Source organism: Nesoenas mayeri, assembly GCF_963082525.1.
Source record: "Nesoenas mayeri genome assembly, chromosome: 2".
NCBI classification, from domain to species: Eukaryota; Metazoa; Chordata; class Aves; order Columbiformes; family Columbidae; genus Nesoenas; species Nesoenas mayeri.
The window spans coordinates 160,868,662-160,940,468 of record NC_137543.1 but is presented as its reverse complement, the minus strand read 5'-3'; the positions used below and the strand labels follow the sequence as shown (position 1 = coordinate 160,940,468).

At 45.0% G+C, this 71,807-nt stretch overlaps 1 protein-coding gene across 3 annotated transcripts; it reads left to right on the top strand.

Moving 5' to 3' along the window:
• Positions 1–14,604: 14,604 nt before the first annotated feature.
• On the top strand, positions 14,605–39,604 carry SEC22C (SEC22 homolog C, vesicle trafficking protein). 3 transcript variants are annotated; one of them, XM_080340239.1, is made up of 8 exons: positions 14,605–14,648; positions 21,472–21,563; positions 22,934–23,143; positions 25,442–25,605; positions 27,087–27,302; positions 33,170–33,288; positions 34,180–34,245; positions 39,425–39,604. In XM_080340239.1, the coding sequence occupies exons 3-8, from the start codon at positions 22,962–22,964 to the stop codon at positions 39,497–39,499; spliced, it is 822 nt and encodes a 273-aa protein (XP_080196365.1). In that variant the 5' UTR covers positions 14,605–14,648; positions 21,472–21,563; positions 22,934–22,961; the 3' UTR covers positions 39,500–39,604. The 3 variants fall into 3 exon arrangements, with proteins under 3 accessions (XP_080196365.1, XP_080196364.1, XP_080196363.1); XM_080340238.1 differs by having other exon boundaries at positions 27,120–27,302; positions 36,594–39,490; XM_080340237.1 differs by having other exon boundaries at positions 36,594–39,490.
• The last annotated feature ends 32,203 nt before the right edge of the window (positions 39,605–71,807 follow it).

Below are 71,807 nucleotides of genomic sequence, written 5' to 3'. Positions count from 1 at the left end.
GAATCATAGAATTACAGAATCATTTTGGCTGGAAAGGGCCCTCAAGATCATCAAGTCCAACCATTAACCCAACACTGTCACTAAACCATGTCCTTAAGAACCTCATCTCCACGTCTTTTAAACCCCTCCATGGATGGTGACTCCACCATATATTTCACAAGTCATTGTAAAATTTATAAGGGTGATCACAGTGCTCAAAATAAGCTATATAAGCTCTTTCCTTCTCTCTAAATACTAGATGAAGGACTGTCTAATTTTCAGACCACCTATCATGTAACTGAAGAGAAAAGATCAACTGACTGACAGAATGGGGCTTTCTGATAAGGAGCGCCTGGGATTTAGGTTTTATGGACTGAAATGGATTGGACCTCTCACACCAAGAAAGGCCTTGAGGTGCTGGAGCCAGTGGAGAGAAAGGAATGGAGCTGGTGAAGGAGCTCGAGCACAAGTGTGATGGGAGCGGCTGAGGGACCTGGGGGGTTCAGCTGGAGAACAGGAGCTGAGGGGAGACAGGGACACAAAGAAACGGCCTCAAGTTGCGCCAGGGGAGGTTGAGGTTGGATCTGGGGAACAATTTCTTCCCCAAAGGGCTGTGGGGCATTGGAACAGGCTGCCCAGGGCAGTGCTGGAGTCACCATCCCTGGAGGGTTGAGCAGACAGAGATGAGGTTCTCAGGACATGGGGTAGAGCCAGTGTTGATTTAATGGTTGGACTCGATGATCTTGAGGGTCTTTTCCAACCAAAATGATTCAGTGACTCTATGACAACATGCAGGTTGGGACGAGGGCTGGGCTGGAAAGGGATGCTGCTGAGGTAAGGCAGCATCCTCACCTCTCAGCCCTGCCACCACCATAAACTTTGCCTGGGAACGCAAGTGCCTGCAGTGTAGGGCACTAAATGTGTTATATTGTCCCTCATGCCAAGCAGGAAAGTGCTCCAGGGACACTCAGAAGTTGCTGTTTTCTCTGTCTCAGCGGGGAAGGCCTGTAGGTGCCTGCAAATGGATGTGTGCCCGAGACCCGTAGGCGTGTGTGGGACAGGCTTAATCCAGCTAAGCAGGGTATGACAGTAAAGGTGGTTTGGTGGCACAGGCTTTTGGTGGGATGTGGCACTGGAGAATGCACCCAGAGTCCCTGGTGGGTTCCTGTGGTCTGTACCAAAGGCAACATTGCTCTGTTCCAAGGATAAACTAAAGCTGTGTTGGAAAATACACACTTGACCTGCGTGTGTTGCAATCCAAACTCTAATTGCCGTGAAGCCACACTCTGAGTACACATTGAATGCTCCGACGTGCCCTCAACGCTGTGTACCTGGTGACATAACATCATAGAATCACAGGATAGTTTGGGTTGGAAGGGACCTTAAAGCTCACCCAGTGCCACCCCTGCCATGAGCAGGGACATCTTCACCAGCTCAGGTTGCTCAGAGCCCCGTCCAGCCTGGCCTGGGATGTCTCCAGGGATGGTTCATCCACCACCCCTCTGGTCAACCTGGGCCAGGCTCTCACCACCCTTAGGGCCAACAGTTTCTACCTCATGTTTGGCCTGAATCTCCCTCCTTTAGTTTAAAACCATCACCCCTTGTCCTATCGCAATAGGCCCTGCTAAAACGTCTGTCCCCATCTTTCTTATCATCCCTTTCAAGTACAGAAAGGCCACATAAGGTCTCCTTGGAGCTTCTCTTCTCCAGCTGAACACCCCAACTCTCTCAGCCTGTCCTCCCAGCAGAGCTGTTCCAGCCTCGGGTCATTCCTGTGGCTCCTCTGGCCCCTCTCCAGCAGGTCCATGTCCTTCAGAGATGACATCTCAAACGTTGCATCCCTGGGGACTGAATGCAGACCCCTGGGGACTGAATGCAGACCCCGGGGCATGAAACAGAGCTGGGGTGTGCGGTAACACCACCACTACTCTCTTGCTGGACGTGCAGGGTGCGCTACACCAGGTAGTATCGGTGTAGGTGCCACAGTTCCTCCTCCTGGGTTAAACCTGCCCTTAGGATTCATTACACAGTGGTGTATACAAAGAAATGTTAGCTCTGATGTTCCTAGCTGATGCTGTCAGACCTAAATACTTAAATTCCCCCTGTAATTATAACTGGCCACTTTTATATATATTTTTATCTTGCAGTTCACCATTCTTGCATGTTCAGCATGACTGTGCTACAATCAGGGTGTGTTTATGTGGCGGATGATGCCATTTCTCAAAAGGACTAATCCTAGAAATCCTCAGGGAAAAAAATAAAGGTTCTTTGATCGTTATGAAGCTGCATATTTGCCTACAGCTAATTAGGCAAATGAAACCTCCAGTTTGAATCTTCTTGGAGGCTGGGAAGAAGAAAAATACCCTGAAAGGAGGTGGGGAAGGGTTAACAAATGAAACGCAGGCTGTGAAATTGAAATATTCTTTCTGGCTCCGAGATGGTAGGCAAAGAGCTCTCATCAAGCACAGAGGCTCTTTATCTGCTATCTGACAGTGCCACAGGGGACAGCGAGATGCCTGCGAACCAAGGTCATTGCCTCCCTCTTTGAAGCAATACATTACTACAAACTGACACAGAAGTAAAAGCCGAGCGGATCGAGTGACACCGATGGGCCAAAAAACACGTGGAAAAGGGCAGAAGTATCAGCACCCAAGTCTTCAGATGCTGAGAGCTAAAAACGATGAGGGAATTACCCAGCCTGACCCCATTTGTGATTGAATTTTTCCCCAATTATTTCTCCATAGTGTCTGATAACTTGTCATTTAAAGGGGAGCTAAAAGTCAGTAACCTATGGATGGCAGGTAAATTAAAACTCCCCTTTTCCAAATAGGGAATCGCAGGAGAAAATTAAACATTTTTTTAGGATCAAATCCTGCAAAGAATTACGTACGTACTTATCCAATGGAGTAGATGGACATATACAAACCAGCAAAGAGGGCCAGATACTGGTGTGAACACTAGTCTGTCAGTGTCTCTACTGCTCAGTTGTTGGGGTTGTTGTTGAGCTCAGCTTAGCCCTGGCCTTTTTTATTTATAGATATAGTCAATTATCTTAATCATGAGCCAAAATAAAAAAGCCCAAACTTTAACATTCCCTCCTGTCAATGTTTTTTAGACACCACAGCATTGCCTGAGGAGGAGGAGACTGAGGGCTCTTTGGAGGAAGAACTGTCATTTATCCAGCGCTCAGTGTCCTGTTAGTTCCCAAGAAACAGCAAAGCTCTCCAATATTAAGCAGATGTCACCTCTTAAAGTCTGAAGACGCTGTCACTTAAAACCAAGGGGAAGAGGGAACAGGGAGAGGGAAGCTCCGTGTTAAGGGACAGAAAAAGGCACCCAGGTCCCTCGCAGCCTCCGCTAACTCCTGGTCAGCTTCAGGGGTTCCTGGCCTAAATGTCTGCTTTGAAATGTTAAAATAATGTGACGAGAGGATGTAAGGAACAAGAGGAGGCTTTTGTCAGGGTCTTTCATGCACCACTAAGCTCTACAACCTCCCTTCCCATCGAGAAGGGGCTTTAGCTGCCTGTGCTGGAGGAAGCTCTGATAACAGTGCAGTTGTAGCCTTGGTAAAGCTGCTCTGCCATGGGTGTGAGGAGCTGCTGTGAGAAGACCCATGTGGGGTCTCCTTCATGTATTTCAGAAGCTGCATTTATACTTGTGCCCTTGCCTGAGTGATGCTTGAGGTTTATCCATGCCCGGCCTCATACTTTGCTGATCCTGAGCCATTGACTTGGCTTCCTTGTTAGAATTACAGAATCATGGAATCATTTTGGCTGGAAAAGACTCTCAGGATCATCAAGGCCAAGTGTTGACCCAACACTGGCACTACCCCATGTCTCTATGAACCTCATCTCCGTCTGTTCAACCCCTCCAGGGGTTCCCCCTCTCAGCCACACTCCTAGATGATTGCAGTGACTTCCAATGTCCCCAAAAGGGATGGAAGCAGTGCCACCTCACTGCCTATGTGATTGCCCCATTGGTTTTGCCCCCTGCATAGGAAGAGTCTGTTGGAAGCATCTACACAGTGTTGCACCCTGGACTGGTGGCCCTTGAACACCTAAAGGTGAATTTGACATGTGGAGGATGGTGCTGCACACTGGGCATCTCACACCACCAAAGTTGGACCTTTGTAAGACATGGGGACAAATGGTAATGGGGAGGTGGCTGTCACAGCGCTGAGTGCTCCAACAGGTTCTGCAGCCTCTTCTCTGCCTCTCCTTGGGCTTTCACTGCTGGTCCTCAGGTCTGCCCTGACATTGGGCAGCTGTCACCTTGCACCAGGCTGCTGTGAAACAGCTACGTTGGAGGACAGAGCAATGAGAAGACCTGTCTGGTGTCTTTCTTTGCTGTGTCTTTGCAGATATGGCTCTGCCCAGCCCTGCCTGGCCAAGCAGTTCTTTCAGCTTCCTGGTAGAGAGGAGGAGAAAGATGCAAACCAGAGCAATATAATAAAAGAAAAGGCTTATTCCAATTCTGCTCATTTAACTAAGTATTAAAATGGTGGGATTCTTTGCCAGTATAAATGCATAATCGATTATTAATTCCCTTTGCAGCCGCATTGTGTCCTTCAGTCCCTGCTCCACGTGGACCGCAAATGGATTACGGGATGAAACAGTGTTGATGGGGCTACATTTAGCAGAAATCACATGTGGCTTATTGCTTATGCTGTTCAGGCTTTTAAAAGTTAAAGTACACAGGGCTCCCTGCTGATGAAAATATTGCAAGATGCTGCTTGCCTCAAGGGTGAGCAAAATGTGAATGGTCCTCAAAGCGGTCGGTGGTATCAGCTTAAAAACCACTCTCATTGTCCTCCTGCACTGCTCCTTTGGTTGCACCAACGTGCCCGTGGGGTTCTGCTCTGAACCGGAGCAGGGAACTGATGGAGCTTCTACAGAGAAGTGAGTACATCACCTCTTGTTTTCTTGCTCCATTCTCTGATCTTCCTCACCAAACCCATCGCGTCAGGGCAGGACAGGAATGAACAGCGGGGTGTGGGAGGACTCCAAGCAAGTCGTGTCGTTTTTACGTCATGTGAAAGCTGGGCAGAAAGGTAAAAGCTGCCGTGAGGATTAAGCGGCTTTCTTTGTCCTTGGTGGAATGGAAGATGAGAAAATTGGAGCGGGGAGTACATGGACTTGTTCAGTGGTGGCGAGACGCTCCAGGCAGCTTGTGCCGTCACGTCGTAGTGTCCTCGTACCTTCCCCTGGAGCAACGTTGCTGGTTATTGATGAATTCAGGCTGTTCCTCTGGACAGACCCAACCGATCCTGTCCCATGACTGATGTTTCTCAGTAACAAAACAAACTGTGAAGCGTGCAATGAGAGCTAACAAATTGCACTTTTTTTGGGGGGGGAAGACTCCAAGCTTTATTATACCCAGCCAGTATTTTCCATGAACCACAGAATCACACAGAATCCCAGAATGTCAGGGGTTGGAAGGGACCTGGAAAGCTCATCCAGTGCAATCCCCCCATGGAGCAGGAACACCCAGATGAGGTTACACAGGAAGGTGTCCAGGCAGGTTGGAATGTCTGCAGAGAAGGAGACTCCACAACCTCCCTGGGCAGCCTGGGCCAGGCTCTGCCACCCTCACCATGAAGAAGGTTCTTCTCAAATTCAAGTGGGACCTCTTGTGTTCCAGTTTGTACCCATTACACCTTGTCCTATCACTGGTTGTCACTAAGAAGAGCCTGGCTCCATCCTCCTGACGTTCATCCTTTCCATATTGATCCCCAGGAATGAGTCCCCCCTCAGTGTCCTCTTGTCCAGCTCCAGAGCCCCAGCTCCCTCAGCCTTTCCTCACACGGGAGATGCTCCACTCCCTTCAGCATCTTGGTGGCTGCGCTGGACTCTCTCCAGCAGTTCCCTGTCCTGCTGGAACTGAGGGGCCACAACTGGACACAAGATTCCAGGTGTGGTCTCCCCAGGGCAGAGCAGAGGGGCAGGAGAACCTCTCTGACCTACTGACCACCCCCTTCTAACCCACCCCAGGTACCATTGGCTTCCTGGCCACAAGGGCACAGTGCTGGCTCATGGTCATTGGTTTAAAATGTATGAGCACACCACTATTTATTTGATGCCTTACAAAGTTCACTATCTGTCACTCTGAGCACTTTGCTACAAGCCATGTGAAAATGAGATAGGGCTGGATCTACAGAATGAATTTCTCTGGTGATTATTACTTTTAGAGAACAAAACTGTTTTGTTAAACTGGGAGGTAGTTGTGGTAGGAAAATAATGTGTATGTAAATCAGAATAACGTCAGAAACACACATGAGAAACTCAGTTTAAATCCATAATTTAAAAAAATATGCAAGACCGTCAGTATGTATTTAGCATTTCAATATAAATACAGAGGAAGACAAGGTGGTTGTTCATGCTATGGACAGGTGAACTGTAGAACTCCTTGCCCAAGGTTGTGGATGTATATGGAATCTGTATTTGGTGAGGGAAGCATCACTTATTCTTCTTGTGACATCTGCACATGGACACTTTTGGAAACAGGGCAGTGCCCTATTTGTGCATTCAGTCCGAATCAGTATCCCTGTTCCTTTGTCCTTATTATCTCCTCATTTATTTATTAACACTAAACCATTAACATGAATATGACAAAGCTGAATATTCATTTCATCGACTCTTCTCATGTTACATTTAAAACAAACCCTATACCCTGAGAATATTTATACAAACCAACATCACACTTCTTAAATACATGTGGTGGGATGCAATCAGTTCATAGTCAGGAAAAGAAACCTTTCATGTGTCCATCAAATGCTCACAAAATTGTGGATTTAGATTACAAATTATGACATTCTAGAATAACGTAGAGCAAATAGAAGACTTTACCTCCTGTTACAGTAATAAATAAACTATTCTAGAAGTTGGCAAATCTACTTTCCAAATCCCTAGGAAATGAAAATGTAAGACTTTCATGTTCCTCCATCACGGATGTTTTGGAAAGTAATGAAATGAGCATTACAATGTGAGGCTGGCTTTACTACGTGTTTATACTTGTCTGGACACAGCGCTCAGCCCGTGTCTCACGCTGATGTGTTGGGAATGCAGAATGTTTCATGACGTCTCCCGACAGCCTGTCACCCTGCTGAGAGTGTTGGGGAGAAACGTGGCAAGTACAGGAGAAACACTGGCTGCAGATGAGGATTTTGAGTGACCTCGCCTTGCCAGCCATCGTCAGAGGAGCACCACAGAGTCATATAGAATGGTTTGGGTTGAAGGGACCTCCAAAGCTGATCCAGTGCCACCCCTGCCATGAGCAGGGACATCTTCACCAGCTCAGGTTGCTCAGAGCCCCATCCAGCCTGGCCTGGGATGTCTCCAGGGATGGTTCATCCACCACCTCTCTGGCCAACCTAGGCCAGTCTCTCACCACCCTCAGTGTCAACAATTTCTTCCTCATGTCCAGCCTGAATCTCCCTCCTTTAATTTAAAACCATCACCCCTTGTTCTATCACAACAGGCCCTGCTAAAAATCTGTCCCCATCTCTCTTATAGGCTCCTTTAAAGCACTGCAAGGCCACAATCATGATCCACTATGGGGTAAAACATCCTATCTCTATTCAGAAAAGGACTAACCTCCTCAAACATACTTTCAGTGAGGCTGTGACTACTGGATACTTGTAAAATTGAGCACATTGAGAATTTTTTAATCTCACGCACACTGTCCCATTTTGCAAACAGTTTGTATTCACTGTTTATATCTCTAAGATATACAACAGTGGGTTGGCTCCGCTGTTCATCACAAGGTGTGTCCACGTACCATAAATAAGTGGTTGTGAAAGGCATAAAGGCTGCAATAGCCCTCTCTTTCAGATTAGGGTACACCTGTCTTTTTAAGGTGTGTGCTACCAGTTGGATAATTCACAACTGTTTACCTTGGAACCAGAATTGTGGCTTCTAAAAGCAGGACTCAGGAAGTATAGGTGAAGATATTTGAGCTCTAACAAGCTACTATGTCTACTTTGTTTTTAACATCACCATCAAACGCCAACTTGAATTCATCCAGGAAGACGTCAATGGATTTTACATGTCAGTGTGTTTTCTTCTATTTTAATTTAAACCTCTTAGTGGAAGTGTCAGTATTTGTCGTGCTCTGTTTTTCCCCGGTCATGGCTAGGATCACTAAATCACAAGAAAACCCCAAAGGCAAACAAATGAATAAAGCAGTCCTTTGTTTTGTGGCTGGCATGACGATTCAAAGAGCAGGTCCGTCAAGAAATCGTGCTTTTCTGAGCACCACGGGGCAAATGAGTGGGAAATGACTCTTTCTAACCACTGCGCCACAGCACTAAGAAGTGAATCTGCATTTCATGCGAAAGATGAAAGCGTAAAAACTCATAGCAAGTTATTTTCACAGCAAGGCACTGCTCATGTTGGCACTTCCACACCTTCCCAGGGATTTAGGGGCTTCTGCATGATTTTGTACAATCCACTTGTCCGGGCTGCCTGACCCTGGATGTGCCAGGGTCTAGTGTGTGCTAACCCTGTTCTATAGCACCTTGTGCAAGGAAAATATAATATATATGCAATTTACTTTGTCACCCATTCCCAATGTGACCATACTCCACTCAGCATCAGTAAACTGGCTGCACAGCTGCTCTGATTTCAGACTGCGCCCTGGCTTCTTGCTTTTTGGTGGGTTTTTTTGTTCATTTATATATATATATATCTTTAAAATACTTCACACATCAAGTGGAAAAACAATTAAATAGTCTAATTAGCAGCAAGTAGTCTTCTGCCTGGTTTAGTTTTAGAGACTGTTGCTTTCCCCACCTCTCAGCCTGTAGGTAAAACAGCTCTTCAACAACTCAGTTTCAATGTATCGTCAATGCGGTGGTTAACATAGAAAGACTCTTCACACGCTCTTGTATTCACTGGTGGATTATTATGATTTCTTTTTCTAAAAAGCATTGGAACAGGCTGCCCAGGGCAGTGGTGGAGTCGCCATCCCTGAAGGGGTTTAAAAGATGCATAGATGGTGTTCTTAGGGATGTGGTTTAGCGCTAGATTTAGGTTATGATTGGACTCCGTGATCCTAAGGGTCTCTTCCAACCAAAATGATTCTATGATTCTATGATTCTATAAATACTCAATTGTCCTGGTTTTGTTAAAAACTAAGTTTCTCTTTTAGTTAATTTGCCTGTCAGCTAAAGCTTCATATTAGCTGCATTTTCCTGGAGAACCAGATACATGTTTTGGTGAACACAGCAATGGAATGTGAGGTTATTGATAAGCATGGATGGACATCTTGGGAGAGGGGCAGTGAGAAACAGGTGACCAAGAACTGACCAATTGTGTATAATATCCCATTCACGTGAATACTTCATATAAAAGTGGGAGATCACGAGGATCTTATCCCTTTTCCCTTCTTTTCCCTTTTGCTTATGGCCAACATTAGGAGAGGACCTTGCTAGTCCTCCCTGCGAACTGAGGCCCAGTGACAGACTGAATCCAGCTCCAGTTGGCTGTAGAGTCCAGTCCAGGACTTCGGGTGCCGGCTCTGCAGTTGCTGAGACTTTCAAGATTGGTTTTGTATATTTTGTATTATTTTCTCTATTCTTATTAGCAGCATTAGTAAAACAGTTTTAATTTTTCCAAGTCTCTTCTCTCTGTCCTTCTTTCCCTCCCGATCGCCTGTCCTGAATGAGAAGGGGGGAGAGGGAAGGCAAAAGGAGGAAATGTGGGGGAGAGAAGGTTAACAATACATCTGCCAGGGTTTTATTGTCACCCCGCAATCTGAACCCTCGACATCAGTCTATGCTTTACAGTTTTGTCTTTGACATGAGGATGTGCTGCTTCAAAATGGAAGCAAAAATTAGCTTCAAATTCCCTGGCAGAGCTACAGATCGTCTCAGCTTCTCTGGTTCAAGCCTGTTGTTTTCTTTGGAAGTTGTTCTGTGCTTCGTTGTTCTCATTTCTTACAGTTGGAGTTGTGGCAAAAAAAGCCCAAAACAAAACCAGCTTTTTGTTTCTCTTCAGCACCAGTGGGTAAATAACTGCTGATGTGGATCAAAACATATCTTACTTAGAGCTGTTTGGACTCAACTTTCAAACTCTTTGTCCCACATCCACTACCTACTGCAAAGAGGAACAATATTGGGTGACTGGTCACAGGCTGGTGGAGCAACCAGAAAGATATGGAGTATTTTGATGGGATGAGATGAAATGGCCTCAAGTTGCACCAGGGGAGGTTCAGATTGGTTTTTAGGAAAAATATCTTCATGGAAAGGGCTGTCAGGCATTGGAACAGGCTGCCCAGGGCAGTGCTGGAGTCACCATCCCTGGAGGGGTTGAACTGACGTGGAGATGAGGTTCTCAGGGACATGGTTTAGTGACAGTGTTTGGTTAACTGTTGGACTCGATGATCTTGAGGGTCTTTTCAGTAAAGCCTTTGATATTGTCTCTCAGAGTCTCCTCCTGGACAAGATGTCCAGCACACAGCTGGATAAACACACAGTGCAGTGGGTGAGCAATTGGCTGACGGGCCAGGTTCAAAGGGTTCTAGTAAATGGGGTTATTTCAGGCTGCAACCAGTCACTCGCAGGTTCCACAGGGATCCATCTTAGGGCCGGCGCTCTTCTATGTCTTTATAAATGACTCAGGACTTGAGGGATTGCTTGGTAAGTTTGCTGGTGACACAAATTGGGAGGAGCTGTCGACACTCTGGGGGGCAGAGAGGCCCTGCAGAGGGATCTGGACAAGTTGGAGAACTGGGCAATCACCAACCACATGAGGTTCAACAAGGGCAAGTGCCGGGTTTTGCACCTGGAACACGGCAACCCCGGCTGTACAGACAGACTGGGGGACGAGAGGCTGGAGAGCAGCTCCATGGAGAGGGATCTGGGGGTTCATGAGCCAACAGCGTCCCTGGAGACAAGAGGGACCCGTGTCCTGGTGCATCCAGCACAGCACGGCCAGCCGGGCAGGGAGGGGATTGTCCTGCTCTGCTCTGCACCTGGAGCATTCACTGTGTGCAGGGCTGGGGACAGGAGAAAAAGGAGATAAAGCTGCTGGAGAGTGTCCAGAAGAGGCTACGAAGTTGGTGAAGGGTTTGGAGAGGAAGCCGTATGAGGAGCAGCTGAAGTCACTGGGTTTGTTCAGCCTGGAGAAGAGGAGACTGAGGGGAGAGCTCATGGAGGTTACAGCTCCTCACAAGGGGAGCAGGAGGGGCAGGTGCTGAGCTCTTCTCTTTAGTCACCAATGACAGAACCCAAGGGAATGGCAGGAGGATGTGCCAGGGGAGGTTCAGGTTGGACATGAGGAAAAGGTTCTTCACCCAGAGGGTGCTGGACACTGAACAGGCTCCCCAGGGAGGTATCACGGCCCGAACCTGACAGTGTTCAAGAAGAGACTGGACAACGTCCTCAGACACACGGTGTGACCTGTGGGGTGTCCTGTGCAGGGACAGCAGTTGGACTCAATGATCCTTGTGGGTCCCTTCCAACCCAGGACATTCTATGATTCTATGAGTCTATGATTTGGTGGTCACTTCTCAACATACAACGAATTTATAGACCAACCCCCCGGTCTCTGTAAAGCACAGGAACCTTGCATTTTGTGCTGCATTAGGAGAAATGGGTAGCAGGAAGGTTTTTGTTGCTAAGATGAGCATTATCAAACATAATCTGTGCTGTGCAGCATTAACCATCTGACACAACTTCTGTCCGCTTATCCCTCCTGGGCCAGCAGCAATTCAGTCACAGCTTAAGCGACATCCCTGCTCAATCTTCTGGCCCCACAAATACCTTGAAGAGCTGCAAAAGAGAAAAGCGAAGGCTGGAGTCTCTACTGCTTTCAAAGGATGCTGCCTTGGGCTAACAAATCCCTACAGATTCTTTAGCCAGCTCCTCAGAAGAACTTGTGAAGCAACCAAACAGATTGGGACACCCCAAGATCCCTAATTGGCTCGTCTCTACCTACTAACAAAGCACAGGTGGGAGAAACGGGAGAAAAACACCCTGTTTCCTTGAAAATAAGGCAGGATCTTATCTATTTTTTGCTCCGAAAGATGCTTACTTTTTTACATGCATAGCTGCCTGGACACTATTTAAATTGAGTTTTTATGAGCTGTAACTAGGGCTTATTTTTGGAGTAGGGCTTATATTTCAAGCATCCTCAAAAATCCTGAAAAGTCATGCTAGGGCTTATTTTCGGGGTAGGGCTTATTTTTGGGGAAAGAGGGTGTTTGCTTTGGTGGCAGTGGAGCTCAAACACACCTGGGATGCAGCGACTGCTGAGAGTAGTTGGTGCTACTCACTGTATTGTGGACTTGCTTGGTCACCAGCTTCCAAACAAAAGCCAAAAATCTGGAGGAAAAAGCTCACCAAACAACACAGCTACTTGATTTTGTGGTGCTAGTGAGAGAGATGTTCTCTTTAACGGCAGAGGGAACGAGATCAAAATCCACCATGCTGTGGGAAGTGGGCAAACATCCTCCTGCATGGAGGAAAGGAAATAATTGTTCGGAATTAAGCTGATGTTCTGCTCACCAGAATCCCAAATACATTTTTCCCCTAAAATGGCATATTTCATTTCACCAACAGGAAGAATCCAAAGCAGCAGCCCTCAGCAGGGATGAAATCTGACTGTGAAACAAGCTGGATCCGCACCAGTGTGATGAAATGTTGTGATTAGGAGTGGAAGCTGTTAAAACAACAGTAAATGACCGTGGTTATTCACTGCACGTGGTGCTCAGCAGTGCTGCTATTGCTTAGAAACAACAACAATGTCACTGCACTCAGGTAATGTCCCCATGTCAAGATTTGTGAATTCAGAGCTCCCACATTCAGTAACTGTTTTTTTTTTTACTCTTTTTATTTTTCTATTGTATTTTATTTTCACATGGACATCCTGTGAGAAGACTGTGGTGTGTTACTGCCGCAGCACCGCAGTGAGGCACAGGTATCATTCCAGATGTGGAACTGCCTGCATTTTTCGATGCCTGGCACCACCAGAAGGAAGGAAGGGGGTAATTTCCTTTGAAACCCAGCTCATCTTCTGCAGCAGATCTTAATTAAAAAGAAAAATCCATCTGTCACACAGGAGGCACAGCTGTTCCTCTTGAAGCACCAGCATGAGAACTGAGCTAGAGAGTTTAATGTTCATAGAACAGAATAGAATCATAGAATCATTTTGGTTGGAAAAGCCCATCGAGATCATTGAGTTCAACCATAACCCACTCCTGGCACTGCCCCATGTCCTGAGAACCTCATGTCCGTCTGTCCAACCCTCCAGGGATGGTGACTCCAGCACTGCCCTGGGCAGCCTGTTCCAATGCCCCACAGCCCTTTGGGGAAGAAATTGTTCCCCAGATCCAACCTCAACCTCCCCTGGTGCAACTTGAGGCCGTTTCTTTGTGTCCCTGTCTCCCCTCAGCTCCTGTTCTCCAGCTGAACCCCCCAGGTCCCTCAGCTGCTCCCATCACGCTTGTGCTCCAGCCCCTCACCAGCTCTGTTCCCTTCTCTCCACTTGCTCCAACACCTCAAGGGCTTTCTTGTAATGAGGGGCCCAAAACTGCCCCCAGGATTCGAGGTTTGGCCTCCCCAGGTCCCAGCACAGGGACGGTCACTGCCCTGTCCCCACTGGCCACACCAGTGCTGGTACCAGCCAGGATGCTGGTGGCCTCTTGGCCACCTGGGCACACGCTGGCTCATGTTCGGCTGCTATCACCAACACCCCCAGCTCCTTTTCCATCAGTCAGCTTTTATTTCATCCAACAGCTTCCATAAGAGCCTGGTAAGATTGTGTCATGTTTGACTTCACCTGACTTTCACCAGGGGAGGTTCAGATTGGATATTAGGAAATAACTATCCATGGAAAGCACTGTTGGGCATCGGAATGGGCTGCCCAGGGCAGTGGTGGCATCAGTATCCCTGGCGGGGTTTAAAAGGCATTTAGACATGGTTTAGTGCTAGAGTTGGGTTATGGCTGGACTTCATGATCTTGAGGGTCTCTTCCAGCTGACCCTTCTATGTTTCTATGACTTTGTGTCCATGTCAATGTGCTTTGCACCCCTGTGAAAACCTCTTGTTCCCCCATCCCCAGTGTCTGCCCCGACTCCCGGCTGCACCGGTGGGCAGTAAATGATCATCTTGCCAATAGGCTCGGGCAGGATCTCTCAGCAAAGCAGATTTTATTAACGACTTTGCAAGACCGGGTGTTCTACCCAAAGGTAGACACACGGAATAGGGCAAAAAGCCCCTGCTTATATCCCCTGAAATCCCAGCCACAAATTCCCCACCCTGTTCCCCTGGCACTGCAGGTTTACAGACACCTGAACCTGCCTCAGTTTACCTGTCTCATTAATCTAATTCTAACAGCCTCCTTCCCCTTATCGATTCATTTAAAATACGGATTCCTGGCTCTTTGGTGACCCTTCCTCCTAGCTTAACTTTTTCAATATTCAGTTTGGATTCTGGCGTTAGCGCGAAGAGACTTTATTCGCTATTAAGGATCCGATGTCTCTCAGTCCCGCCCCCCGCGCTGCGACCAGACGCCAGGTCCGGTCCTCCAACCCCCCCACCACCGCAGCCTTCCCGTCCCGGCGTGCCCCGCGCCGCGGCCGCTCTACCCGCCGACTCTATGGGCGGAAGGGGGCGGGGCTGGGTGTGTTGTGGTGGTGCTGTTGCTGTGAGAGGCCCCGGGAGCGGAGAGGTGAGAGGAGCGGGTTCCTGCGGTTTCTGCTTCACTTCATCTTTCTTCTTCTCTTCCTCAAGGCCCTTCAGGGTTGCCGGGGATGGGAGGTGGCGGGGCTGAGCCGCTCCGGGGGGTGTGTGTGGTGCTTGAGGGGGTGTGAGGGAGGGACGGGCCCTGAGCGGGTGAGATGGGGAATGAGGGGCTGAGAGGGGATCTTATCAGTGTTTATAAATATCTCAGGGTGGATGTTAAGAGGATGGACCAAACTCTTTTCAGTAGTGCCCAATGACAGGATGAGGGGCAACGGGCGCAGACTGAAACACAGGAGGTTCCATCTGAATATGAGGAGAAACTTCTTTCCTTTGAGGTGGCAGAGCCTGGCCCAGGCTGCCCAGAGAGGTTGTGGAGTCTCCTCTGGAGACATTCAAACCCACCTGGACACCTTCCTGTGTGATCTGCTCTGGTGACCCTGCGTTAGCAGCTGTGTTGGACTGGATGATGTCCAGAGGTCCCTTCCCACCCAAACCATTCTGTGATTTGGGGCCCTCTGGCAGGGAAGGAAGATTTGGGGTGCCTGAGGGGGGTGTGGGGAGGCAGCGAGGGCAGCTGGTGATGTGGGGGTGAGCAGGGGTGAGGTGCATGGTGGGGTGGGATCCTGGTGTAAGCATGTAGGATTTGGGGGTTCTGTGGAGTGCTTGAGGGGGGACTTGGGTTGGGCTGGGGCTGTCTGGAGGTGTGCTGGGATAATCATAGGATCATTTTGGCTGGAAAACACCTTTAAGATTTTTTTACTCCAACCATTAACCTAACTCTGCCAAGTTCACCTCTGAACTGTGTCCCTGAGAAGCTCATCTCTGTGTCACTTAAACCCTTGCAGGGATGGTGACTCCACCACTGTTCTGGGCAGCCTGTTCCAATGCCCGACAGCCCCTTCCATGGTTAAGTTTTTCCTAATATCCATATGAGGGTTTGGGACCCGTGGAGTGGAACTAAGATTTGGGGATGTCTGGGCTGCTTGGGGGATGCGTGGGGAGACTTGTCTGCACAAAAGAGTGCCCTGGGGAGAGGGGTGGCTTTTGAGGTGTCTGGGTTTATTGAGGAGGGGGGCTTTTGGGGGTTTTGGGACACTTAATGTTGGGGAGAAGAGAGGTTGGGTATGTGTAATATGGTGAGTGGGACAGGCTGGGAATGGAAGCGTCATTAGTATGGAGATGAACTGGTGGGCTCTTGGGAGGCTTCAGGGTACATGTTAGTGGGGTTGGACGTGTATTTTTGAGCAGATAAAGTGGCTGATATTTCTGAGATATTAATGTAAAGGCAAAGCTACCTTACTGGGTTGTTATGGTGTCGTTTGGACAAGGGTTAGGAGGCCTGTCCCTTGAGGTCGTGCTGTTGAAGATGCAGCTGAATGTTGGGGTTTGAGTTTTATGTAGTGTGTATTATTTCTGGTAATTCATAGGAGTATGTGTAGATGAGAAGTTTGCGATGGTAAAGGGTTTCTACATGCTTTCCTTTGGGGATAAGCATAAAGTCTGCAAGGTTTGTAGGCTCTTGATATGCACAAATCCAGTTTTAAAAGTTGAGATAGTGTCATGCTTTCAAGTTGGTTTTATTTGCTGCTAAATCTGGAGAGTGGGTCTCGTTGGTCTGTAGGTCTGTGACATCAGTAGCTTGGTCAACACTGTTGTCAGTGTTGAGGGCAAGCAGCTGGAAAGAAGCAGATGGACACAGTTACTGCAGTCTTAGAAGATGAGAAATTTAACAGTATTTCAGATTTGCATTCCAGATTTGCCTTTTTATGTATGTGACAAGAAGATAAAATCCACCTTGTGATCCAGCAGAGAAGTAGTAACTCTCCCTCATAAACCGTCTCAGCTTCTTTTCTTGTTGGTTGAGACTGAAACCAGCACTTGAACTTCAGCTCTATTAAATGTTTTATGTTTGATTGAGTCAACCTGAATCTCTTTCGTATTGTGGCATCTCTGCTGTAGCTGTGGCTCCTTCTGAAGCTCACCCACCTGATGAAAGATGCATTCGCTGCATTAGTTCTGGTCATGTGTCCAAAAACTTTCACAGGCTGCTTCAAGAACCTTCTGGACTATGGTAACGGTCGCTAAAACATTCTACTCTTCCTTCAGTAGGAAGATCAGAACTTGACAAAGGAATTGGATATTGTTGGGTTTGAAACTGTCCCATGTACCACCTCTAGAATGGAGGGAAACATGACTGAACAGGGAGAGAAGGCAAATGCTTGAGAGAGATCCTGGTACCAGCACGTTCCTTGTTAGCGTTATGCCATTCTTAGAAGGAAAATTCTGCTTTTGTTGGTTTGATGAAATAATTTATTGAAGAACAGTATTTTTAAAAATAATTCCGTGACCTGTGTATTGGTTTGCATTTACTTTCACAGCCTTTTCAGTAGATCCTTTTCCAAGTACAGACAATAAGGTGGGAGTTTGGCGTTTGCAGAAGCGTGGCACTGGTGAATTGGGTCTAATCTTCTTATTTGAAGGAGCTTGCGTAACAGTGTAGTAAAGTGTAAGAGGTCTTATTAAGGCTGCTTTAGTAATCCCTCCGCAGTCTCTATGCAGAGAGTTGGCTGCTACTTAGGGAGGGAGGGATGGAGGAGCTGCGCTTCCGATCCGATGATTTCTTGGATGTCTGCTTTGGGAACACCCTGAAGTGCCTTGTTTGTTTTAAGACTGATAAATATGCTCTGTTTATGTGAATCTTACACTGAGCAGTTTTCTTCTGAAGTGTTGTTAGATGTTCAGGTGCTTCAAATAATGAGAAAACAAGCTTTGTTTACTTCCATCATAAATTATAACTTGTTTCTTCTGAAGCAGTCACTTAAGGTTTCTCAAGGTTTTGCCCTGTAAAATAGCTGGGCTGGCACAATGTTATTATTTCTGACTACTGCAGGACTCGATACCTGCTTAATCAAAAGGCACAAGTACGTTATCAAAGTTCAGGACCCAAGTTCAAAGGACTGCCACGTAAAGTCCGTTGCAGATACTTTGGGCTGCTAATTGTATGCAAATAGAAAGAGGCTGGAGGAGGAAAGGGTAGGTCGATCTGAAGTAGTGGGATTGTGGATTCACTTGGTTATGTGCATACATTGATCAGTCCAGAGAGCTCTGATAGTGTGTGTTTGCTTACAGGTGACGTGTCAAGATTGGCTTCCAAGTAATTAAACTTTTGAGGGAGGTGACATAGTCAGTGTTATTTGCCACGGGCACAAAATACCTTCCAATGTGCAAGTGATGTGAGGCTTGTGAAAGAGGAAAAATAAATCCCAAAGCCTTGTTGAGTCGCAGTGGCAGAGGAGGTGAGCTGGGGGAATGTGGAAAAGGAAAGGAGAGGGGTAGATGAGATTGAGTGATGGGTGCTTGGAGTTCCATCTAAAACAGGTGACTTTATTTTTAGCCTTTGCTCTCTTCTGCGTCATGATGCCAACACTTGCCTCTTTTAGCTAATGCAGAATCACAGAGTGGTTGGGTTTGGAAGGGACCTCTGGAGATCATCCAGTCCAACCCACCTGCTCAAGCAGGTTCACCAGAGCAGATCACACAGAAGGTGTCCAGGTGGGTTTGAATGTCTCCAGAGAAGGAGACTCCACAACCTCTCTGGGCAGCCTGGGCCAGGCTCTGGCACCTCAGAGTAAAGAAGTTTCTCCTCATGTTTAGATGGAACCTCCTGTGCTTCAGTCTGTGCCTGTTGCCCCTCACCCTGTCATTGGGCACCACTGAACAGAGTCTGGTCCATCCTCTTGACACCCACCCTGGAGATATTTATAAACACTGATGAGATCCCCTCTCAGCTTCTCTTCTCCAGGCTGTGCTACATTTAAAATAAACTCCTATTTTTTTTTATTTTTAACTCCACAGAAGTCTTTACAGGTCCTGTTCTCAAATCTCACACCTTTTTGCTCTTTTGGGGCGTAGGGTCTTACCTACGCGAACAGTCCTTTAAACCCTGTAAATGGGAGCTCTGTAAGAAGCAGAACCAATGAACACATTCCCAGATGTTTTGCCCTGGGGTTGTGCTCACCTGCTCTCTGTTAAGATTAGAGTCATTTCATCAGCATTTCCCTCTGTTGAGATGTACCTTTCTTTTATACACATTTGCCTGGTTTTACGAAACCAAAAGATATCTACCCTGTTTCTCTCAAAATAAGACAGCGTCTTATATTAATTTTTGCTCCAAAAGATTCATCGGGGCTTATTTTCAGGACGTGTCTTATTTTTCATGAACAACAATCTACATTTATTCTTGAACAAAAAAAATCCCAAAACACATTTGTTCAAGTATAGTCATGTCATCATGTCCTGTCACATTTGTCCTGCTGCATTCTATTGCAAATTAATTGTACTTTTTTACTTGTGTAGCTGCCTGGACACTATTTAAGTTGACTTTTAAAATGAACTTTAACTAGAGCTTATTTTTGGAGTAGGGCTTCTATTTTGAGCATCCTCAAAAATCCTGAAAAATCATGCTAGGGCTTATATTTGGGGAAAGGGGGTATCCCGCTTGCACTTCCAGCTTGGTTGTGGAAGCCTCATTTCCTTGGGCAGCAAACTATAAATTCACAGGTGGGTAGATTTAATAATCAATCGATCAATCCTTTTGGATGAATTACAGCAGTGATAGTCCAGCAGTACGTTACCGCAGGTATATTCTCTAAGAAAGCGGCATTGACTTATTTCTCCAGTGAAATCTGGGGTTTAATTTGGAGCTTTGCCTGATGATGTCTGATATTGGGAGAATGGAGAATCCCTCTGATAAGCTGCTGATATTTATTGAAAACCTTGTGCCCCAAAGCATGATAGTTTGTATATCTTGGCAAATTGTATATCTTTACTTATACACTTGGTTAATTAGAAGTGGTGTTATCCCTAGTGGTGAATATATATATATGTATGTTAATCTTAGCACAGTGAGATTAATAATTTCCTAGGCTAGCTACATGTTAGAAAATGTCTTTGCTTTCATAGTTTGGTGCCTTTCCATTTTCCTGGTCATCTTCTGGCTGGTTTTGAAGGGTAAATGAGAATGTTCAATGTATCGTCTCTGCGGTGTTTGGCAGGTGGGATATTTTGGATTTATATTAATACTTATCAGCATTACCAACCATTGACCGTGGAACTGTGCTGTTCTGAGCAACCGTACTTCAAAGTTGACTGTTAACTTAGTGTTTCTGAATTGGCAATTTTGTTTTTTGTTTTCTTTTTACTTTTATATTAAAGTGTAAGCAGATCTCTGTACTGTTTCTTTCATGACTACTAGTATAACACATTTGAGGTTGATGTGATATTTCAGGTTGACATGTAATAATCGTGATAATTGTTGAAATCATTTTTTGGTGCACGCTGAAATGAAATTAGTGAGCTTAGTTTGACTTTACAATTTGAATGACTCAGAGTCACAGAATCAACTGGGTTGGAAAAGACCTCAGAGATCATCAAGTCCAACCCTTGGTCCAACTCCAGTCCATTGACTCAATCATGGCACTAAGTGCCATGTCCAATCTCAGTTTAAAAACCTCCAGGACGGTGAGTCCAGCACCTCCCTGGGCAGCCATTCCAATGCCTGACCACTCTCTCTACACAGAATTGCTTTCTAATCTCCAGCCTAAATTTCCCCTGGCAGAGTTGAAGCCCATGGCCCCTTGTCCTATTGCTGATGCCTGGAGAAGAGACCAATCCCCACCTGGCTACAACTGCCCTTCAGGTGGTTATAGAGAGTGCTGAGCTCACCTCTAAGCCTCCTCTTCTCCAGACTAAACAAGCCCAGCTCCCTCAGCCTCTCCCCATAGGGCTTGTGTTCAAGTCCCTTCTCCAGTCTTGTTGCTCTTCTCTGGACCTGCTCCAGCACTTCAATCTCTTTCCTGACCTGAGGGGCCCAGAGCTGAACACAATACTCCAGGTGTGGCCTCCCCAATGCAGAGTACAGGGGAAGGATCACTGCCCTTGTCCTGCTGACCACGCTGGTTTGGATACAGGACAGGATACCATTGGTCTTCTTGGCCACCTGGGCACACTGTTGACTCCTAGAGAAGAACTTGAGAGGGATAGTGGAAAACAATTTAACTTCCAATTCTTCTTCAATTTCAATTTTAAAAGTTCAAAAGCACACATTTCAAGTGATGTGTAATCTTCTGTAGTTTTAATTTCCTTTCCTAAGGAAACGAGTCCTGTGCAATTATGCTTTCTGTCAATTCCTCTGACAATTGTCAGTTGTTTTAACATGCTGGCAAATACATTTGACAAAGAGATGATTCCTACAAATTGTGTGGAAATGGTTCCTGTGGAGCAGAAATGAGACTCTCTCAGTTCTGCTCCTGGTAAGAACTCAACACTTATTAAACATCAGAGCAGTTTGATGAGCGAGAGAGTTTATAAACGCCTGAACTAGAAGAGACTTTGCTCTCCTGCCTTCTTAGACGCAAAAAACACTTGATGATGAGACACAGGTTTCAAAGGACTTTGAACATCGTGATGAATTGTTTGATATTGGGCTGTTTAAAGCAGTTGTTCCCTCTATCAAAAGTTTGAGTTCGCAGTTTGATTTTTCTTTTCTTTTTCCCTAATGCTTCGTTTATGTAGTTTGCCTGAAGCAGAGTAAATGCCTTATTTTTTAAATATCTTTGGATATAATTTCATAGTGTCTTTAAATGCTTCTAGGAATCGATACATTGGATAAAAAGATGCATTGTTTTTCTTTAGGCAAAATACTTTCTAGGTCATGTTAAGCAATTGCATGGGGCATTTTATATTGTAAATAAGCATATATATACTGGTCATTAGTTAGTTTCTTAGTGTTCTTTATGGTTGTCTTACAGAGATGATGTGAGCTGCTACGTTAGTCTTCTAACATCTCGCCCTCAATACTCATGAGGAAGGACAGATCTCTCCTGTGTTCTGAATGTACCAGGTAAATCCCAAGAATAACTTTTCATGGGGGTGTGTGACCTGTTGAAGAGTAACAAGTCAAGAGAGGGCAGCTTTTACTCTATATTTAATCCTAGTTCATTCTGTATAAAGACCCTGATGGCTCTTGTATGTTGTATTTGTGTGTTACACTACAAAATCAGACAACTCCAACACTAACACAGCTTTTTGCAACACCAATGAAGATGCAGCGTGTCAGTGCGGTTTAGCCAGTTACTGTAAATAACTTTAAGAACTTTACAGTGAGGTAAAGCAGAAAATAGTGAGATTTTCCAGGTAGATAACTCAGCTGTCAACCCCCCTGCCTCACCTTTTTGTCTCAGAGCTGAATAATGGACACAGCCATGAATTTTGAGAACAGTTTGGTTGTTTTTCAGTAGCAGCGGTGTTACGAGAGGTACCGTTTAGTGGTGAATAACTTGATGTATTTCACAGAATCCCAGAACGTCAGGGATTGGAAGAGACCTGGAAAGCTCATCCAGTGCAATCCACCCATGGAGCAGGAACACCCAGATGAGGTTACACAGGAAGGTGTCCAGGCGGGTTGGAATGTCTGCAGAGAAGGAGACTCCACAACCCCCCTGGGCAGCCTGGGCCAGGCTCTGCCACCCTCACTGAGAAGAAGTTTCTTCTCAAATATAAGTGGAACATCTTGTGTTCCAGTTTGTACGTGCTACGCCTTGTCCTATCATTGGTTGTCACCGAGAAGAGCCTGGCTCCATCCTCCTGACACTCACCCTTTATACATCTGTAAACATGAATGAGGTCACCCCTCAGTGTCCTCTTGTCCAGCTCCAGAGCCCCAGCTCCCTCAGCTTTTCCTCACACAGGAGATGCTCCACTCCCTGCAGCATCTTGGTGGCTGCGCTGGACTCTCTCCAGCAGTTCCCTGTCCTGCTGGAACTGAGGTGCCACAACTGGACACAAGATTCCAGGTGTGGTCTCCCCAGGGCAGAGCAGAGGGGCAGGAGAACCTCTCTGACCTACTGACCACCCCCTTCTAACCCACCCCAGGTACCATTGGCCTTCCTGGCCACAAGGGCCCAGTGCTGGCTCATGGTCATGACTATTCCGAATTAACCAATTTGCCTCAGTTTTAGAACATCAGTGCTTGTAGCAGCCCATGAAACTGCAAATGAGAGGCCAAAGCATCAGGGAAATTATTTGCAAACTCTGATACAAAAATAAAGGAGAGAACAAAAATCAAAGAAACTCACCAGCTTCGGGTGCAGAGAATGGGCCGTGTCGACTGAATGTGTTTGCAGTAAATAATACGGTGCATGCAAACTGGTCTATTGGATTGTAAGTAACTAATATTACGTCCGTTAACCTAATTGAATATTTTGTTTTCAGGTTGTCCTCATGAGTGCTCCCGTGGAGAATGTCCATGATCTTCTTTGCCTGCGTGGTGCGGGTGAGGGACGGGCTTCCCCTCTCAGCCTCCACAGATTTTCATTTCAACCAGGATTTTCTGGAATGCAGGAAAAGATTAAAGGCGTTATCCTCGATCCTGGCGCAGTATCCGAGTCGAGGCACAGCAAAAGGACGTGACCTTAGCATACAGTAAGTCCTTTGTTGTGTTTGGTTGGTATTTTTGACTTGAATTTTTGAAATGATTGCCCTGGGGATTTAACTGAATTTAAGGTGTATTCTATAATGCTGAACTCCAATCTGAAATCCCACCGTGCACATCTGGATTGTAACCTCCACGCACTATTTTGAAACCTTATTTCTCCGCACCGTGGCCACACAGCTCCTGCTTAGTTTAGCAAGCATATTTTCAGAATTTCTTGGTTTAACTGTCATTGGTTTAACTGTCATTGCAGAAAGCAAATGCTTTCTGCTCGATTGGCACTACTTATTACTATTAGCAACTGGAGTATCTCAGGCTTCTACAAACACCTTCTAGGACCATATCCTAATGCCTGGGAATGACTTAGTTTAGTCTAAACCCCAAGCCATTTCCTAAGTGTCTGTCAAGTCTTGCTGATTCATTTTATGAGGCCGCTGTGCTTTGATTTATTAGAAAAGGATCTGCTAGTCTCAATTTGACAGAATTGAGGTTTCATTCAGAGATGAGGATTTTCATTTGCTATTGATTTTGGACTAGTTCAAAAAATGAGTTTTAGCTTGTTAGCAAATATACACACGCGCATATGTATACACACACACGCGCATATGTATACACACACACGCGCATATGTATACACACGTACGTGTGCGCACACGTGTGTATATACGCACGCACACGTGTGTATATACACACACATATATATATACACGTTTATATATGTGTATGTGTGTATATGTGTGTGTGTATGTATATATATGTGTGTGTATGTATTGATATTGATGTATTTCAATATCATATATATATATATATTCAATATATATGTATATATTGAATATATATATATATGTATATATATATACACACACACACACACACACACACACATATATATATATATGTATAAAATAAAGTGACCCTGAGGTAAAAAATAAAATATCCCTTTTCAGGGCAGTTATTGGAGGAAAAAGATACATGAATTCACACTGAATCGATTGGAAAGGCAGATTAGCATTTTAATTCCTGTTCCCTCAAAGTGAACTCGTGCCCTTTAATGCTGGCATGTTCTGCTGCTTTTAATCTTCTGTAGGCTGTCCAGAAGTAGCGTCTGGCTCTGAAATGAGAACGCAAGGAGATACTTGGCAAAAAGGCTATAAATTATTGACAACTGGGGAAAGGTGGTTTTGTGCAGGCATGGTGTTGATCCTCAGCTGTGATCTGTGGGAAAAAGGGAGTTAGGGAAGGTATTTAGTGTAACTGTGCTGGCACAGAGCTAATCAAAGCCATAAATCCAAGTACAGAGTGTAATAAATACGTAAAAACGTGATAAATAGAAACTGCAAGTATTTCTGTATGAGAGGGACAAACTGTAGAAAGGGTAGAAAAGAGAGAAAATAAGTGTTCAGCTTCAAAACTTTGTTTTTTTAAAAGAAATCTTGCTAACAAACAACTAACCTATTAGGGAAGGTTACCTTGGCCGTCTTCTTGCAGAGATAATTAGAACACAATCTGTAATTCTGGTGGGGATTGGGGAAGTTTAACTCTCTACGTTATGAGTGCTGACATCCGAACTCAGTGCCCTGACTCCCATCTTAATTAATTAAGCCTAAATGAGAGTGATTTCTCTCATCCTTATGTACACGCCTACGGTTTGGTCAGATGAATCCCCTATTAAGTTTCCTAGAGGGTTCAGGGCCGTCTATAAGAGGAAACTTATGTATAAATACGGGTTCAGTGTTAAAGGGACTCGTTTTGGAGTGGAATTTCTATTGTGCTGTTCCTCATACAGACTCATCTTAATTTGTTACAGATGATTTAGTCTTTGAATATCTTGGTTTGTGCAAGTTAACTGATATCTCTCGCTGTTAATAAGTTGTTATATTCAAGCAGGACAAGGAATATATCTCCTCGCTTCCAGTGAACGAGCTTGTTTTCATTGGTTTTACTTTTGTTTGTGAGGAATTGACTGTGTTGTCTTTGAAAATCTTGCCTGCGACGTTTTCCGGCCGTCTCTTATTAACATGATGTAGAGCCAGCCCGAGAAAATAATGTCCTCAATTGAATCAAACCTATATTGTGATCTTTAATGTGCTAAGGTGTACTTAGTGAGTTAAGTGTTAAATCTGTAGGGGCTGCAAGACTATTACAGCAGCACAAACACTATGATTTTCCGTCTACTCTTCCAGCACAGCCTGTACATTTTGTTATGACAGAAAGCACAGTTTACTTCTCATGTTCAGCGTGACTCCTTTACCTTTTTATGGTAACATTACATATATTTTCTATTTCAGTTTCCTTTCTTCTGGGGATATTGCCTGCATGGCAATCTGTTCCAGCAATTACTCAACCATCATGGCGTTTTGCTTCCTGGAAGAGCTTCAGTGGGAATTTGCTGCTTCTTATGATACAACGAGCATCAGTTTAGCTTCCAGACCATATGCTTTTCTTGAATTTGGTTGGTAATTTTGTTCTCTTAATAGTAAGAATCCTGCGTCTGCTACTTTTATGATGGTAAACAGTGTCTCCTGGCCAAAGGCTGATCGTAAAAATGAGCCTGTGTTTGTGCCTGTGTGTGTGGAGGAGGAAGGGGAGATCTTGTAACTGCCTTAAGCTGTTAGATGGTTGGCTTTGCAGTTCTTAAGCACCCGTGTAATAGATGAACAAAATCATCTGGTGATTAATAGATGCGCACAGAAGTAAAAGAAATCCACGTCTCCAACACTTGTTAATGTAAAAAATCTGACAAGCGGAGACAGATGGGTACAGGGTAAAAAGGGAGACGGAATAGGTTATTATGGGCAGCTTTACTTCTGGCACGACTTAGACTCACAACTTTATGTTGTTACTGAGTCTACCTGATGTCGTATGTGATTTTCTTTTTAAATTCTTTCCTGTGTTTGGATCCAAGATGCACTTGATCCTTAAGATCTTCACCTTTTGCCTGGTAGTTCCAGATCATTATAACAGGCTGATTTAAGTTAAACCACAGATTTTTCCCTAAGGAATGCACTGTGTATCCTAGTACAACATAAAGTCCTCCTATGTGGTCTCAAAACTCATGCTTAGGCTCTTACATACGTATCATGTACACTAGTAGTTGTAGTCAACCTATACAAGTCTTCTAGCATAACAATATCTGAAGAATGTGGATTTTACTTATAGGATGTTTTAGCAAAATAAATGTTTCAGCGTTTTCTTTCCCTAAATATTTGAAATAGTTTGATTTTTGCCAATGTCTTTGCACAGTTAAATAGGAGGTAGCAGCATCCGCAGGGAGGTACTTCAGCTCTGGAGGTGTGAGCGATTCCTAAACGGACAAATTCTCTCCTTAATCTCAGCGCAGCTTCTCTCAAACCAGTAGCCACATTTGCAGAAAGGGATTTATTTGCAAATAGTATTAAATGGTATTAAATTTAAAGTGTGAAAGATGAAGCAGGATGATCTATGCAGATCCGTGGCTCGAACATGGGTGGAATCGCTGTGGAATTGCCTCTTCCAGCCAGAGTTGCTTCATGATTCAAATAGAGGTTGAATTAATTTATCTTTGTGCTGGAAAAAAGAAAAGCAGAAAACAAACAAACAAAAAAAACCCCAAAAGACAAACAAAAAAACCCACAAACTCATCATTGACTTTGATAAAATACTGTGGAATTGCCTCTCATGGTGGTTCGTGGGTGGTTTAAAAGATGCATTAGCATTTACCGTGGAATATCAAAGCTTGTTTTGAGTCCACTGGTAGGCAGGATGTTGAGATTTAAAGTATCCAGAAGGGATTGGATATGATATAAAATACCCAGGAGAGGTATTTTTGTTCCCTAAACAGTGATGAAATTATATACCTGAAACGAATGAGAAAAGAAACGAAAAAAGAAATGAAAAAGAAAGAACACCACCATGATTTGCTGAACAATTACCTAAAGCACTTAACTTTCGCAGAGCTAATGGGAGCGTGTCTTTATATTGTTTCAGATAACATCATTCAGAAAGTGAAATGCCATTTTAACTCGGTGAGTCTCTCCCAAGCCAAGGCCAAGTGGGCAAAGGTTGAGGAAGAGCTCAAGTTCTGGCCCCCGGTTCAGCTGCGACTCGAGGACGCGGCGCTACCCAACGGGGTGACTAACGGGGGGCACGCGGGCGCTCATGTGGAGGTTGGTAAGTTACTGCACAGCTTGCCAAACTTAACCCTACAAACCAGAAAAACATGGAACGCCAGCAGTTCCTTTTATACTGACAAACATATATATATATAATGTGTATGAAATCCAAGAAAACAACTCCCTTTCTCTCATAGTAACCAAGAAATATTCTTCAGGTTATAGCAGGTACACACCAGAGCCTTTAAGATCTCATAGTAGTGTCTTTTTTCACAGCCTTAGTTCACCTTCTCCGTATGGAAAATTAGTTGTAAATGGACTTGGCTTTTTCTGTGGTAAATTCTCCTGCTTTTAAGGTAGTTTGTTAAAATTTCCGTGACAAGAGGAGCTCAGTTAATTCGTCGCTTGTGGCAAACTCTGATAGAAGATATGTAATTACAGTCTGAGTGAGTCGCTTCATCCTCGAGGAAAGAAAACATGAGCAGAATATAAGCTGAGGATTCCCAAATTGTCTTGGGTTGTTCTCCCCTCTTTGCTTTCTCCATTTATCTTATTCTTTAAAATCTAATGCAAGGACTAAAATTCTGAAAGAGCATAAGTACATCTGTATAAACAACAGAGAGACTTGACAAGGGACCTTTTTGTAACAAATACTGACATTTTACCTGCTGTGAGAGGGACTAACCTCTATTTATTCATTGTAAAATCGTTGTCTTATTTATATTTTGGTTGCATAGTCAAAGTCTTGCCTACTTCTACAGAATAAAATCCTTTTAATCCTATTAGCATGGCAGTTTAAATGCAGCTGGAGTGCCACGAGCTTGTATTTCTTTTCTTTTTATTATTGCTCTTGGCTTATGAAAGACTAATAAAATTAAGTTCCAATTGCTCGGTCTTAGCGTTTCTGATGGATGAGCCACAATCTAATTTGACATAGGTATTTTAAGTTAAAATATAGAAGGGCAGTAGCTAGGAGGAAGAAAAATAGAATTAAAAATGTTTGATTTGCCGGGCAGATTTGTGAGTGTTCCTTAGAACTGTCCTTGAAGCTTCAATATTTTCATGATATGACAAGGCTTAATAATTCTTAGTGCTAGTGTGAGCAGTTTCAGTGCCAGTGAACATTTGCGAGCGAGTCTGTGTCTGCAGATCAGAAATACATTTTCAGCTCCCCCATATTCTTAATTACTTTCCATCTGGCTTCATATTTCTGGCTGTTCTCTCTGGTCTAACCTAAATACTCTTACAGATTGTTCTGCCTTTATTTTAAGGATCATGTTTATGATCATCTGGTTCCCTCGACTGGACTCGACTTTCCTGGCTCGTGTCTCTCTCCTCTTGTCGTTACCAACCAGCTGAATCCCACTTTGCTGCGCTAAGTTTAGCTGTGTGGGTAGTGTTTGTTCCCATATTAATGTTATTTATATTACGGCTCTGCCATACAGGAGACTTCTTGAGCATACATTGAAGCGTCAGGGTTGCAGGAGAGCCGAATTTGTGTCTACGTTCAATAACAGCGATAGATCAATCAGTGGATTGATCAAACATTGAACTCCTTATGTGTTTGTAGCTGGCTCCTATTCTTCTGAGCTGTGTGATCACAGCCCTTGACTCTTCATTTCAGTATGAAAGGAGCCTGAAGAGTTTTGTCCTTATTTGTATATATGGAAAGTAGAGCTTTTTGTTTCATTTCTTTTTTTTATTTCATTCTTTCTCCTGTTCATTCCTTTCTTCATTAACTAAACCCAGCACAACTCTAGCTAGCACAATACCAGCATTTTATCCTTGATCCACATCTCCACAAGCTCATCTGTTGTTGCAAAAACCTCACTTTGTGTCTCGATACAGGCACAACTGCTAAAGCTATGGAGGACGTTTGTACACAGAAAAAACGCGAAGCGAAAGTCGCTCTCTCTGAAAAGGGACATTTTTCACCATAGAAATGGCTTTATGAAGCAGAAGAACGACTTGTGCTGTTTGTCTAGTAAGAACGCTCTTAAATTATGCAGCATCGTGCTCCCCTTGATGAGTGTTCTTCGTCTTTTGTAGGCACACAGGGTGTCCATCCTTTTAAGATGTCTCACATCTCTGTCTTTTGTGTGCTTGCGTTTTATTTTAAAACGCCTGAGCCTGATTTCATTTCTCACTCCTGGCGCTGTCTTTTATCTGGAGCTTCGAGTATGTGACTCATTGTCAAACCCTCATCGTGTTCTGCCTCGGAGAGACAGAATTGAGTGTGGTACAGACACTCATGTCGGTCTCCAGTTAAATAGCCAGAGGCCTCTGCTCCAAAAATCTTTTATAGGCAGAATCACTAAATGTCAGGGATTGGAAGGGACCTCAAAAGATCATCTAGTCCAATTCCCACCGCTGGAGCAGGAACACCCAGGTGAGGTTGCACAGGAAGGTGTCCAGGCGGGTTGGAATGTCTGCACAGAAGGAGACTCCACAACCCCCCTGGGCAGCCTGGTCCTGTGTTCTGTCACCCTTACTGGGAAGAAGTTTCTTCTCAAATTTAAGTGGAACCTTTTATGTTCGGGTTTGAACCCATTGCCCCTTGTCCTATCACTGGTTGTCACCGAGAAGAGCCTGGCTCCATCCTCCTGACACTCACCCTTTATATATCTGTAAACATTACTGAGGTCACCCCTCAGTGTCCTCTTGTCCAGCTCCAGAGCCCCAGCTCCCTCAGCCTTTCCTCACACGGGAGATGCTCCACTCCCTTCAGCATCTTTGTTGCCCTGCGCTGGACCCTCTGCAGCAGTTCCCTGTCCTGCTGGAACTGAGGGGCCACAACTGAACACAAGATTCCAGGTGTGGTCTCCCCAGGGCAGAGCAGAGGGGCAGGAGAACCTCTCTGACCTACTGACCACCCCCTTCTAACCCACCCCAGGTACCATTGGCTTCCTGGCCACAAGGGCCCAGTGCTGGCTCATGGTCACTCTGCTGTCCCCAGGACCCCCAGGTCCCTTTCCCCTGCACTGCTCTCCAACAGGTTGTTCCCCAACTTATACTAGAGAAGTTTCCATTTTTTCATTGTGTGAGGGTATTTTCACAGAGCTATTCTATACAAGTTCAAGCCTGCAGATGCATTTTTCCCCGAGTGATGGATAAGCCACAGTACCCAGAACATCTTCTGGGTAGTTCTTGTACTCTGAAGTGCACAACTTTTCTACTTGAAGAGTAAAATCAGTTTGAATCCCGATTAGCATTTAATTGTGCTATTGCAAAGTTGGACTAAAAGTGCTGGTACGCTCTTGTTCCCCTGTTTAATGTCAAAAGCAATTCTAGTATGAAATTCTATTTATAAAATAGGATTGAATTCCTACAAGGAAGTGCAGTATTTTTTCCCTAGCCGTACCCGTCTCACTTGTTCTGTGCAATTTCTGTTCGTGCATTAAACCCCAGAATGATGTAGCAGAAATACAACTCTGTATTAAAAGATCAATTTCCACAGAATCTGAAGCCTGAGCAACTGGGTGTTGTTATTTCCCTCCATCTCTGACAACGATTCTTTTTATGCTACTGAACAACAAAAAAGTAGCTTTTACGTATCATTCCATGGTATATTGGGAATTATATTTATCTTCCCTGGGGACTGGGAACTCTTGACATGGACAGTTTGCAAGATTCTGTACAATGAGTGATACTTGTTCTTGGTTATTTTTCTTTGAGAGACTCTATGTGCCTGTGAAATAAACCTTAGAAACTGAGGAAGAAGAAACCGAGGAATAAAGAAATTTCCGACAGAGAAACATTATGGAATTTATCAAAAATAATAGGAAATGGAACACTCAGGTCCATGAGTGAACAAACATGCTGGTACAGCCTCTGCTCAGTGCACTGGCTGGACCTTGAATATCACTGCACAGCAAAAGATGATAGGGTTATTTGCACCATTTATTTATGTGAACGTGTATGTCAGTAAACTACATGATGTGACATATCTCAAATGGAATTCATAGAGTTCCTTTTGCAGCTGCTTTGGAGATGAAATGATGGAGGTACAAGTGCGTGCCAGACAAATTAATTACATAGACACTTATAAAAGGTAGTTTATATCCCTATATTAATTTGGCGCCAAACTTTTTTACATCTACCTATCAAAATCTCTCTTGAAGGAGAAGACACGAGTTGTTTTCCTGTCTTCAACCACGCAGTACTGCAATATCTAAGCTGTTCTGGTGTTTCATCTGTCACTGAAATGAAACCGGAGAAGATCGTTGCCGTGTTGCTGAGTTTATCTACTGTAGTTGGGAGCTGGCAACGTCTGGACAGGAGGCAGAAGATCCTGAGAGTTGGGGAGGCTTCTTGACGGCTCATTTGTTGTATCTTATGGATGTTGGTGCAGGGGAAGATCTAGATTTGGTATCTGAGATGCTAATTACCTGTATTGTTTTGCTGCCAGAGTTCTACTTGAGCTGATAAGGAGGGCAGGTATGAAATGGAGATGAGTATCTAGGTGTGGTGTCTGTTGTTGAGCCAGCTGGTGTAGGCAGGGGAAAAAAAAGTTAATTACAAATTGCTAATAATTGCTTTGACCTTAATTAGGTGTGTCAGGCATTGGAACAGGCTGCCCAGGGCGGTGGTGGAGTCACCATCCCTGGAGGGGTTTAAAAGACACTTGGATGAGGTTCTTAGGGACATGATTTAGTGCCAGGGGTGGGTTAATGGCTGGTGTCACCGAGGCACCCCAAAGGTGGTTTGGGCAGACAACAGGGTTCAAAACAAACTTTTATTCGGTAAAGAAAGTGTAGCAGATTAACCAGCGGAAAACGGGGTTTTAGCTTTCCAATAATGACATAAATACAGGTTTGAGTTTTTAAAGCCTTGTCAAATCTGACTGTGGGCATTCCAGAAGCTTCTCTGCGCCCCCACTCTGGCTGTGGGCGCCCAGCGGCAAATTGGTACCTCTGCACCCCCACTCCTTCTCTTAACGACCCTGATCAACAGGTTCTGGGGTCAAACAAAGAAGCTGTTACCCCCATTGTAGGGAAGTGTGGGGATGTATATCCAAGGAAGAAGTTGGGGGGGGAGGGAGAGGGTTGTACATCTGCCTCAGCTGGACTTGATCATCTTAAAGGTCTTTTCCAACCAAAATCATTCTGTAGGTCTACGTATTAGTTAGAGCATCCTGAAGGAATGGTGTTTGGGTGTGTAGGCATTTGAATAAATAGTGCTAGGAGGTGGGAAAGAAAAGAGGTAAATTGTTCCCTGTGAAATGTGGACAGGCTGGGAGAAAGGGAATTGGACTGTAGAATGTAGTTGCAAAATGATAGAGTCCAGTTTAACTCCTAGGCCCCAGTTTTGAGCATCTTTTGTGGGTCTGAGAGGCCCAGAGGTTAGAGCAGCAGGTCTGTGACAGGTTCTTCTCCTCTGTGACTGGGCAGTGTCACCCTGACAACTCCTACAACAACTTCTCTGGCAGCAGAGCCTCCAAGTCCTCAACTCCTGCAGTTGAATTCTGACAGTTACTTGTTTAGGGTACCAAATGCTGGATGGAAACTATGCAGGTGAGGCTAAATTGCTCTATAGGGGTTTGAACCCTCAAAGTGTCAGTGGGAAGAAATACATCTTACAATTACTGGTTGAGAAGAGATGAATCACTGTCCTGCGTTTATAGGTGTCAAAAATTTAAGCCAGGCTTTGGGTGCTTAAAACAGCTTGTTTTTTACTGGCCTGTGGAGAGTGTTAAGTATGATAATCCGCTGAAATAAGCAGCTGAAAAACATCGATGTGCACCATAAAAGAAGACATGAAAGCCAAGTGGCTGAAGAACAAATTATCTTGCTTAGTCTGTTTAGAAAAATACTCCTGGAGCTCTTGATGAGTTCTAGATGTCTGAAGAACTGAACAGCGTAATGCAACAACAAAATAAAAGGTGTTTTTGTTGATAATTGTTCTTCTCTTTTATTATTTTTCAAGTCCCTACTTACAGAATGCAGCGAGTGACCCCTCTGGGGATTCTGTCCCTTGTTCTGAACATCATGTGTGGAGCTTTGAATCTCATCCGAGGAGTTCACCTGGCAGAATATTCATTTCAGGTAAACCCAATTGAACCGAAACCTGTAAATGAGTCAAAGGGAGAGAGTGTGTCCTGTAATAGGGGTGTAGGAGTATTTTGGGCTAGAAAAATAAACTATTAACTAGTAAGACATTTTTAGATCTAGCCACACATGAAGATTCCCTTAATACTAGATTATGCACTGAATATTTATAATAGTTTCAAATGTAGTTATACGTAATGCGAAGTTTCCAACCGTCAAAGGGCAACAAAAATTAAGTATATGTAGAATTATTAACTTAAAACTGTATTGTGGAAGCACTGCTAGAAAGTAACATGTTCTGTATATGTCTGCTGATGTATCAGAAACAAAACTATATGGTGTCTGATGTGATAAAATACCTTAAACAAAGTCAAAGAGAGAGAGTTACCTGGGTATCCAAATTAAGGGTGGCTGTTCTGCTTCTTCATAGTGGTTTTCTTTTGTCCAAGAAATGTACAATTGGTCGCTCACCTGCAAGACCTTGTGGTTTTGTGTATATCGCACTACATTGCATTTCATTTTTTTCTAGGGAGATTAAAAGCTGGAGAAATATTTTAATCTTTCCAGGCTGGCTGGATCTTTTTCCTCTATTCTTGTATTCTAGTCTATTTTTATTTAAAAAAATGTGAAACCGTTCACTTTTAAAAAGGAAAAAACCAGTGTCCTCATTATATGGTGGCACAGTTTTATTTAGCAGGAATTGTCACATAAGCCTCAGTTCTTGGTATCTTGTTCCATGACATTGATCTTGCTGTTTAACACTGTTACAGTCAATCAACATAAAGTAGGATGAGAGGTACTTGATGAAATACAGCGCTCTAAAATATCCAGCAGCACTAAAAACCGTACCTGACGTAGTTGTTTGTCGCAATTTTTTAATCTGAACAGGAGGACCACGAAGGAATCGGAAACGTGATAGCTTTTTTGCTACCTTTTCTAGCCTGTGTTTTTCAGGTATGTTAACTGCAAATAACGTGCTTTCTGATTATTTTTGTATTATCGTGTACAAGACAAAATGATTTTCAGCTAAGCGGAGAGACAGTTTGGTTTTTAGTGCCGTGCCTATGCGATTCTGCTGAGGTATTCCAGTCAAGTGATAGATAAAACTATAACAATTTGATCCTTGGTTTGTTTCCCAAAGGGATAAACATGACGTTTTTCGGCCGCTTGCAGACTTAATGCAGTGCCTCAGGGGTACAGGGGCCTGTATTACTTAATATATTCATCAATGATTTGGACGAGGGAATAGAGTGACTGTCAGCAAGTTTGCTGATGACACCAAGCTGGGAGGAGTGGTGACACTGGAAGCTGTGCTGCCATCAGAGACCTGGACAGGATGGAGAGTTGAGCGGGGAAACATTTAATGAAATAGAACAAGGGAAAGTGTAGAGTCTTGAATCTGGGCAGGAACAGCCCCAGGTTCCAGTGTAAGTTGGGGAATGACCTATTAGAGAGCAGTGTAGGGGAAAGGGACCTGGGGGTCCTGGGGACAGCAGGGTGACCATGAGCCAGCACTGGGCCCTTGTGGCCAGGAAGCCAATGGTACCTAGGGTGGGTTAGAAGGGGGTGGTCAGTAGGTCAGAGAGGTTCTCCTGCCCCTCTGCTCTGCCCTGGGGAGACCACACCTGGAATCTTGTGTCCAGTTGTGACCCCTCAGTTCCAGCAGGACAGGGAACTGCTGCAGAGAGTCCAGCGCAGGGCAACAAAGATGCTGCAGGGAGTGGAGCATCTCCTGTGTGAGGAAAGGCTGAGGGAGCTGGGGCTCTGGAGCTGGACAAGAGGACACTGAGGGGTGACCTCAGTAATGTTTACAGATATATAAAGGGTGAGTGTCAGGAGGATGGAGCCAGGCTCTTCTCGGTGACAACCAATGATAGGACAAGGGGCAATGGGTGCAAACTGGAACACAGGAGGTTCCACTTAAACATGAGAAGCAACTTGTTCCTGGTGAGGGTGGCAGAGCCTGGCCCAGGCTGCCCAGGGGGGTTGTGGAGTCTCCTTCTGTGCAGACATTCCAACCCGCCTGGACACCTTCCTGTGTAACCTCATCTGGGTGTTCCTGCTCCATGGGGGGATTGCACTGGATGAGCTTTCCCGGTCCCTTCCAACCCCTGACATTCTGGGATTCTGTGATGGGCTTTTGTAGTGTAACCAGCTTGAAAGACTAAGCAAATTATTGAAAATGTTCTAATCTACATTAATAATTACTTCTGGTTTTTGAGGAAAATGATTCCTGACTTCCTTATATTTTTTTTTCTGATGGGTTATGTTCCCTGACCTTCTTATCCTCTTATTGGGCATCACTATGTGGAGACTTCTATCTATCTATGGTATCAAAAACTCACAGAGAGGTTAGTTATTATAGCATAATAAACACAATCTAGTGTCTTTCAGCCCTCTTGCACCTCTGCTTATGGCAGAGCATTTGATGGAGATAGTAATTTGGATCTAAACACTTGTTGCAAGTCATTTTTCACAAGGAAAGGCTCTGTCCTGCTTTTTTCCAGTTAGTACCTGAAGCCAGAGAAGCTCTAAGAAATAAAGAAGAGTTCTCTCTTATCCTTTTGATCTATACCAGTCATCCTCACAAACTCCTTGTGCACAAATTGAGCGCAAATGTGAAGTGCTTTCTACATGATGATCTCTCCTTGTGTCGTCAGCACAGTTGGAAACTTGTGACCTTAAGTGAGAAAGCAGGATCTGTTACTGCCCGAGTTAAAAAAATAACCCACTTGGCAACCAATCCAACCCAACTCAGTCCAACCCAACTCAGTCCAACCCAACTCAGTCCAACCCAACTCAGTCCAACCCAACTCAGTCCAACCCAACTCAGTCCAACCCAACTCAGTCCAACCCAACTCAGTCCAACCCAACTCAATCCAACCCAACTCAATCCAACCCAACTCAATCCAACCCAACTCAATCCAACCCAACTCAATCCAACCCAACTCAATCCAACCCAACTCAACTTTGTGAGTTTTCAGTTTCCTCCTGTTGCTCTTCACACATCTCAGCAAGTGTGTTCCACATGTTCTTGAATGTAAAACGGCCCAGAACCCCAACTAAAGCTGCTGAGGTCTAGAGAATTAAGTCCTTTACTTATCTCAAGAACAAATACAGCAGGAACAGATTTGGCTTTGCTGTTTTCCTGCTCCTGAGGTTTTGTCTTGCAATAATCATGGGTGGTTTTTGAAAGGTGGCTCCACTTTCCGCCTCCTTTAATCCAGGTGGAAGCGGCGCCAATTGTCTCTTGTCTATAATTACATATTTTAACACTAACGCTCTCTCTGGTCCTTTCCTAGTGTTACTTGTACCTCTTCTACAGCTCGGCGAGGAAAGTGAAGACGTTTGTACTCTTATTTTCTGTTTGTTTATGCAACATTTACTTATACGGATTACGGAACCTCTGGCAAATAGCCTTTCACATAGGAGTGGCATCACTTTCTTCTTATCAGATCCTGACAAGGCAACTGATGGAGAAACAGCCCGACTGCGGAGTATGAAAGAGACTTGGAGTTTGCTACTCTATTTTTACAACCTTTTTTGTATTAAACTGGCCAAAAATAGCTCGGAGCAATTTTTCAAGATTTGTGACAACAGATGGTATTTCCAAAGCAACTTGAAATGAAGTAGGATACTGTAAACATGTCAAACACACGGTGAGGAATGTCGCTGTGTTTAAGATGTGGTAATTGTAGGTCTTGTCAGGTGTCATCAACAGGTGGAGGTTCCCATAAACAGCTGATACCATTTCGACTGCGTTTTGCTGTTTATCTTCCTGGCTTCGTAATATTTGCCCTGGCAACGCTTCCAAAAATATTAGAGTTGTGTAGTAAAATGAAGATAAAGTGGTAACAGTTTCATCTATAGAATTTCGTTAAGATTCTTGCTAAACGTAAGTAAAGGGGTTGTTCGCTGTGTTTAAATGAGTTCAGTATCAGTGGGAGAAATAGTGAGGATGAGCTTCAGGGTAATGTTTGTAGGTTTTGCAAGAAAGGAAGAAGCTGTGGCTCTCTTAAAAACCATAAAATCTATAAATATCTCCTGGCTAAACAGCGCATTGTAGTTAAGTACCTGCTCATTGGTTGACTGCAAACATGCTTGGGGCAGCATAGAAGAAACCAAGTGAATATAAGTGAACTTTCAGCTCAAGTGGCCTTTATTTCCTTAGTTAAGGTCGCTCTTAATATAAGAGTAATTCCATGTTTGCTTGGTCTGTACAGGTAATAAATCTTCCAGGTCTCCTTATGACGGGGCACTGACTCCTTCACCTTTTATAAAAAACGTACAGCCGGTGAGCAGAAAAGCTGTTTCCAGTGATGGAAAGCAAGAGCAGGTCCTCTTTATTATACAAAACACCTTTAGTTGATGGCGTTCTTACACTAAAGTGAATTCATGAGCGTGCACTTTTGAATCTAGTGCTTCAGAGCTGAAATTCTTAACCTCTGCTGCACTGGATGTTGTTGTCTTTAAAGTATTGAGGTGCATATGGGCATTTTAGGACACGTATGGATAATTGAGGCTGTTTTTTAAAACAATAATGCATAGCATTTTGTTGCAGCTGCCCTTGAAGGGTTGTAGAGACTCAAGATGCAGAGAACTGTAGGCGTGTTAATGTGGAAATATGGTCCTAGATTTCATTTCTTCATAGGAAACTCTTTTGTTATGGTCATGCCATTTCTTCCACCAAAGATTGATTTCCCTCCTCTATAGTCGTTAGTGGTTGCAAAGAGATTAACGTGATGCAGAGTTATTTTCCTGAGATCTCAGGATGTGAACTACAAGACACATGGAAGCGATTCTGTGACACAGCGACCGCAACAACGGCATCGAGGGGCAGCCCCGCACAACCTCAACAGTTTCTAGGCCATCAAAAGATACCAGAGCGTTTTGCAGTAGTAAAATGTGGGTGTTTCTTTTCCATCCCATATTAGGTTACTTATGGTAACAGTAACATAATGAAGTCCCATGAGGAATAGTCAAAATAGGAATGATGGAGGAATATTTTAGCCAGCCAGTTAAGGAATCAGCCGTATGGAAATACTCTTCTGTTATAAAGGAGTGGATTAAAGTTGTTTTTCTGTTGTTACCACAGTTTTCTGCCACACTGTAAGTGCAGAGATGAGGCCAAAATTCAACCGTCGTCCTTAAGACATCCAGATGACCCCACACGTGGGGTATTGATCCTGACAAGCTTTATGTTTTTGTGCTGCTCGCTCCCCGTTTTACTTGGTAGGTGCTCTTAGAAAATGCGGGGAGCTAAGCCACGAGTTTGGATTACGAGTTTAACAACGACAACCAACATCTGAAAAAGGGATGGCCCCAAAAATCTGATACTAGAAGCTTCACACTTGGTTAAGGATACCAGGTCTGAGGACTGATTGTGTTTCCCAGGAGGATAAGCTGGGTATCAACCTGCTACCATGGGGAATCACCTTGTGGGGAATGGATGAAGCATTTTATACCACATTTAGAGAAGAATTTGTGAAAGGGACCTTAGTGGTTTGACTTGACCTCCTGTTCTTGCTCTTTTACCCTCAATGTGGTGAAAGAATTCCCGAGAGCTTTACTGTTTCTCCATAGGCTTGGACTAAGCCAAGCTGCTATAGCTTAAAGCACATAGAGAATGTACAGCTGGGGCAGTGAATCGCTATCTGCTTAAATTCCTCATCCTTGTATTGAACTGATTGGAAACCACTGTAATTCCTGATGCTGATGGTGTAAACCATATATTAGGGAATCTACACGGATTAATACACATGCGTTACTACCTTTGTAGGTTTGAATTGTGGTTCTAGGAGGAGGCAGAGCACACGTGATTCGACCTATTTTTATTTCTTACTTTTAATATTAGTATTTCGAACGGCTCCTACATCTTGTGTGGGATTTAGACAGTTAAACATTTTCTCCTGGTGAAACAGCAAGAGGCATAGAATAGTTCACATTGATTTCAGTGCTTTAAGATTTAATAAAAAAGAATGACTTGCAGTTTGAATACATGAAATCTGACTCATAAAGCGGGATTACGCCTGTATTGAATCAAATCCCCAAACAGGAATCCATCCCTTTTTGTTTGACTTGAAACTGTTTAATGTCATTTGAATTGCATCTCCTTAATTCTGTCACTTTGCAGGATAAGTCTTTTGGCAACTCTTCTCCTCCCCAGCAGCTCAGCAAGAGAAAATGGGCAAAGAATAAACCGCATTAGTTTAACGACTCGCGGTGCTTCGTCACTTTATGGAGCTGATTGGTTTATGTGTATTGTTTATATTTTGTCTGTCTCCCAAAGACCTGTTAAGTTTGTAGAAGGTGGGCTGGTACCTTTTTAGACATTTTTGCACTGGATTAATAATTGAACCTGTGTAAATGTGTATAAAATCATTTTGCATGTATATGTATATATGTACATATATCTAATAAACGGCTTTTTTTTTTGTAATGCTTGTCTTCATTTATAGTTTTGAAATAGCTGATTATATTAGAAACAAGGTTGATTAGCCAGTTTGGGTTTGTATTCATCTTTAGTGTTTCGTGTAGTGGTGTTCAAAGTAGTTTAACAATCAACGAGGTTTCAATGCTGTCGTGGATGGTACATGGTCTCTTACAGAAACAAATATCTGTATGAACTCGGGGTGATGTTCTCTGAGACTCCGCTGATCTACCTGGGTGCTCTTTTTGTCCAGGGGAAATGAGGTAGGATGTTTATTCAGTCATATACACACTGAAAAGTGACCAATTCATCCACTGGACTTAATAAATGTATTTATAAATATGTATATAGAAACTTACCCAAACGACAGATCGCGTTAGGCTGTGATAGAACTTCCTTGTAGCTTTAACACTCTTGCTCTTCCTTTCAGAGATCACATTATAGAGGCTTCTGCAAAACTTGCAGTCCCTACAGCTTGTGGACTTTTTTGGGCTCATTTCAGCCACCTTTGATAAAGGCTGTGAAGACACTGATTTATCAGGCTTTGTAGAAATGAATGGCCTGATGTGACAGGAAATTGAGCTTTCCCACTGTCTGAATATGATGGTTTGGGTATTGGTAAATGTGGTTTGAGGGAGGGATGCTTTTGAATGGCGGGAATTGTAGAGGACCCTGCCTAATTGAGAACCAAATAACATGGTAAGAATCAAAAAGCTGGAAGAAGTCGAGCTTATGGGACTGCTGGTTTCTTCCTGGTTTTCTGCTCCACGTTTCTTCACAGACACAAGTGGCTGGAAAGTTACTCAGCAGAAAAGGAGCTGGGGGTGTTGGTGACAGCGGCTGAACGTGAGCCAGTGTGTGCCCAGGTGGCCAAGAGGCCACCAGCATCCTGGCTGGTACCAGCACTGGTGTGGCCAGCAGGCCCAGGGCAGTGACCGTCCCTGTGCTGGGACCTGGGGAGGACAAACTGCCAATCCTGGGGGCAGTTTTGGGCCCCTCACGCCAAGAAAGGCCTTGAGGTGCTGGAGCGAGTGGAGAGAAGGGAACGGAGCTGGTGAGGGGCTGGAGCACAAGGGTGATGGGAGCAGCTGAGGGACCTGGGGGGTTCAGCTGGAGAACAGGAGCTGAGGGGAGACAGGGACACAAAGAAACGGCCTCAAGTTGCGCCCGGGGAGGTTGAGGTTGGGTCTGGGGAACAATTTCTTCCCCAAAGTGCTGTGGGGCATTGGAACAGGCTGCCCAGGGCAGTGCTGGAGTCACCATCCCTGGAGGGCTGGACAGGGGGCAGGGACAGGGGTGGGTTAATGGTCGGACTTGATGATCTCGAGAGGCTTTTCCAACCAAAATTATTCTATGCTGATAGAGAACAACAGCAACCTGTTCTTCTTTTTTCTTCCCAAGGTGGGGGGAGAAAGCGATGATAACTCCCTTCTTCTTTTGAAGATGCTGATAAAAGGAGATGGGAGGATCAGAGGGTCCATGTGCCAGAAGAGGAACAACTCCTCAGGTGATAGAAATACATGTTTTCATTTTTAACAAAGCGACTCGGCTTCTGCATCGTGCCGACTTGCGGATGTGACCCAGTTGCATGTAAAAACTGTTTTTGCAGCGGGAAAGGAAACAGTGGCCGCAAGAAATAGAGCAGCTCTGCCTTCAGACGCGTTACCTCCTCGTGATGCCGCTGGCTCGGCTCTTGTGCCCAAGGCCACCCTAGGAGTGAAGCCACCCAGGCTGGACGTGGGGACAGTTGCACAGTCTCTCTCAAGTGGTTTTTGCTTTGAAAACCATTGACTCACGTATCTTAACCTCATCTTCTGCTGCAGATGTGGGGGCAGAGGTTTTATTCCACCCCTGTTGGCTTCTACAGGTACCTCCTGGTTGCCTGTGGATAGATCTCTACTAAAGGCGCGACCTTTTGGAGAATGTTTTGAACAAAGCGATGTCACGTCAGCAAGAAATGAGGGTGTGTGAGGGCTCCCTTTGGGGGAGCAGGGCTGGGAATTAACTCCCTTCCCCTCAGTTTTTCCTAAAAGACGTAACAAAGTGATATGCTTAAATTTGACCAATTTTTCTGCAGCGTTTTCCCTCTACATTGTTCTCGCGAAAACGAGGACCTTGGAGCGATAGCGAACAGTATCTGCGCTGTTTGCCGTGCTGTAAATGTGTAATATCACAGGACTGGCTTCATCGGGCACTTTGGGAAGGGCTACGCAAGGAGAGAAGCTTTAACCTCTGCGGATGGGCGCACAGATGAAAGGTAATATCCCTTCCCATGGGCCTGCCCCCACCAGGTGTGGTAATACCTCTTTGTTCTGCCAAATTATGGTGGTGAATAAGGGCATGAACTCAAGCTCATGGGTGTCTTTAACACTTAGTTTAAGCCAATCTATCAGGAAAATGCAGCTGGAAGGGGAGGTGTCTCCCAATGCCTGAAGTTGCAGGTCTTTCCCTTGAGTGATTTTTTGTTTCTAGCCATAGGGAGGCTCATCCAGGCTGCTCAGAAGAACCATTTAAATAGTAATTAAATGGTAACACGACTCAAAGAGCCCTTAAAAGTCTTTGCTTTCTGTTCCCGCTTAAAAGTAGATGATAAGCAAAACGCAGAAGCGTATAAAATTCCCTTTGGTGGAATAAATGTCGTTCGATCTAAGGATGGTGAGAAAGGCTTGAATTAATGACCATGAAAATGTAAAGCACCAGTCGGTACAGCATGACGTATGGCTGCGGAGGGCTGAGATTTATTCTTTCATTATGCGAGGAAAGACGTTAACGTACAAAATCACTTATTTCGTGGGCTCTTGTAGGGAAACACTAAAAAGCAATTATGCAGAAAGTTGGGCTGTGATATACACGAGTGCCAATCAGTACGCACCACGCAGAACAAACAAGGGGGTTTCTCCTGGGAGGTGCCACCTTCTCCTACCCGGCCTTGAGTAAATGCCAAGGGCACAAACTTTCTTGTATGATCAGCCCAAAAACATCTCTTGGAAACCCACCTGCCTCAGCGTGTTGTGCTGTCCAGGAAACCCCTGGTGTGAGTATTCCCTTCCCATTGGAGTTTTCACATTGAGAACAGTCTTGGCCAGGTGGGATTGATTTTGTGACACAATCACGGAATAGTTTGGGTTGAAGGGACCTCCAAAGCTCAACCCCTGCCCTGAGCAGGGACATCTTCACCAGCTCAGGTTGCTCAGAGCCCCGTCCAGCCTGGCCTGGGATGTCTCCAGGGATGGTTCATCCACCCCCTCTCTGGCCAACCTGGGCCAGGCTCTCACCACCCTCAGGGCCAACAATCCCTTCCTCATGTCCAGCCTGAATCTCATCTCCTTTAGTTTAAAACCATCACCCCTTGTCCTATCACAACAGGCCCTGCTAAAAAGTCTGTTCCCTTCTTTCTCACTGTTTCTAAAAAGAGTACAGAAAGATGAGCGCTGTGCTCAGATGTGGCAGGACAACCACGGCTGCTGAGCCGGGCATGGATCTCGGTGTGTGCTCACAGCAGCTCTGCTTCACCCCAAATTTTATTGTCTGCACATCTGAGGTGTGACCTGAATGTGTATACAGTATCAGGCTTCCCTGCGGGGGCCAAAGCAGAGGCTTCTACCTTGAAAGCAGAGGTGTTTCTACCTTGAACGTAGCCAAGAACTGGGGTGTCCTTCCACAGATGGGTCTCCCCCCAAGGTCAGTGCCTTTCACCTGCGCACAGGTCTTGTTTAACACTCTTGATAAACATTTAGATGATACAGAGCACGAAACTCCAATGCTTGAGGCATCTCCAGAACTGGCAGCAGAGTCAAGCTGAGTTGCCAGTTTGGACTCACAAGCTAAAATTCTCCAGATGTGTTCCGTGTCGGTGCTGAAACTGCCGCTTTGTACCCAGACCATATGTACTGAAGTCATAGTGTTATTTTTTCTCCTCTTCTTTGAAGCTTCTCACTAGAGGCCAGTGAGAAGGGTGCTGGGGTTGGAGGGAGCAGGTGGAGAAGCAGCAGTGATCTCGTGGTTTATAGGCTAAAATGAGCAGGGAGAAGCCTCACTGCCTCCCTTCCCAGCACTCATGTGTCCTCGGCTGTTCCCCACACTCACACAGGATTTGAAGGTTGTAAAACCCTGGCCCAGGTTGGCCAGAGAGGTGGTGGATGAACCATCCCTGGAGACATCCCAGGCCAGGCTGGACGGGGCTCTGAGCAACCTGAGCTGGTGAAGATGTCCCTGCTCATGGCAGGGGTGGCACTGGGGGAGCTTTGAAGGTCCCTTCAACCCAAACTATTCTATAATTCCCTATCCCCCGCCATGTGTGAGTGGGACACAGCAGGGACTATTTATATTTAAAACAAACACAAAAAATAGCAATTTTCAATGTTACTTCACAAGGTTCTGCTTCTCTCTGTTGCGGGCACTGGGAGGCACCAGTGCACAAGCTAAGGCTTGGGAGGGAAACCAAACAGCTGCCTCGGGGAACTTGCTGATTGTTTTACCTGCTTCTACAAATGGTTCTCCCAGCAGATTTTGCTATGGGATTAATGAATCAGAGATAAAACACCCTGGAGACAGCAGCAGGATCGCTTCAGGGATGCAAATCCACTTACCTACCCATGCTGGAACCAATTTGTCAAGAGCAAAGTCACTGCAGCTTCTGTTTTTTTTACCTTGTTAGTCTTTAAGGAATGAAACATCATTCTTCGTGCTAAATATTGGTGCTCCTAGTCTGAGCATCGGGGCTTTATTCTCAACCCGAGGGCTTCTGGAAGGGACTGGAGCTTTCTGAGAGGAGAAACGAGTGGCTTAATTAGCAACAAGTCTGGAGGCACCCATGCATATATTTCTGATGCTTAATTCATCTGTGATAACTGCTTGGAAAGAAGTCAGTTGAGGGATCTGAGGCAAAAACCTTGTTTTTGGATGCTAATAAATGGGCCGAAGGGTGATGCTGCCCTGTGCTGCGGGGAGAGAGGGAATACGGGGCACCTGGCGCTGTTGGGGACACAGGACAGGTAGGACCTCAAACCTTGCTGTCTGTCCTGGGTCCCATCATTGCTGGGCAAAAAGGCCTGAGATGGAGCTGAGGTCCCCAGGCTGCTTCCAGTGACCCCACGGGGTTTGAGAGATGGATCCCATTAGTCCTTGTTCCTTACCTGTGATCAGCTTGTGTTCATGACCCCATCTTCCTCCTGCCATTTTGCTGGCAGAAGTGCTGGTTTCTGTGTTCCCTCCTCTGCGGTGACAGGAGAAATTGGATGGGTGCGAAGAAGCAACTGGACCTGCCCCACCGCAAGGGTACACCAGCACAGTGGAGAGGTAAAGGATGAACAGAGGACAAGGAGGCAGAGAAGAGCAGGAACGGGGATGCTTGGGATGGCCATACGGCACCCTGGTTACATCTGCTCCAACCTCATCCTGATCTCCACGATGCCTGAGCTCCCCGGGACACGTAGAATCATAAAAGCAGAGAAAGAATCGTGATGACTGGAAGAGACCCTCAAGATCATCGAGTCCCACCGTTACCCCACCCCTGGCACTAACCCATGTCCTGAGAACCTCATGTCCATCTGTCCAGCCCTCCAGGGATGGTGACTCCAGCACTGCCCTGGGCAGCCTGTTCCAATGCCCCACAGCCCTTTGGGGAAGAAATTGTTCCCCAGATCCAACCTCAACCTCCCCTGGTGCAACTTGAGGCCGTTTCTTTGTGTCCCTGTCTCCCCTCAGCTCCTGTTCTCCAGCTGAACCCCCCAGGTCCCTCAGCTGCTCCATCACACTTGTGCTCCAGCCCCTCACCAGCTCCGTTCCCTTCTCTCAACTCACTCCAGCACCTCAAGGGCTTTCTTGTAATGAGGGGCCCAAAACTGCCCCCAGGATTTGAGGTTTGGCCTCCCCAGTGCCCAGTAGATGGAGGGAGATGTGACAGTGGGTGCTTTTTCTTGGAGAAACCTTTGCATTAGTAAGAGGAAGTGACCCAAACTATTCTGTGATTCTATGAATTTGTTTAGTCTTGAGAAGGGCTTAAGGGACAATCTGGTGGCATCCTACAACTTCCTTTGGGAGAACTGCACCGATCACTGACATGGATCTAAACCCTTCTTGGTAGCAGAAAGTACACACAGAGCAAGTCATCGCAGCTTGGAAGGTTCACGTTGGACATGAGATAAAAATCTCAGTAGGAGGGAAGTGCAGCTCTGGAACAGGTAACAGAGGTTGGGGTTCCTCCATCCCCAGAGGCTGCCACATCTTGTCTGGCAAAGCCACAATGTGAACTGCTGGTGGTGTCAGCCCTGCCTCAAGCAGAAGATTGGGCTGGATGACCTGTCCAACCAGCATTTCTGTGCTTTCAAGACCCTAGCACATACTCTATTTAGGGTTCTGGATGCTGCTTAGCTGCTTCACAACACTTGGGGTTTAGATTAGCATAATATTAAAAAAACCCTCACCGCCAACCCTAAATCAAATAGACCTCCCTGAGGGCTCTCTCACTCTGAATCGAACATTAACGTAATTTAGCAAGAGCAGGAAGGCTTCACAGAGTAATTCGAGGACGTTGTTATCATTTAACGCGCACATCGCTTGTCTGTGCTGCAGCTGTGAAACGAACAACCTTACTGGTGCAGAACAGCCGGCGATACAGCAGCAGGGAGCAAATTAACCTTGTGTTGGAATGGTGCTGACTCGCAGCACATCAGATTTACGACTTAACCATACGATCTGAGGGGATTGCTTTTGCTTTTGCGATCTTGCTTCCTATTTAGAAAGGTGACCTTAGGGCCTTGGGTAATGAAGCAGCATAATTACACATAGATGGTTATTTAAAGTTACCTCAAGTATTTTGAATTTAAAAAAAAAGACAATTTTATTCTAGGGGTTGGCCTCACATAATTTTCCCCAGTTATCAGGAATCTGACTTAATGAACTTCCAGTTTACATGTTTAGAATATGTCTCTGGGAGAGTTACAATAAACTGGCAACACCAGTGTCTTCCCCAAGTGGGATTCTAGTTTGTTGTGGGTTACATGTGGGAAAAACATGTTGTTCCTGTGTCCTAAGGTAATTATTTTTCTCTGCTATTTGAGACATATCAGGCTCCAAAAAATACATGAGCACTTGCATTGTTGCAGAGACTCACATGACTGTATAGGTGTGGATGGGTACGATGCACGACTGGAAGCATCGACATCCCCTGGATGTTATCAGCTGTATCTTCAGCCCAACTCTTGGGAGCTTCTACTGTCTGGAAGAATTCCAGGCACTTTTAGGCATTAATTATGACAGGAAAGAAAGAACCTCTGTCTTCTTGATGTCTTGGTTTTTGTTGGGAGACATCATTTGAACTAAGCAGAGCAGCTGAGGGACCTGGGAGATTCAGCCTGGAGAGCAGGAGCTGAGGGGGGACCTTCTGATCTCTGAACTGTCTGAAAGGAGCTTGGAGCATGGAGGGAGTTGGTCTCTTCTCCCAAGGAACGAGCAATAGGACTAGAGAAAATGGCCTCAGGTTGTGCCAGTGAAGGTTCACATTGGATATTTGGAACAATTTCTTCCCCAAAGGGCTGTGGGGCATTGGAACAGGCTGCCCAGGGCAGTGCTGGAGTCACCATCCCTGGAGGGGTTGGACAGACATGGAGATGAGGTTCTTAGGAACATGGTTTAGTGCCAGCGTTGGGTTAATGGTTGGGCTCGATGATCTTGGGGGTCTTTTCCAACCAACATGATGCAATGATCTAAGATGATGCTGCTCACCTTCGTGCCTTTCACTGGCACTTCTCCATTCTTGCATCACAGATGTACCAACGTAGCTGCCACCTCTCTCTGTCCACCGAACACTTGCACAGCTCGATGCCACCACCAGCAGCTCATGCTTCATTGCAAAACTACTGCCACGGTGTGATGCTGTGATTTCAGGTTATTCTTTAAACTCTGCTGCTTCCCAGCTTGTGCTGAGTCTTGTTCACTTACTACCACGCTGGTTGGTACTTGACGAACAACCATGTAGATCTTCACGTCTTCTTATCACCCAGGAGTTGAGTGAGTCAGATTAGCGCAGAAATTAGGGCTTGACTTGATCACCTCTGGTTATTTGAAAGGTCGGTGACTCATTTCTCATCATTGGCACAGGACTGAGCTGATCTGAGGGCAGAGGATGTTGCTCATTGGAGAGGGGGCTATAAACAGGAATATCTGTTGATCATAGTGCTGTGTTGAATCCTTAATCCTTCCTCACTCTTCCCTCTGACAAATATTTTAGAATGTATCAGGACAATATTTTACTGGAGGTAAAAAATCCAAAGTGTTTGTTGTTGTTGTTGGTTTTAATTTTTTGTTTGTTCATTTGTTTTGTTTTGTTCATTTATTTTCACACTTGAAATACTTCACTTTTCATTCAAAGTGATACTTTAATTCTCTATCAGCTACAATAACAATAAAAGTTAAAAGGAAAACATCCTGAAAATGAAATAATTTGTTTGGCTCAGGACAGTTTTTGTCCAGGAAGGCCTAAAAACAGCAAGAGTAACCTGTAACCAAAGAGTTTGATCACATAAGAGTTTTAAAGGCAGGAATACCACTGCTTGTAGCTGCTCTTTTGACTGTCTCTACAAACTCAGTGTTCAGTCTTGTTTGTGTCCCATTGCCTTTTAAGATCAGCTTAAAAACTGAAATACTTGATAAATCAATGGTTGCAACTGAAACCCATTACTGGCTGGTCAGCTGTATAGAACCCAAATCCATCAATATACTGCAATTAGGGGTGTCAGTTGGTTAACCGTGGGACCAACCACTGATTTAAACACTCTTGGGTACGTGTGCAAAGAAAGGAAAAGGGCTTTGACAGTATCTTTGGCCCAGGTTAATAAGCAGCTTTTGCCTCTGGATAGTATCTGTCCCTTGGTCACTGCTGGGGAAGAAAATCAGTCCTTTTTGTAGCAATGATCATATTCAATAATTCAAAAGGTCGTGGCATTATCACATTGCGGTGGGGTCTTAAGTGAGTGATGGACTATGGCTTTGACTTTAAAAAACCTGCACTTTTGTATTTTAATTTGTCACCAGCAGCTCAGGCATCTCTTGGAAACCCACCAGCCTCAGCACGTTGTGCTGTCCAGGAAACCTCTGGTGTCAGGACTCCCCGTTGAAGTCCACTTGGTTTATTCTCATTGAGAACAGTCTCAGCCAGGTGGGATTGATTTTATAATAGAATCATAGAGTAGTTTGGGTGGGAAGGGACCTCCAAAGCTCATCCAGTGCCATGAGCACGGACATCTGCACCAGCTCAGGTTGCTCAGAGCCCCATCCAGCCTGGCCTGGGATGTCTCCAGGGATGGTTCATCCACCACCTCTCTGGCCAACCTGGGCCAGGCTCTCACCACCCTCAGGGTCAAAAGAAAACTTTCTCAAGAAGATGAAGAAGAAGACTTAAAGAGTTTCCATTTTGAAGTGACCAACTTACGTCTCAACAGAGAATTCCACAAGCCACAGAGGTGGACAGGCTTTGACTCAGTTGTGGGGCTGAAAGGACCTGTGTTCAGCTCCTGCTCTCCAAGGATGCCCTGTTTGAATCTGGGCAGGTCACGTAGGGCTGTGCTCGGGCTCTGTCTTGGAAATCAGTCACCGTGACAGGCAGCACGTCTGAGCTCAAGAAAGTGAATTAGAGCATCTGCTTTCCAGGCTCAAGTCCCCTTGAGACCTATAGATCTGACACCAACGTGAGGCTCTCGTGGCCTGTGTGCAGGATACATGAATATCTGACTTTATCTGTGTCTTTCTTCCTCCTACATGAAACACCTGCAGGACTTTTTCATTGGACTATTCCCTGTCGAAGAAAACTTCAGTGAGAATGTGCCTGTTCTGATGAAATTTCACTCAAAAGCAACAGGCAGAGCATATTGAATTTTTGAAACAATCCCCTCTCTTCTAGTTTGGCAGTTGAGGAAAAGAGAAGTTGAAGCCTTGATGCAACACTCCCTTTTATTGTTATGGGAGTGTTTAAATGGTCCTGAATAGGATTTATTTTAAAAAAAAACAAACCAAAAAAACCCACAAAACCCTTTAGCTTTTTGTTTGTTTGCTTGTTTGTTTTGTGGGGGAATAGCAATATTTTTGCAGGCACGTTCCAGCAGAAAGGAACAATCTGATATCCAAGCAGAATAATCTGATCTATCTCTCTCTATTCCTTTCTCTTGTTCTTCATTTCTTCTTTACATAAGCGAAGGGTTTTCCACGGTGCCTTTGAACTGTATGAACTTAGATCAGGAACATTTTTATTACATATAAATATGTAACAGTCCTGGAGAGAGGCAGCACTTTGTGATCACAGCCTGAAATCTCCGAGCAACTGATTGCGGAGTAAATGGGCAAAATCCACAGCTGGTGTGTCAGCAAATGTGGTTTGTGCAGCACCTTGCACGGCTCAGCGGAGCCTCTGGTTGCTGCTGCATTAAAATAACTGTGATTTCCACCAGAACTTATTCCTCTAAAGATAAATCACAGCAGCAGAGAGTGTAGATCCACCAGAGGAAATTCTGCCCGTGGCTAAAAGAGCTGTTTCTTGATTTCCACCAGATTAGGACCTGAATGGTTGTTTCCTTCAACCCATGCGAACCAAGTTAAGCTGGAATTTCTCAAGAAAAGCCTCCGTGTTTAATTTCTTCTCTCCTTTTTTATTGTTTCATGTACAGATTTGCTGGGCTGCATTTGCCACAAGCCTCCCCAGCAGAGAAGTAATTGCATTTATTGGAGATGTTTCCTGTTCACATATTCATTTACCAGCTGCTAAAGTAAAATGAACTGGGCAAAGTGCCACAGCAGAGTTGGATTCGTAAGCTGGAGAAAGCAAATGAAACAACTGCTCAGTGTGCAGTTGCTTTCCCTCTCCAGCAATTTGTTATCCTCCTCTTCAGCTGATTTAGGATGTTAAAAGGCAGGCAGGATGGCAGCAAGAGGTACTTTTTAGCATAAGCATAGCTTTAGGGTGGCGCAATTTACCTTTGACTGCACTATAAAGGGCACAACAAATACCCTGACTTTATCTCTTAAATGTGATGTAATAAGTGATAACAGTAATAAAACACTTTGTTCTTATATCTTGATTACTCTCAGTCACTCTTATTAGAGTTGTCATTGACCCATTTTGATCCTCCCTGTCCTCCTTCTCCCTCCCAGTATCCCAGTATCTGCTTTCTGGATCCCACAATTAGCATGAAAATCAACCAGCTCCAAATCACCACATGCAGAAACCTCACATTGCACATGTAGATACCACTGACACCTGCCAACCCACCAACTACCCCAAACCCACCAGAGTGCTGTAAAGTACTGCTGGGGCCATAGGACTGGCAGAGGCCACCATGTTTCATCACACAGAGACAACTTGTGGGACCCACTTCTCTGGTCTGCAAAGGACTTCTGCTCAACCACTTGTCTGGGGAAATAGATCTCACCTTCAAATCGAGCTGCCTGAATATCCAACAAACCTTTGCTGTGTTACAAAGCAGGAAGACCCAGCAGCACTAGACTCTTAGATGTACTATGTGTGTTTTAGCGTATCAAGCTATTCCAGAGCTGTGGCAGAAAAGTGTTAAGGAATTATCCTCACAGAAGAACATGCCCTAAAATAAGATTTCACTAAATGATCTCCTACAAGTTTTTGGATGGCTCGTCCATCCCTCCTTGCTCAGTGTAAGGATGTCATAGAATTGTAGAATGGTTTGAGTTGGAAGGGACCTTCAAAGCTGATCCAGTGCCACCCCTGCCTTGAGCAGGGACATCTTCACCAGCTCAGGTTGCTCAGAGCCCCGTCCAGCCTGGCCTGGGATGTCTCCAGGGATGGTTCATCCACCACCTCTCTGGCCAACCTGGGCCAGGCTCTCACCACCCTCAGGGGCAAGAATATCTTCCTCATCTCCAGCCTCAATCTTCCTCCTTCAGTTTAAAACCATCACCCCTTGGCCTATCGCAACAGGCCCTGATAAAAAGTCTGTCCACATCTTTCTCATCGGCCTCTTTTAAGTATGGAAAGGCCACAATAAGGTCTCTCTGGAGCTTCTCTTCTCCAGCTGAACACCCCAACTCTCTCAGCCTGTCCCCCAGCAGAGCTGTTCCAGCCTCGGGTCATTTCTGTGGGTCCCATGGACCAGTGAAGGCTCAGGAGCCCTATGGTGGTGAGGAATTAAAAGCAAATCTCACCTGTACACAACCATCCGCACCCAGAGAAATGCACCAGTAAGGAACAGCCCAAATCCACCCAGTCCTGCCCAAGCACACACCAGAATGGGATCAATTTCATTCAGAGCACCAAGTACTGTCAGAGACTCCATAAGAATTGAAAAAAAAAAAGCCAGAATGAGCCAGGTGGGCAAAACGGTAGAGGCAGAAACCCTCTGGTGCCCACGAGAGAGTATTTTTCAAGGCATGACCTTTCTGTCTATCACTCAATCTTCATCCCCAGAGAAGATCTATAAAATCTGTTGAAATATGAGCCTATCAAGTAAAATATATAAATCTACTAGATGTGAAAAATCAATATACATTGATTTTATGGTGTATTACTTTTCCACACCTCCATATTGTATCTCATTCCCTCTGGCAATGGCAGAAAAGAAAGAAATTAATTATATTCCTCCCCATCCAATTATTTTGTGTTTCATGAAGGCAAATGAACATGCAGCCTTACTTGCAATCTGGAGCATTTCCTCTCGTCATATATTTAGCTTCAACATTTATGTTTTGACTTCAAACTGTATATTCAGACAGTCTAATAAAGGATATGAGTTTACCCTCTTTGGTCCTGTCTAACATATGAAGGGAAGGAGCTGGATGGTGTATCTCTGAGACTAAGGGAGATATATTTTAAATACAAAAGTTACTTGATAGTCTTTGTATCACCGAGCATCTTGGGTGCTCTTTGACAATGTGGGTGCATTGCTTATTATTCAGAAATGTAGTCAATAGCTGTCTGTGTGAAGATTGCTTATTAGACTCATAAAATTAATGCAGAGGGTGATATTACACATCCTAGACAAGCAGACGCTGGAACAGGGCTGATAAAGGCTTGAATTGCTTGAAGCAAGCTTAACATAATTGCTGGTTTTCTTCTGCAAAGAGATTTCTACAAAGCATATAAAAGCAACGCTTAAAAAGGAATTATTTGTGGCATAAGTGGCATGATAAACATCTGAATATTAATGCTGTTCCAGTGAAGAGCCATGGAAATTTGTGTCTTTGAGTGTCTGTTTTCCCTAACTTAGGCACAGAGATTCCTTTGTCTGAATATCAATGTCTAATGGCATTTGAGGGTCTCCTATTTGGTCCCACACTGCCAGCCCAGGAGGGTTTAAGTCTTGTGGGTTGTCTTCCAGTCCTATGTGGACATCTCAGATGCTCCAACACCGCTCAGATGCCATCAGATACCTTTGCTTAGGCAAATGAGTTGAAGTCTACGTATCAGAACCTAAATAATCTCATTTCTAATCTTTGGCCTTTGAAAGACATCACCAAGAGAAGTTTTCTACTGAAATCCCAGATTTTCTGTCCCACAGGGGATGAGGAAAGGAGTCAACTCATCTGAGCCAGGTAGAACCACTGCCCCATCTCTGAATGGGACAGAAGGGACATTTCGAACTCCAGGTGGTCGCTGTGTCCTCAAAGCCCTTTGTGACCTTTCTGGTGCCATTTCAAACATTGTAGATGTCCAGCAACTTGATCGATGCTTGAGCTCGCAGGAATCAGTTTGCTACAATGTCCATTCCACTCCTGTGGCAAAACAGACATTTTCTCCTGTGTGATATTTTACCTAGACCGACTTAAATCATCTGAGGGCATTTTTAACCTCTATTCTTCATTCTTCATTTGGTTTATGGCAATTGTGGTCTGTATGGTTCATGTAAGCCCAGGACACCGGTGACAGTAACAGCTCCAACAGTGAAAGACTTTCTACTTATTCCTAAAGATGCTCAGTCTGTCGGCTTTTTTGGGTTATTTTTGCATATTTAAGTCTTCTATAAATGTTCCTGTGGCCACCCACATCAGCAATTTGAAGGTACATGTTAATCTTCTCTGCTTGGATGGCTGCTTTATTAGAAGATGGTCTGTAGCTGGACTGCATTTAGCAGACATCTGTGGGGTATGGAGGGACATCCATGCATTGTGCAGGTGTGCAATGGTACAGAGATACATCTCCATGAGAGGATGTATTAGTGTGGTTGTGTGCGTCCATATTTCACAGGTCCATCCTCTTACCAGCCTTACATGGCCAACATAAACTTGTTCTTTCTAGCCAAGAAAATATCTCCAGTCTCATTCACGTCTTGGCAGTAGCTGGGCATGTGATTTTATTGGGGCAAGTTAATTCACCTCTGTCTTTCTGTTGGGCTGGAGACAACCTGAAGTCATGTTTACTCAAAAAACTTCTCTAAGTCTGGTTATTTTTTCCATCACCCTCTGTTAAACTTTCATGTCTATAACTGTTGTGGCACATGTCACCTCCTGTTTTCATGCATCTAAGTTAAAAATAAAGGGCTGGATTCTCAGCTGGCATAAACCAGTGACACGTACAGTGACGGGGCTGCTGGGATTTACACCTGCAGTAAGTGAGAAATCCAGATGAACAGGGCTGGTTTTGCAATGGGCTGCGATAGATGAAGTCTCTATATTGAGACTTCCCCATCAGCAGCAGCTCAGCACAAAAGTCATTCAAAAGCAACACCAACACTTCTCATTGCTAAGAGACTGCATGCCCGGAGAGGACAGAATGCATCGTGTTGTCCCCAGCCAAGGACTCCAATGACTTCATTTCATGCCTTGGAGTACTACAACACTTTTAGGGATCTATTATTTATGTTATAAATATCTCATGGTTGGGTGTCAAGAGGATGGACCAGACACTTTTCAGTGGTGCCCAGTGAGTGGCAACGGGCACAGACTGAAACACAGGAGGTTCCATCTGAATATGAGGAGAAACTTCTTTCCTTTGAGGTGCCAGAGCCTGGCCCAGGCTGCCCAGAGAGGTTGTGGAGTCTCCTTCTCTGGAGACATTCAAACCCACCTGGACACCTTCCTGTGTGATCTGCTCTGGTGACCCTGCGTTAGCAGGTGGGTTGGACTGGATGATCTCCAGAGGTCCCTTCCTACCCCAACCATCCTGTGATTCTGTGATCTTTCCCTTTGCAAGATCAGGCAATACTCCAGGTGTGGTGGCAGGATGGCAGGTAGCTGGACAAGCCTTTTCTCACTCCATCCATCCTAGTTATTTGTGCTTCAGCCAGGAAAACCCAACCATAGCTCTATTGAAAGATGACCTCTGTGTTGTGAAACTTTGCTCCTTTCTTTACTGAATCTACTGCCCTGTGTTTCCTTCTTCCTTTAGGATCGCAGCCAAAACCTGTGCAAATTTCCCAGAATAACTCCTGCTTTTAGCCCAACCATCTCCTGGAACATTTCCTCTAACAAAAGCCAAGCTCACTGTCCCCATGCCAAGTGCTGCAAAGCCAACTGTGAAATGCTCTTGTGAGTGAAGATGCTCATAACAGGTGTGGGTGGAAGGACAAGCTACCACTCTGAGCCAAACCCAGCTGCATTGTCTTGTTCAGATAACAGTGATAACATAAACCAGCTAAGTCTGCCCTGTGATAGTAAAATTGCCCATTTTTCTCACAGGTATGTGGCACTAAGTGTCTTTATAAGTTTGTTTTCCTCCAGGTTTTCATATATTAACATTAAAAGTGATTTCACATGTTGTTCTGGACTCAAAGCTCTGAAGGGTGACTTTTCTGCCCAAATGTCCTCACGACCACAGCAACAATGTGAAAAATCCCACATCCTTCAGAACCCTTGTGTTGGAATCATCTCCACATGCTGTTTGTCTGCATAACTCTGGCAATGTTTGGCTTCAAATTCAGAAAAGTAGTTATTTAAAGCTGAGGCCAACACTGATGAAACAATCCATGAGTCAACAGATAAAGAAGCTCAAACAGTTATTATTAAAGGAAATATCAACAATTTACAAAACAAAACATTCTTTCTCTGGCTTGGAAAGGTACATCAATCCCAGTTGATGGCTAGTGTTGTAACTGGCACTTTGCATGTGGAGAACATCTGGAGCAGAAGGAATTCAATCAGTGGTTCACCCTTTTCTCAAAACACTGAGTGCAAAAATGCATCTCCTTGAAAATACAAGACTTTCTCACAAACAGTCCGAGGACATCACTAAACACCCACACAGCTGATAGGACTGGCAATGGGGTTCATGCTGCCCAGGTCCTCTGGGATCTGCCAAGTGGGGCTGTGTCATTCAACTGTTTTCCTATTTTATACCAAGTTTCTTAGTCTAGTCTGTCATCATGGTCTAAAACCAGTCCAGCTCAGTCGTGGTTTGTCCTCTGTAAGTGAAATTATTTTGTTAGCTATTTCTTATGGATACTTCTGGGCCCTACCTTTTGGGTTTGTTTCACCAGTATCAACTTACTGTTTTATAAGTCACTTGGGGCAGCTGCAGCCTGGTTTGAATTGAAGGACCAGGTGACAGTGGAATGACTCCTCATCCCAGCAGTTGTCCCAGGTAGAAATCATGAAAGCAATAAAGCTTCAATTTGAACTAGGAGATATCAGAGAGTCACAGAATGGTTGGGGTGGAAGGGACCTCTGGAGGTGACCTGGTCCAGCCTCCCTTGCTCAACCAAGGCCACCTAGAGCTCATTGTTCAGGGCCTTGTCTCCCTTGAACAAGTTAAATTTTTATTTGAACTACAACTTTTGCCTCTAGAACTTGGATAAATCCTTTAAAAATATCAATGAAACTCATTTATCTTTCCAAAGGGAGTTTTGCCAAGAGCACTATTGCCTTATTTTTCATGCGGCATATTTGTTTTGTTTTGATTTAAGTTATATCTATTATCATTTTAAAAGACTGCAAATTTGCTTTAGGAAACAAAGCGGGCAGTCAGGTTGTAATGAATTATCTTCCATTCCGGAGAAATCGTATTCATTCTCAAGTATCCCTCTCATCTATTAAGTATTGATTTAAGGGGAGAACATTTAACAAAACTGCCAACTGGTTCCGATCCGTTTGACCAGCGTAAATCCAGAGTGACTCCTTAGAAATCGATAAAACCACATTGATTCAGAAATGCCGCAATTAAATGCCCTAATGTTTGGGGCCTCGGCGGTGGAAGATAAATGAGAGTGATCTGATCAAACAGGGTAGCTGGCAAAAGAGGTGAACTCAGCAACTTCTTGTTTCTTGGGTGGACCGTAGATGTGTTTGGGCACATATTTGTTTGGGTGTGTTTGCCTGTTGCTTGCTGAAGCTGGTACGTGGGTGGCTGAGTGTGCAAGAGGGTTGTGCAAGTGTGTGTATACGTGGGTGTGGGTGAGAACCCAGGAGGGAGGTTGCTGTATTGAAAGGAAATAATGAGCTGAGTTGGTCTGGAAAAACTTTCCATTGTGGCAAGCAAAATGATTCATAGAATGTCCTGAGTTGGAAGGGACCCACAAGGATCATCGAGTCCAACTCCTGTCCCTGCACAGGACACTCCACAGTTCACACTGTGTGTCTGAGGACGTTGTCCAGTCTCTTCTTGAACACTGTCAGGTTGGGGCTGTGACACCTCCCTGGGGAGCCTGTTCAGTGTCCAGCACCTCTGGGTGAAGAACCTTTTCCTCATGTCCAACCTGAACCTCCCCTGGCACATCTTCCTGTCATTCCCTGGGTTCTGTCATTGGTGACTAAAGAGAAGAGCTCAGTCCTGCCCCTCCTGCGCCCCTTGTGAGGAGCTGTAACCACCATGAGCTCTCCCCTCAGTCTCCTTTTCTCCAGCCTGAACAAACCCAGTGACTTCAGCCACTTCTCATATGGCTTCCCCTCCAAACCCTTCACCAACTTTGTGACCCTCCTCTGGACACCCTCCTGTATCTTTATATCCTTTTTATACTGTGGTGCCCAAAACTGCGCACGGTGCTCCAGGTGAGGCTGCACCAGTTTCTTCTAGACTGCAAAAGCCTGAGGTCAAGCACTAGAGGCTGTATTGTTCTCACTTCTTTAACTGCTCACTCACTCTTGGGCTGTGATTCACGCACCTCCATCTACTTCTTTCCAAGACCAAGACAAGATTTTGGAATAATTCACTGCAGTGGCTATTTCCCACCATAGTCCTCTGTCCCTGTGGTGTCTTATGGTGCTACTCAAGCAAACTTTGACCCTCCAACATCCTTTCTCACCCTTGCATCCCACCCCAGGGCATGAACCTCAACCCCTCACCTTCAAGTCATGCAAGCTCCACTCTGCTGGGCTGCAGCACAGCCCACTACTTTACTTTATATGAACTGAACTGAAAAAAACCCCAAACAAAATCAATAATAATTGTATTTTGGGGGCACAGAAAAGACTGGTTGCTCTGTAGTATGGATGCAGACTGAGAGAGCTGACCTTGAGGAAAACAAAATTGGTTGCCTATAAAGTATCGCTTATATATTCTGTACTTTAGGATCAGTCTTAAACTGTGGCTGGGAACTGTATGGCCATGACCAAATCCCTGCCAGGGCCACTTGTTTCCATCAAGGGTATAGATAAGTTTCAGTGACTGGAAACTTTCCTCAGTTCTGTTTAATTCACTAGTGCGGGTGCAGCTCTAGAAGTTCCATTCAGAGGTGACAAAGAGACCATATCCAAACAGCTGACAAGCCCTTGACTTCGAGGGGTATCTCATATAAAACTGGTTAACCTGGCAGTAAATCATTCCCTTTGCATCCCTGAGCTCTGTAGATTTGAACTATAAGGATGTCTGAAGTACTTCCAGATTCTCCTGGATTCATGAAATTAACTTTTTCAGTGATACTGCTTGTCACAGCTGAAGCAAAAAGTACTTGGTGTTTGAAACCTCTGAAAGAAGTCTGTCTTTATTCTCCTACTGCATGTCCTTGGAGGAGGGCATGGTGCGTCCTGAGGATTCACAAGGTCAGATCGGCCAAAGAACAGATATTTAGGGAATGGGAGAGACAAGTGAAAGTCCTGTGAATGTGGCCAAATAAGTTGAAAGACAGTTTTGGAAATCTGGTGGAAATATGACTGTCGAAGAGCTGTATGACCTATGGCCATATAGAAGAAATTGACTTGTTCAGTGTTGAGTGAGAGAGTGGAGGGGTTATTATTGTCTTCAAGAAGGTAATAGAGAACTATAAGTGAAGGGGATAAAGTCTTTTCCATACCCAAAGGGAAAAGGACAGAAATTTATGTTTATGGTACAGAAGGAGAGTTTTAGTTTAATGTTAGGAGAAGCTTCCTGATGGTGAGGGAAGTTCAAAATGTGAAGGGATTTTGGGGAAGGGCTTCCATCCCTGGTTACAAACACACTACCAGGATGGTATAGGTATAACTAACAAAGCCTTGATGCAGCAGGTGGACAAGTGGCTTCCCGATGTCCTTTTCCATCATGTTTCAGTCTCCAGGGCTCAGGGCAATGAGCATCACTGAGTTTCATACCTGTCCTTCACTCTAACATCAAAGACAGCTAAACACAACCTGAGGGAAGGCAAGTCATGAGGAAAAGGTGACCAAAGCAGTGGCAGAGCCAGCACCACCTCTCTCCTGCTCTCCAGAAGGTCCTTCTGCCAGGAGCTGCTTGTTGGCCTGAGGCACCATGTCGCTTTGAGGAAAGAGCTGTTCAAGACAGACAACAGTGATCCACATCTCAGCCCTTTGCCCAGAGCACAGGAGCCCAGCTGGGAGAAAAATCAGCTGATCCTTGGCCCTGAGGCTGAATTCTCCTCCTTGCTTTGTGCTATGAGTTTGGGTCAGAGCTTTGATAGAGCCTCCTGTGATCACAAATTGTGTGCGCAGCTGGATTTTACATGTAAGGCTGACTTAGCCACGGGGGACAAGGACTCTCAAAGGTGGTGCAAGGATCCCTGTGTCATTGGGGAGAGCAAGAGCTGCTGGATAAAATCATTGCTCACCCATCACAACACCTGTTTCTGATCCCCAAGCCTGGCTGTTAGGGCTATGCTGAACTCCAAAACCTCCTCCCCTGACCCCAGCAGCCTCTTGAGGAGCTTTGCAGGTACCTAAAAACTGAAAATGCCTATAAACTAGCTTTAATTACACCAGGGGCTCCACCAGCCCTATGCAACTTTTGCTAATGGGGGTGTAAATTTGTGCTTTACTACTGCAGAGCTGAGCTCAGAAATACTGAGCCCTGGAGTGACAGAAGTGTGTATGCCATTATCAAACACAAGGCGATGGATTGCCCTTATATTTTCACTATCAGTTATGTTTGTACAAAGCGAATATAAAAGGTATCAGGGTGCTGGTGCTTTCCCTTCTCTTTGCTCTGTAGTGACAGGGGAGAATCAGGCTGGTTCTCATTTGACAAAGGGAAATGTGTTGCTTATTGTTTTTCTGCATTCCTAACAAGCAAGGGACAAATACCCATGTCAGACAGGACTGAACAGGGGAAGATCTGCTCCGTCCCTGCCTGTGAAGCACAGGGACTTGTAATCTGAAGTCCTTCTGAAAAGGCAACCAGTACTGTGAAATGGGGTGTTAGGAGAAATCGAATTTAACAGATGCTCAGCATTAGCAAGCGTGATGCATCGTCAGCTGGGGATCCTGAACAGAGCAGAATTGTGATGGGAAGGTATTGACGCCAGTGCTAACAGCACACACTACCATGTTTCACTTCCATTAGGACCTTTCTACACTCATGATCCACACCGTGAGTTTCAAACAGGGGATACTGAGGCACAGGTGTGGAGCTACAGCCACAGGAGTGAGCAGAAGTGGAAAGAGAATCAACAGCTTTGTTGGGCTGGTCCTTCAGCTGTCTAGTGGTAGACCAAATCTCCCCAGCCTGTCTTTACTCCCCTTTAACCAGGGAGATGGCATTGGAAACACCCTGAGCAACACGGGCTAAAGAAAAGAGGTGGTTTGAGTCACGTTTGGCTTCAGGATATTACCCTTGTGCCCCCAATTCCTCTACCCTGCCACTGTGTCCCCATCTAGGAGCCCTGATTCCTCCTCATGACTGTCTCCTTCCATTCCCCTTCCAGCGTCTCTGAGATCATGACATCTTAATGGGACCAGAGGACAGTGGAGCAGGACAAGGAGCTTCCATTGCCAATGTGTAATGGAGTTGGGCTCTTGAGGATGGATGATTTCCCTCTTTGGAGGCCTGGGATGAGGCTTATCTGTAGCAAAACAAGCTACCTGCTGTGTTTCACCATTCAAGGGACAAGACAACCTTGACATACCACCCAGCCTGACTTCTTCCTTACGTTGCCAGTGTTTTTCAGCCCTGGCAGACCTGTCAGCATCTCTTTTTATTGTGCCTGTCAGTGCTGAGCGACTTTTTTGTTTTTAATCCAGGGAAACATTTAAGCCTGGGTGATCTCTGGAGGGGAGATGCTCTAATTAACTGCCATGCACGGTGAGGAGGGAAACAGTGTTTTGTTACCTCACAAAAGAGCAAATCCGAGCTGCCCATCAGCCAGGCATGGATCTCCTCGTGCCTGCCAGGGGATGGTTTCTGTTCAGAAATGCTGAAGAGCAGCAGATGATAAGGGGTCTGGAGCATCTTTCTGATGAAGAGAGACTGAGAGAACTCAGGCTGTTCAACCTGGAGAAGAGAATCTGAGAGGGGATCTCAATGTTTATAAATGTCTCAATGGTGGGTGTCAAGAGGATGGATCAGACCCTATTCCGTGGTGCCCAATGACAAGATGAGGGGCAATGGGCACAGATTTAAACACAGGAGGTTCCATCTGAATATGAGGAGAAACTTCTTTCCTTTGAGGTGCCAGAGCCTGGCCCAGGCTGCTCAGAGAGGTTGTGGAGTCTCCTTCTCTGAGACATTCAAACCCACCTGGACACCTTCCTGTGTGATCTGCTCTGGTGACCCTGCGTTAGCAGGTGGGTTGGACTGGATGATCTCCAGAGGTCCCTTCCAACCCAAACCAGTCCGTGATTCTGTGTGATCTCAGCAAAATGATGCAGTACAGACAGCTGGGGACTGGCCTTGCATGGGCTGACACCCAAAATAGCGAGACAAACAACCACCTTTCTCAGCAAGACGTGTGGTTGTGCTGGTTTAGAGAGACTCAATGCATTGTCAGGAGTGCCTGGACACAGCCTTGTCTGACCACAGCTTTTCTCTACAGCTTTTAGGTAAGACAGGTGGGTCACGTCTGAGTTAGGCTTAGCTTTCAGTGCTAAAAAAATGTGTTCTTATGCTGTTTTGTGGAGGAGAAAGAACCAAGGTAACTTCTGGCTTTGTATTTCTCAATGACACAAACTCTGTCCCCCGTGGAGAGAAAACATACAGTATCTCTTCTTGATTTGGATTTCATTGCTAACCCAGGTAGGATTCCTGGTGTTAAACTTATGCTTCATTTTCTCATAAAAGAATTATCTTGGAGTACTGAATACCTCCTGGCATCAAGAATCCCTGCTGAACAAAACTGCGGGATTTACCGATATGTTGAATGTCAGAGAATAAACCATTCAGCATCACATCTGTCTGCAGGAATGTGTCAAGCACATTATATTCTGAATGATTTTTGAGTGGGATATTTGGAAAGTGACTAGAAACAATGTGAAAGGGAGGAATACTTGGGGAGAAAAGAAAGTCGATGAGCTAAAGCTTAGATGTGTTGCTCCTGGGCAGGTGAGGGCGGATAAAATGACTCCTTGTGATCTTCCCCAGAGGCACAAGGTGAAGACCTCTATAAGGAGAGTACCTTATGACTGGTGGTTTTGCCTTGGTGTAAGAGGGAAGCAGAAGATCATTGCCTACTACCGTTTAATTCCTGTACAGGTCTCTTTGGAAGGACTTGTCTGTAATCAGCAGTTCTGGACTAGTGATGCAGATCATTGCAAGCAGTTCCATGCACACACATGGGGCAGTGACCATCCCCCTGTGCTGGGCACTGGGGAGGCCAAATCACGATTCCTGTGGGCAGTTTTGGGCCCCTCATGCCAAGAAAGGCCTTGAGGTGCTGGAGCGAGTGGAGAGAAGGGAATGGAGCTGGTGAGGGGCCGGAGCACAAGTGTGATGGGAGCGGCTGAGGGACCTGGGGGGTTCAGCTGGAGAACAGGAGCTGAGGGGAGACAGGGACGCAAAGAAATGGCCTCAAGTTACACCGGAGGAGGTTGAGGTTGGATCTGGGGAACAATTTCTTCCCCAAAGGGCTGTTGGGCATTGGAACAGGCTGCCCAGGGCAGTGGTGGAGTCACCATCCCTGGAGGGTTGAACAGATGGAGATGAGGTTCTCAGGGATATGGGTTAGTGCCAGGGGTGGGTTAAGAGTTGGACTTGATGATCTTGAGGGTCTTTTCCAACCAAAATATTTCTATGGTTCCATGGAGCAAGGAAGGATCTCTGTGCAATTCTGCAGCAATGATGGAGCTGATTTAATCCCCTGTGCTGCATCGCCCCCACCCTTGGATCATTTTTCCCTTCTGGGTCTCTGATCCCTACAGTAAAATGAAACCAATAATTTTTCAGTGTCTGATTTGTTTCCCTGGGAAAGTCTGTCCTGTCTGGACTGCTGAGGCAGGACTAATTTTGGCTGTTTTGGCAGGGGTACGTGCTCAGGTGCTGGTCTCTTGAGCAAATCCATGGGGACAGAGCTGCTCACAAAGTCCCATAGGTGTCTCTGTGGGAACCTGCTTTTACAACATCAGTTATACAGAATTTAAAGGGATTTAAATGCTGTTTTCTTGCACGCCATTAGGTGGTGATGGAGGAAGCTGGACAGACACAATCCTCAGACTTTCAAGCCAGAAAAATCAGAAAATTCCTTAAACTTGTAACGAAGGAATTATCCCTTTGTCGGCTGCTGAAATAAATGAAAAATGGGTAGGGGAGAGTGATATCGTGTGTTTGTGAAACAGAGAGAGCTGAGGAGGGGGAGCAAACCCCCAAAACAAGTTGCTGCTCCCCTGATCCTGAAGAGGACAGTGAGAATCCCACGGATAGGATACAAAACTCTGTCTTTTGGTGGAGGAATTACAGTTGGAGGAGAGGGAGAAGAGGAAAGAGAGAAAACCCTGTAGGTTTTCTCCCCAGTGCTGATGACACAGGTGGGGAGGGAGGGTGGGAAGAGGTGGGAGGCACCACTGGACCAAGATGAACCAGCAGAGCCATGGTAGTTTGATCTTGGGAACTAAACCTGCCTTGATTGGGGTCTCTTAAGGGCTGATGTGTGATAACTCAGGGTTTGAGACAAGCAGGAAGGAGAAAAACAATGCTCAGAACAAGCAAAGAACACATGCAAAAATCTCAGCGTTGCTTTGCTCTCCATGGCTTTAATTGACTTTGATGGGCTGGTTTGGAAAACGGTAAGTTTTGTCTTTGTCAGACTTGTGGTGCCACCTGGACACCTTCCTGTGTGATCTGCTCTGATGACCCTGCTTTAGCAGGTGGGTTGGACTGGATGATCTCCAGAGGTCCCTTCCAAACTCAACCATCCTGTGATTCTGTGAAAAGATATTGCCTGAGGATGAGGTGTTGAAAACTGAATCTGGATGTCCAGACTGGAGAAGCTGCCGATTTTGGCTAGTTTGAACCCAGGAACTGCCCATATTTTGTTTAACTTGCTCTCTCAGGGCATCGTGTATTTGCAAGGCCTCTTGTATCAAACCTGGCTCTTGGTTTTCAGAGACATGGACTTTTCTTCTTGGGCCAGGCTGGGTCTTTCTCTCACAGAGTTAAGAAAATAATATGGAGAGCAACAAGAGCAACAGAGGTCACACCAAACTACACTGGGCACTCAGGAGATCTCAAGCCCATTGTTATTTTGGTATTGACACAGTTTGATTGAATTTCCCCAAAGAAAGGGCAGATGGATGCCTTTAAGAGACCTGCTATAGGCAGAGTCAGAATTGCACTGGTATGTGTGTGACTGTGCACATTTGTGTGCTCTGCAGTCTTTGAGAACCTGAAATAAATCTTTATCTCAGCAGCAATTCAATGGTGCCCATGTTAGCCAGCCTTGAAGGTGACACCAAGCCATGGCCATCACCCCATTTTCCTGATTACTTCTACAAGGCTTCATGGGTCAGTGGGCAGAAATGGTGCTGCCGGCACATACCAGTGATAAATGCTGTCCCCGTGTTGCTCTGGTGGCAGGAGAAAACCCAGGCTTTACCAGTTGCCACTGGGTTAATTGGGATTTGTTCACATCTTGAATATTGGGGCCAGTTTACAGTGCTTCTCCCCAGGGAAAAGACGTAAGGAAATGGTGCAGTCAGGTGCAGCACTGATGCACTAAGCACATTCACCATCAGCTTTCTTTTATTTTTTGTTTTCATTTCCATTTTGTAAGTGACCTCTGCAGCATGAAACACAGTTAACCTGGTTTCTCTTGAAAGGAATAAAACAGCAATGCAGGCTACCTGGAGTCATTAAAAAGCCAATTTAATGTTGTTATAGCATGAGCAACGCTGCTCTAGCCCAGTTTGCATCCTGCTGTAGATGTTCTTCATGACCAGGAACAAAGCTGCTTCACCTAAGAGTAGGTTGTTTAAAGAAGAGCCGATGCTCAGATGCTCTAGTGATGACACCCACATAAATATTTGGATAGGCAGAAGCCTCCCGTGGCGGGGGGACTATGCAAAGAATGCTGAGTACGCAATGAAGGATATAAATGGACGGTGGAGCAGTTCACCAGGTTATTCCTGACGTAAACACAGAAATGTGTTTATAACTCAGTAACCATGAAAAGAATCTCAGTATTTCAGGAAAGTTTGATCCCAATGCTTTGGTGGCTCTTCCATCAGCCCAAGGCAGCTCTGGTGTAGTGAAGATACTGGTGCAACATCTGGACTGTATGAAGCAGGTTGTTGCTTTTTAACCCTCTTACTTGTGCTTTAATCTAACCCCTAATCTGTGCATATTCGTCTCGTAGTCGGCTGTCTGCATCTGCAGCTGTCAGAAAGGAAGAATCTGCCATTTCACTAAGCCCAGCTCCATTCCCTCCACGTGTTTCTGATTTCCAGATTAAATTTGTCCAACTTTAGTTTCCAGTCTTAAATTTTTATGCTGCTAATGAGCCCACCAGTACCCGGGTTTACCTCCCCACAAGGCATTTGCACATCTCAGTCAAGGCTCCTGTAACTTTTCTTTCTGTTAACTGAACAGATTAATTTCTTAAGTCTTGTTAGGAATTTTCTCGTGGTTATGAATCATCCTTGTGCTTATCTTATATACATACACACACATATATATTTTATTTTTACTTCTGCTTTCCCCAACAGTCTTTTAAAAATAGCTGCATTGCTGTCCTCTGGCTGCAAATTGTGACCTTTGGGCCATGTAAATGACTTCTTAGAGAGATCTGTGTTTCCACTTGCATCTGCTTGCTGTATTTTTCCCTCTTTCAAGCAAAATATAAAGTGGTCAGGAATGTAATTACATCCCTGTGATTACTGACTGGGGTGGGACCTCGTTGACACCCAGACTGCAACACACTCATTAGAAAAATCTGAGATGCTCTGGAGGTGCTGAAGAGCTGAAACAAGCTCGTTTTCCCTTTGTGTCAGCTGGGATACAGCTCCTGGGATGCACATTTGTCCCTGCAGATGTAATCCATTCTTCTTAATGACCTGGGAGAGATGGTCTTGACTTTCTTGAGGGCTGCACTGAGTTTCATCCATGAGTGTGAGTAAAAACAAACAGCAACGTTTTTGCTTAGGAGGAAATTCAAAAGCTCCCCTTGGTCTTTCTATTGTTCTCTTGAGCAAAACCAACCTAAAAGAAATCTAGTGATGGTGTGGATCTGAAGTACATTGAAAATGTTCAGTTATTTGTGCTGTAAAAGAAGAACAGCTTTCATTTGTCTTTGCTCTGTTACCATGGTCTGCAAAAGCCCACCTGTGAGATCAAAGCAATTTATTAATAGTGTATGTGAAGGAAGGGAATTGTATCAAACTCCAGCCTGAACAGGAGCTGCATGTGCCTTCTTGGTTAGTGTGTGTGTGTGGCCTTGCTCCCTTTGCATCCTCAGCAAAACCGAAGTTGTCACTTCTATGCAGGCTATGAAGGGGGAAAAAAAAGGAGAATGAGCTCTCTGAACATCATGTTCATTAACCACAGCTTGTAACTCCTGTCCAGAGTATCATGGCTTGGAGGTATTTATTGCTGGTAGGCAAAAGGCAATTGTCCTCAGTGTTTTTGAGTCTGGAAATGATTCAGCCTGTCAGACTCAGTACTTAAAAGGGGCCTATAGGAAAGATGGGGACTGACTTTATAGCAGAGCTTGTTGCGACAGGACAAGGGGTGATGGTTTAAACTAAAGGAGGGAGATTCAGACTGGACCTGAGGAAGAAATTTTTTACAAGGAGGATGGCAAGAGCCTGTCCCAGGTTGGCCAGAGAGGTGGTGGATGAGACATCCCAGGCCAGGCTGGACGGGGCTCTGGGCAACCTGAGCTGGTGAAGATGTCTTGGAAAGGCAAAAGGCTGACAAACAGCTCTCTGCACAGCGCTGCTGATGATATTAAATGGTCATGGCCAAGGGATAAATCTTTGTTTCTTTGCTTCCTGGAAAACCCCGTGATCTACATCACAACCAGGAGCAGCACAAAGGCTTGGTGCCAGGTTTCTTCACTGCGATGAGGGGATGCAGTAGTGTAGGGCCAGTGCCAGGAATTTTATATGTTGTCTCCTTAGTGATTCTATATATCTCTGCCCTGTGGTTTTGGACAGTATCCTTTATACCTACACTGTTCAGAAAAGGGATGGGATTGTAGGGGTGTTGGATGACAGCAAGATGTTCTACTGCAGCCATGGCTTTGGCCTCTGACCACCTGCATCTTCTGGGCATATCTCCTTCTGAGCCGTACTCTGTGCAGAAGTAAATCCCTGAGAACCACAGATCATTTAACTTGGGATATCACTTGTTATCCTCATTTTAGGATGCATTTCCCTGGTGGCCTGAGAGGACCAGTGATGCCTTTTCTGAATTTTCCACTAATCTTTAGGAAATGTTGTTGCTTGGATCCCAGCCACATGGCCACGTGGTGCTATGGAGATGTTCAGTGTTTCTACAGCCCTTTTTTTAACAGGGTACCTGGTTCAGTGCAAGCTTCTTGGCAAAAACTTTTGGTGGATTTTGGGTCAAATGTTCTCTGGATTTTTGCCATGTATAAGCCAAAGCCAGGTTGTTTCCACAATGGGAAAAGGAAGGAGAGAAGGAGGCTGTGGCATGAAGCTGCCTGCTCCTTGTGCTCCCATAGCCAGCCCTCACTCCAGTGTTAGGAGAAAATCGTCCCTATTGAAATGCTCAGGAGAAGGACTGAGCGCGGTTGAGGTTTCTCCAGCAGGAAGGACAGGTGGTGAGGAGGGTTTGCCCTGTCTCCAGGACTCAGGACCTGTTGATTCATGTATCAGCGGTACTGCAGTTTTCAGAAGAAGCATGCCGGTGTTGCGGGTTAAGATTGTGGGGTGACAATAAAACCCTGGCAGATGTATTGTTAACCCCCTCTTCCCCCCCCACTTCCCCCTTTTGCCCCTCCCTCTCCCCCCTTTCCACTAAGGACAGGTGATTGGGAGGGAAAGAAGAACAGAGAGAAGAGAGTTGGAAAAAATTAAAGATATTTTACTAATGCTACTAATAAAAATAGAGAAAATAATACAAAATATACAAAACCAATCTTGAAAGTCTCAGCAACTGCAGAGCTGGCACCCAAAGTCCTGGATTAGACTCTGCAGCCAACCAGAGCTGGATTCAGCCTCTCAATAGGCCTCAGTTCGCAGGGACGACTAGCAAGGTCCTCTCCTAATGTCGGCCATAAGAACAAGAGAAGGAAAAAGGGACGAGATCCTCGTGATCTCCCATTTTACATGAAGTATTCACGTGAATGGAATGTTATAAACAGTTGGTCAGTTGTTTCTCGTCGCCCCTCTCGCGAGATGTCCATCTATGCTTATCAATAAGTTTGCCTTCCATTGCTAGGTTTTACCAAAATATGTGTCTGGTTCTCCAGGAAAATGCAGTTAATATGAAGCTTTAGCTGACAGGCAAAATTCACTGAAAGAGAAACTTGTTTTTAACAAAACCAGGACAGCCGGCTAAAGTGCATGTCAAGGAGGGGTGAATAAATGCCCCAGGCAGCTAAAAGCCCCAGTGCTGAACTCAGCTCTTACACTGACAGGAGATGGAACCAAACCAGGAGCATCTTTCCAGGTGGCTGTTGAGAGGTGTTGCTTCTGAATGCAGAAACCCACGGCAGGAGGGTTTACCTGAGTTTTCTATCATTCTTAGCAGCAACAAGTCAAGCAGGAGCTTTGCCAGTACAATCAGCATTTGCAGACTGCTTCATATCTAGGGCAGAATTAGTTCTGGTGAGCTGTATTTTTCTTTTTAAGTGGGCTAATGCTGTTCCCCAGCCTTCAAATTTACAGTCTCTTTTCTTGGTCACAAGACAACGTCTGCTTTCTATTTTAAGGTTGTGGTCGGAAAACGCAGCCGCAGGAAGTGGCTCCAAGATTGCTCAGATATGGTGTTATGTCATCTGATGGTTGTGCTTGGACCTTGGTTCCATCTTCACCTCTGCAGTTCCTCTCGGTGACCAGTGAGCTGCCTGTTGCACAACGTGAGCAGCTGACCCAGCAGGAGCATCAACAAGGTGTTTGGTGACGTGTTGCTTAGCTCAGAATGAGAAGCATAAACATTTAGATAAGCAGATAAGTGTGGGGGTGTTTCAAGCTTTTTTTTGCAGTCATGCACTTGTGCTCATAATCCTGGAACACAGAACATATCCTTGTGGTGAGCTTGGTCGGTGCTTTCAAAGAGACAACACACACGCAACAAGCTGGTGTTTTTGAGAAGGAACAGGGTTGTCCTTCCCTTCACTCATAGAAGCTCAATTCTCCTCTCTTTCCACTCTATTATCCAGCACTGTAGCAAATGTCTCCTTTGCTGTAGTGAATGTCATCTTCTTTGCTGTTCTCCTTCATTTATCTGCTCTGGGTGAACCTGCTTTAGCATGTGGGTTGGACTAGGTGATCTCCAGAGGTCTCTTCCAACCCCAGCCATTCTGCGATTCTATGATTAATTTTGGTTTAACCCAGATCTGTCCCTGCAGTTCCCCATGTGTCATCAAATAGCCTTTGAAAGCACTTCTACTGATAATGTGTCATCAAATAGTCTCTGAAAACACTTCTACTGATCATTCCGACAATGTGGATGATTGCTGGAAAGTGTCCCTGCCTTGACCTTATTTGTTTACTAGCATATAAACATCGTGTTTCACTGCAGAGGTCACATAACCTCAGTTTTTAATCTGTCAGGTGAGTACCACGCTGCTTTTAAAGAGGGGTTCTGAAAACAAAGGTTTGAACTTGGTAATGAGAACATTAAGGACCTTAAATGCATCTTACTACCACTTGTCAACTTCATTAGGTTTTTGAGACCATAACATTTCCCAACACCTCGTCCATGACGATCTCTGTTACTCCTGCTACATTGCAGCCTGGGACTCAAGAGCACCAAGAGGTTTCTTGACTAAGGTTTCTTGAATATTGTGAAATGACTAAGATGGACATAAGAAGTACAACAGTGTTAAGACTCTGTAACACGGTGGTGAGAATTTCCTCTCAAATACTGGTCTTCAGCAAGAAAAGATGTTTTTGGATAGGGAAAAATTACTTTGGACTCCCTAATAAATCACTTTAACTGAGCAAATCCTTCTGATTTTACCTACAGTGGATTGGGAGGGCTTACACCAGCAGCTCGGCCACCCATCAGTGGACTCCCCCAAAGTGGAGAAGGAAACATGATGGGCTGGTTTGTCCCCCCTCTCACCAGCACAGCTGGATCTAGAAGAGTTTGTCTTTTTGCCATATATTTTTTGTCATATGCCTATAGCCTGAGGTCTTATGTTTCACCACTGGAGCTCTACGCACACAGCAGAAATTGTGTAATTACAGTGCCATAATTGCACCCACACTAGGGGCTATAGAGGTTCAATAGCGCTGGTGTATTTGAAGCACACTGCACCATTAAAATGGGTATAACGAGTGGCTCAAATGGCTTGTTGTACATGTTTGTACAACTGTGGCCCTTCTTGGTGCACCAAACTATGATGATCAAACTGGTATCATATTAGCCTTTTTCACAACATGGGGCTCTGGAGGACGAATTTCCATAGAAGTTGTGTCCACCTCCATCACTGGTTACACTGGTACAAACACTGCATTGCTCGAGCCTTATAAAACATTCCAATCAGCTTTTTTTCTCTTCTTACTCCCATTTGAAAGAGAAGAGGCTTTCACTATTCTTCTTCCAATAAATGAATCCATATAACCGCTCCCCTTGGTGCCCTTTAAACATCTTTCATTATTCTGCCCACCCCACACCCCAGTTGTTACAGAACACAGTGATACAGAGAACGAGATGAGGGATGAAGTCAAAAAGCCACTGAAAGTCCTGATTTTTACATCTTTCTAAACTTTAATAATTCCTGGCAATATTTCATTTATATAGTCCTTTTATCCCAAAGTGTATTACAAATTCCATAAATAAATGCAATACTGTGCTAATGAGGTCTTAGATCTGTCAAGGATGCGGCCTGAGGCGATGTAACTGCAGATATTTCTCATCAAAATCACTTTGGTCTTTCTCTAACCTCCATCCTGTAACAAAGTGCTTACAAGGCTGTTTTGAGCACAGGCTAACATCAACAGGAAGGATGCTCACAGGGGCATGGGGCTGGAGGAGAAAGATTTATTTGAACAGAGGGATCAAGGAAAGATGTCGAAGTGAGAAAAAAATTCCCCAGTCAACTGTTTTGATTAAGGCTGTACCTCTCAGAGCTGGTGAAAGATAAAAGGACCTGGAAATCAGAGCTGGCTTGTACCAACAGATGTCCCATCCCTGAAGACATCCCAGGCCAGGCTGGACGGGGCTCTGAGCAACCTGAGCTGGTGAAGATGTCCCTGCTCATGGGAGGGATGGCACTGGATGAGCGTTGAAGGTCCTTTCCAACCCAACCTATTCTGTGATTTATGAACAAGGTGACAATGAGAAGATGGGGGGTCTGAGAAGTGTGAGGTTGTGAGTGAACGGCCATGAGGGTGATTCTGTGAGGGGTGGGGAGAAGTTTTGACTTCTTCCATT

Coding starts and splice junctions, on each gene's coding strand:
- SEC22C (XM_080340237.1), top strand. CDS start 22,962: ATGTCCATGATCTTCTTTGCCTGCGTGGTGCGGGTGAGGGACGGGCTT. Junction 25,606..27,086: donor ATATGCTTTTCTTGAATTTG/GTTGGTAATTTT, acceptor TAACTTTCGCAG/AGCTAATGGGAGCGTGTCTT. Junction 27,303..33,169: donor GGGCGCTCATGTGGAGGTTG/GTAAGTTACTGC, acceptor TTATTTTTCAAG/TCCCTACTTACAGAATGCAG.